Genomic DNA, 72,089 nt, shown 5'->3' on the forward strand with positions numbered 1-72,089 from the left:
CTCGACGTCTCCGTTCTCGTGTAGCCTACATATTGCGTTTTTTTTTAATTTGCTTACCGGGCTAAAGGTTAGCATGTTTAAAATACGTAAGTCGTTTTGTTCAACAAATTTGAGTAGATAACTCATCAGTTGTTTGCATCAGAGCGACAATTTTTGAGATAGTTATTAAAACTGTTTAAAGGTTGTCAAACGTTGTTTCTCGTTGTATATCCTTTAATTCTAGACTTAAATTGATAAATAACGTGTACGAATTTGTTTAACGCATTTGTTTTGGTTACTCGACATCTCCGTTCTCGTGTAGCCTACATATTGCGTTTTTTTTTTAATTTGCTTACCGGGCTAAAGGTTAGCATGCTTAAAATACGTAAGTCGTTTTGTTCAACAAATTTAAGTAGATAACTCATCAGTTGTTTGCATCAGAGCGACAATTTTTGAGATAGTTATTAAAACTGTTTAAAGGTTGTCAAACGTTGTTTCTCGTTGTATATCCTTTAATTCTAGATTTAAATTGATAAATAAAGTGTATGAATTTGTTTAACGCATTTGTTTTGGTTACTCGACGTCTCCGTTCTCGTGTAGCCTACATATTGCGTTTTTTTTTTAATTTGCTTACCGGGCTAAAGGTTAGCATGTTTAAAATACGTAAGTCGTTTTGTTCATCAAATTTAAGTAGATAACTCATCAGTTGTTTGCATCAGAGCGACAATTTTTGAGATAGTTATTAAAACTGTTTAAAGGTTGTCAAACGTTGTTTCTCGTTGTATATCCTTTAACTCTAGAGTTAGATTGATAAATAACGTGTACGAATTTGTTTAACGCATTTGTTTTGGTTACTCGACGTCTCCGTTCTCGTGTAGCCTACATATTGCATTTTTTTTTTAATTTGCTTACCGGGCTAAAGGTTAGCATGCTTAAAATACGTAAGTCGTTTTGTTCAACAAATTTGAGTAGATAACTCATCAGTTGTTTGCATCAGAGCGACAATTTTTGAGATAGTTATTAAAACTGTTTAAAGGTTGTCAAACGTTGTTTCTCGTTGTATATCCTTTAATTCTAGAGTTAAATTGATAAATAACGTGTACGAATTTGTTTAACGCATTTGTTTTGGTTACTCGACGTCTCCGTTCTCGTGTTGCCTACATATTGCGTTTTTTTTTTAATTTGCTTACCGGGCTAAAGGTTAGCATGTTTAAAATACGTAAGTCGTTTTGTTCAACAAATTTGAGCAGATAACTCAGCAGTTCAAGTTCAAATTCAAATTTATTAGTTGAAAAAAGTGGTTGTGACAGTAAGACGGAGTCTTTTATAGCACATCGTCCGTTTTATAAATACAATATAATTACCATAAAACTAAATTCGAGCTTAAGATTAACAATAAAACGATTTTCTTATAATTCATATTAATGTTAAATCTAAACTTAATGTTAAGCCTTAAATATACACTTAAGACTAAAGAGTAGAGCCATTTAAATATGGTAGGAAAGAAAAAACAGAGATAGGAAGTGAAAGAGATGTAGTCATACAGTTATGTTGAAATCACAATATTCACGCTGAGCTGAAGTAATCATGGATCACCTTATTGTAATTGCTCCTACTCAAAGCACCCTTGAGAAAATCAGGTATAGAGTTCCAAAGCCTTACAGCATTTACAAAAAATAGCCTCGATGAGGCCAGATAGTAATATTTGGGGATTATCAGATTGCGGTGCCTACAAGACTTTGGGAATTTAAGCTTTTCGTAAAGATATTGAGGGGTTTTGAACTCGATGAGCTTGAACATATAAATACAGTTTCGCGCCTCAATGTACTCAAAAATGCTGCATCCTAGTATTTCGCGCTTAAGTAGAGAGATGTGATCATATTTCCTTAGGCCGTAGACATAACGCGTGATATTGTTGAACGCAACATCAATTTTGTGGTACGAGGCAGAATCAAACTGACTATAAACTAGCTCTGAGTACGTTATGTGTGGGACTATAAGCTGAACAGCTAGCTTTTTTCTTGTCTCTAAGGGAGTAAACGAGGCAGACATTCTTAATCTGCGTAAAACCGAATAAACACTACTCACGACTTTATTAACGTGGTCAACACAGTTCATTTTAGAATTTATCACAAAACCTAAATTCCTAATTTTGTCAGTAAACGGAAGAACACTATTTCCAACTAACAATTTAGGAATATCTTCAACGTGCACAACACTGTTACTAATGGGCAACACATAGGACTTTTGAGCATTTAAACAGAGACAGTTTTCAAACGCCCATTTCGAAATTGCAGACAAATCACTATTAATTTTAAAACACAAATCCTCGACGAGACCAACACGGCTAGACAAATATAGTTGAATGTCATCGGCATAGGCATGGATATTTACGTACTGGCAAACAGAGAACACATCATTGACAAAAAGACTAAACAGGAGAGGGCCTAGTACAGAGCCTTGTGGTACACCCGAGGAAACAGTACATGGTTTTGATGCAGAGCCTTTGCATAACACTCTCTGGGTCCTTCTCGCCAAATAACTAGCCATAAGCTTTACAGAACTGTCAGAGAAGCCAAAATAGGACTCAAGCTTTTTGCATAGGAGACTATGGCTGACTGAGTCAAATGCTTTAGAGAAATCAAGGAGACACAGGAGAGTAAGGTCACTATTATCGAATTTTACTCTTATATCGTCAAGTATTTTTATTATTGCAGTAGAGCAACTATGCTTGGATCTAAACCCTGATTGGAATGGGCTTAAAAGATGGTGATCTAGGACATATTTTGAAATTTGAGAGGCCATCAAGGACTCACACACTTTTGCAAAAGCAGATAAGATGCTAATAGGCCTATAATTACTAAGCTCGACTGCATTATTTATTTTTGCGACGGGAATAATCAACGCCTTTTTCCATTCCTTTGGAAAACATGACGTTGCGAAGCAGTGGTTAATAATATGTGTGAGAGTTCCTAAAACATATGGCAGCAATAGTTTCACGAATTTCAAACATATTCCGTCTTCACCAATTGCATTGGACTTAATGGTCATAAGTGATTTTAGAACCTCTTCCTCCGACACTTCCCTAAACTCAAAGTTAATCTCCGGTGAAAGGTTTCTGGTTATATGATAAGGTACAGGATTGACCCGGCGATTGCCTGAGCTAACAAAATAGTCATTAAGGGTATCCGGATCAACCTGACACTCAGATTGCTGCTTACCATGTATATTTAGATTTTTCAAATTGCGCCATAAGTCTTTTGGAGGTAGTGAGGGGTTTAGCTTATAGTCGCAGTACATCTGTTTCGCTTTTCTGGTAATATCAGTGGCTTTATTCCGGGCGATTTTATACTGCGACCAGGCAACCACGGTTTTGCTCCTCTTCCACTTGGAGTAAAGCTTGTTACGATTTTTAATTGCATATCTCACTTTGCCGTTATACCAAGGAACAGAGTTAGCTTTAACACTCACTTTTTTTAGAGGGACGTGTGTATCATAAAGTTTACCAAGAGTTTTATTCAAAAAGTTCAGCTTCGCATCCACCGCAGCAATACTCCAACACGCGGTCCAGTCGACATTAGACAAATCCCAAAACAACGAGCGTACATTTATAGACTTAAAATCACGATATACAGTAGTAAGAGTATCAACAGGGCAATTAAAGGTAACATCCAGTGTACAAAAAACTAAGTCATGGTCCGAAATAAAGCTAATTTGGTCAAACTTAAGAACATGGTCCGGGCTTGACGTGATAAAGAGATCTAACAAGCTCGGAGTCGTATTTTGCGAATATCTTGTTGGTAAATGTGTGTTACGATGGTGCATCAGAGCGACAATTTTTGATATAGTTATTAAAACTGTTTAAAGGTTGTCAAACGTTGTTTCTCGTTGTATATCCTTTAATTCTAGAGTTAAATTGATAAATAACGTGTACGAATTTGTTTAACGCATTTGTTTTGGTTACTCGACGTCTCCGTTCTCGTGTAGCCTACATATTGCGTTTTTTTTTTTAATTTGCTTACCGGGCTAAAGGTTAGCATGTTTAAAATACGTAAGTCGTTTTGTTCAACAAATTTGAGTAGATAACTCAGCAGTTGTTTGCATCAGAGCAACAATTTTTGAGATAGTTATTAAAACTGTTTAAAGGTTGTCAAACGTTGTTTCTCGTTGTATGTCCTTTAATTCTAGAGTTAAATTGATAAATAACGTGTACGAATTTGTTTAACGCATTTGTTTTGGTTACTCGATGTCTCCGTTCTCGTGTAGCCTACATATTGCGTTTTTTTTTTAATTTGCTTACCGGGCTAAAGGTTAGCATGTTTAAAATACGTAAGTCGTTTTGTTCAACAAATTTGAGTAGATAACTCATCAGTTGTTTACATCAGAGCGACAATTTTTGAGATAGTTATTAAAATTGTTTAAAGGTTGTTAAACGTTGTTTCTCGTTGTATATCCTTTAATTCTAGAGTTAAATTGATAAATAACGTGTACGAATTTGTTTAACGCATTTGTTTTGGTTACTCGACGTCTCCGTTCTCGTGTAGCCTACATATTGCGTTTTTTTTTTTAATTTGCTTACCGGGCTAAAGGTTAGCATGTTTAAAATACGTAAGTCGTTTTGTTCATCAAATTTAAGTAGATAACTCATCAGTTGTTTGCATCAGAGCGACAATTTTTGAGATAGTTATTAAAACTGTTTAAAGGTTGTCAAACGTTGTTTCTCGTTGTATATCCTTTAATTCTAGAGTTAAATTGATAAATAACGTGTACGAATTTGTTTAACGCATTTGTTTTGGTTACTCGACGTCTCCGTTCTCGTGTAGCCTACATAATGCGTTTTTTTTTTTTAAATTTGCTTACCGGGCTAAAGGTTAGCATGTTTAAAATACGTAAGTCGTTTTGTTCATCAAATTTAAGTAGATAACTCATCAGTTGTTTGCATCAGAGCGACAATTTTTGAGGTAGTTATTAAAACTGTTTAAAGGTTGTCAAACGTTGTTTCTCGTTGTATATCCTTTAATTCTAGAGTTAAATTGATAAATAACGTGTACGAATTTGTTTAACGCATTTGTTTTGGTTACTCGACGTCTCCGTTCTCGTGTAGCCTACATATTGCGTTTTTTTTTTAATTTGCTTACCGGGCTAAAGGTTAGCATGTTTAAAATACGTAAGTCGTTTTGTTCAACAAATTTGAGTAGATAACTCAGCAGTTGTTTGCATCAGAGCGACAATTTTTGAGATAGTTATTAAAACTGTTTAAAGGTTGTCAAACGTTGTTTCTCGTTGTATATCCTTTAATTCTAGAGTTAAATTGATAAATAACGTGTACGAATTTGTTTAACGCATTTGTTTTGGTTACTCGACGTCTCCGTTCTCGTGTAGCCTACATATTGCGTTTTTTTTTTTTAATTTGCTTACCGGGCTAAAGGTTAGCATGCTTAAAATACGTAAGTCGTTTTGTTCAACAAATTTAAGTAGATAACTCATCAGTTGTTTGCATCAGAGCGACAATTTTTGAGATAGTTATTAAAACTGTTTAAAGGTTGTCAAACGTTGTTTCTCGTTGTATATCCTTTAATTCTAGAGTTAAATTGATAAATAACGTGTACGAATTTGTTTAACGTATTTGTTTTGGTTACTCGACGTCTCCGTTCTCGTGTAGCCTACATATTGCGTTTTTTTTTTAATTTGCTTACCGGGCTAAAGGTTAGCATGTTTAAAATACGTAAGTCGCTTTGTTCAACAAATTTAAGTAGATAACTCATCAGTTGTTTGCATCAGAGCGACAATTTTTGAGATAGTTATTAAAACTGTTTAAAGGTTGTCAAACGTTGTTTCTCGTTGTATATCCTTTAATTCTAGAGTTAAATTGATAAATAACGTGTACGAATTTGTTTAACGCATTTGTTTTGGTTATTCGACGTCTCCGTTCTCGTGTAGCCTACATATTGCGTTTTTTTTTAATTTGCTTACCGGGCTAAAGGTTAGCAAGTTTAAAATACGTAAGTCGTTTTGTTCAACAAATTTAAGTAGATAACTCATCAGTTGTTTGCATCAGAGCGACAATTTTTGAGATAGTTATTAAAACTGTTTAAAGGTTGTCAAACGTTGTTTCTCGTTGTATATCCTTTAATTCTAGAGTTAGATTGATAAATAGCGTGTACGAATTTGTTTAACGCATTTGTTTTGGTTACTCGACGTCTCCGTTCTCGTGTAGCCTACATATTGCGTTTTTTTTTAATTTGCTTACCGGGCTAAAGGTTAGCATGCTTAAAATACGTAAGTCGTTTTGTTCAACAAATTTGAGTAGATAACTCATCAGTTGTTTGCATCAGAGCGACAATTTTTGAGATAGTTATTAAAACTGTTTAAAGGTTGTCAAACGTTGTTTCTCGTTGTATATCCTTTAATTCTAGAGTTAAATTGATAAATAACGTGTACGAATTTGTTTAACGCATTTGTTTTGGTTACTCGACGTCTCCGTTCTCGTGTTGCCTACATATTGCGTTTTTTTTTTAATTTGCTTACCGGGCTAAAGGTTAGCATGTTTAAAATACGTAAGTCGTTTTGTTCAACAAATTTGAGCAGATAACTCAGCAGTTCAAGTTCAAATTCAAATTTATTAGTTGAAAAAAGTGGTTGTGACAGTAAGACGGAGTCTTTTATAGCACATCGTCCGTTTTATAAATACAATATAATTACCATAAAACTAAATTCGAGCTTAAGATTAACAATAAAACGATTTTCTTATAATTCATATTAATGTTAAATCTAAACTTAATGTTAAGCCTTAAATATACACTTAAGACTAAAGAGTAGAGCCATTTAAATATGGTAGGAAAGAAAAAACAGAGATAGGAAGTGAAAGAGATGTAGTCATGCAGTTATGTTGAAATCACAATATTCACGCTGAGCTGAAGTAATCATGGATCACCTTATTGTAATTGCTCCTACTCAAAGCACCCTTGAGAAAATCAGGTATAGAGTTCCAAAGCCTTACAGCATTTACAAAAAATAGGCTCGATGAGGCCAGATAGTAATATTTGGGGATTATCAGATTGCGGTGCCTACAAGACTTTGGGAATTTAAGCTTTTCGTAAAGATATTGAGGGGTTTTGAACTCGATGAGCTTGAACATATAAATACAGTTTCGCGCCTCAATGTACTCAAAAATGCTGCATCCTAGTATTTCGCGCTTAAATAGAGAGATGTGATCATATTTCCTTAGGCCGTAGACATAACGCGTGATATTGTTGAACGCAACATCAATTTTGTGGTACGAGGCAGAATCAAACTGACTATAAACTAGCTCTGAGTACGTTATGTGTGGGACTATAAGCTGAACAGCTAGCTTTTTTCTTGTCTCTAAGGGAGTAAACGAGGCAGACATTCTTAATCTGCGTAAAACCGAATAAACACTACTCACGACTTTATTAACGTGGTCAACACAGTTCATTTTAGAATTTATCACAAAACCTAAATTCCTAATTTTGTCAGTAAACGGAAGAACACTATTTCCAACTAACAATTTAGGAATATCTTCAACGTGCACAACACTGTTACTAATGGGCAACACATAGGACTTTTGAGCATTTAAACAGAGACAGTTTTCAAACGCCCATTTCGAAATTGCAGACAAATCACTATTAATTTTAAAACACAAATCCTCGACGAGACCAACACGGCTAGACAAATATAATTGAATGTCATCGGCATAGGCATGGATATTTACGTACTGGCAAACAGAGAACACATCATTGACAAAAAGACTAAACAGGAGAGGGCCTAGTACAGAGCCTTGTGGTACACCCGAGGAAACAGTACATGGTTTTGATGCAGAGCCTTTGCATAACACTCTCTGGGTCCTTCTCGCCAAATAACTAGCCATAAGCTTTACAGAACTGTCAGAGAAGCCAAAATAGGACTCAAGCTTTTTGCATAGGAGGCTATGGCTGACTGAGTCAAATGCTTTAGAGAAATCAAGGAGACACAGGAGAGTAAGGTCACTATTATCGAATTTTACTCTTATATCGTCAAGTATTTTTATTATTGCAGTAGAGCAACTATGCTTGGATCTAAACCCTGATTGGAATGGGCTTAAAAGATGTTGATCTAGGACATATTTTGAAATTTGAGAGGCCATCAAGGACTCACACACTTTTGCAAAAGCAGATAAGATGCTAATAGGCCTATAATTACTAAGCTCGACTGCATTATTTATTTTTGCGACGGGAATAATCAACGCCTTTTTCCATTCCTTTGGAAAACATGACGTTGTGAAGCAGTGGTTAATAATATGTGTGAGAGTTCCTAAAACATATGGCAGCAATAGTTTCACGAATTTCAAACATATTCCGTCTTCACCAATTGCATTGGACTTAATGGTCATAAGTGATTTTAGAACCTCTTCCTCCGACACTTCCCTAAACTCAAAGTTAATCTCCGGTGAAAGGTTTCTGGTTATATGATAAGGTACAGGATTGACCCGGCGGTTGCCTGAGCTAACAAAATAGTCATTAAGGGTATCCGGATCAACCTGACACTCAGATTGCTGCTTACCATGTATATTTAGATTTTTCAAATTGCGCCATAAGTCTTTTGGAGGTAGTGAGGGGTTTAGCTTATAGTCGCAGTACATCTGTTTCGCTTTTCTGGTAATATCAGTGGCTTTATTCCGGGCGATTTTATACTGCGACCAGGCAACCACGGTTTTGCTCCTCTTCCACTTGGAGTAAAGCTTGTTACGATTTTTAATTGCATATCTCACTTTGCCGTTATACCAAGGAACAGAGTTAGCTTTAACACTCACTTTTTTTAGAGGGACGTGTGTATCATAAAGTTTACCAAGAGTTTTATTCAAAAAGTTCAGCTTCGCATCCACCGTAGCAATACTCCAACACGCGGTCCAGTCGACATTAGACAAATCCCAAAACAACGAGCGTACATTTATAGACTTAAAATCACGATATACAGTAGTAAGAGTATCAACAGGGCAATTAAAGGTAACATCCAGTGTACAAAAAACTAAGTCATGGTCCGAAATAAAGCTAATTTGGTCAAACTTAAGAACATGGTCCGGGCTTGACGTGATAAAGAAATCTAACAAGCTCGGAGTCGTATTTTGCGAATATCTTGTTGGTAAATGTGTGTTACGATGGTGCATCAGAGCGACAATTTTTGAGATAGTTATTAAAACTGTTTAAAGGTTGTCAAACGTTGTTTCTCGTTGTATATCCTTTAATTCTAGAGTTAAATTGATAAATAACGTGTACGAATTTGTTTAACGCATTTGTTTTGGTTACTCGACGTCTCCGTTCTCGTGTAGCCTACATATTGCGTTTTTTTTTTTAATTTGCTTACCGGGCTAAAGGTTAGCATGTTTAAAATACGTAAGTCGTTTTGTTCAACAAATTTGAGTAGATAACTCAGCAGTTGTTTGCATCAGAGCAACAATTTTTGAGATAGTTATTAAAACTGTTTAAAGGTTGTCAAACGTTGTTTCTCGTTGTATGTCCTTTAATTCTAGAGTTAAATTGATAAATAACGTGTACGAATTTGTTTAACGCATTTGTTTTGGTTACTCGATGTCTCCGTTCTCGTGTAGCCTACATATTGCGTTTTTTTTTTAATTTGCTTACCGGGCTAAAGGTTAGCATGTTTAAAATACGTAAGTCGTTTTGTTCAACAAATTTGAGTAGATAACTCATCAGTTGTTTGCATCAGAGCGACAATTTTTGAGATAGTTATTAAAATTGTTTAAAGGTTGTTAAACGTTGTTTCTCGTTGTATATCCTTTAATTCTAGAGTTAAATTGATAAATAACGTGTACGAATTTGTTTAACGCATTTGTTTTGGTTACTCGACGTCTCCGTTCTCGTGTAGCCTACATATTGCGTTTTTTTTTTAATTTGCTTACCGGGCTAAAGGTTAGCATGTTTAAAATAAGTAAGTCGTTTTGTTCATCAAATTTAAGTAGATAACTCATCAGTTGTTTGCATCAGAGCGACAATTTTTGAGATAGTTATTAAAACTGTTTAAAGGTTGTCAAACGTTGTTTCTCGTTGTATATCCTTTAATTCTAGAGTTAAATTGATAAATAACGTGTACGAATTTGTTTAACGCATTTGTTTTGGTTACTCGACGTCTCCGTTCTCGTGTAGCCTACATAATGCGTTTTTTTTTTTAAATTTGCTTACCGGGCTAAAGGTTAGCATGTTTAAAATACGTAAGTCGTTTTGTTCATCAAATTTAAGTAGATAACTCATCAGTTGTTTGCATCAGAGCGACAATTTTTGAGATAGTTATTAAAACTGTTTAAAGGTTGTCAAACGTTGTTTCTCGTTGTATATCCTTTAATTCTAGAGTTAAATTGATAAATAACGTGTACGAATTTGTTTAACGCATTTGTTTTGGTTACTCGACGTCTCCGTTCTCGTGTAGCCTACATATTGCGTTTTTTTTTTAATTTGCTTACCGGGCTAAAGGTTAGCATGTTTAAAATACGTAAGTCGTTTTGTTCAACAAATTTGAGTAGATAACTCAGCAGTTGTTTGCATCAGAGCGACAATTTTTGAGATAGTTATTAAAACTGTTTAAAGGTTGTCAAACGTTGTTTCTCGTTGTATATCCTTTAATTCTAGAGTTAAATTGATAAATAACGTGTACGAATTTGTTTAACGCATTTGTTTTGGTTACTCGACGTCTCCGTTCTCGTGTAGCCTACATATTGCGTTTTTTTTTTTTAATTTGCTTACCGGGCTAAAGGTTAGCATGCTTAAAATACGTAAGTCGTTTTGTTCAACAAATTTAAGTAGATAACTCATCAGTTGTTTGCATCAGAGCGACAATTTTTGAGATAGTTATTAAAACTGTTTAAAGGTTGTCAAACGTTGTTTCTCGTTGTATATCCTTTAATTCTAGAGTTAAATTGATAAATAACGTGTACGAATTTGTTTAACGTATTTGTTTTGGTTACTCGACGTCTCCGTTCTCGTGTAGCCTACATATTGCGTTTTTTTTTTAATTTGCTTACCGGGCTAAAGGTTAGCATGTTTAAAATACGTAAGTCGCTTTGTTCAACAAATTTAAGTAGATAACTCATCAGTTGTTTGCATCAGAGCGACAATTTTTGAGATAGTTATTAAAACTGTTTAAAGGTTGTCAAACGTTGTTTCTCGTTGTATATCCTTTAATTCTAGAGTTAAATTGATAAATAACGTGTACGAATTTGTTTAACGCATTTGTTTTGGTTATTCGACGTCTCCGTTCTCGTGTAGCCTACATATTGCGTTTTTTTTTTAATTTGCTTACCGGGCTAAAGGTTAGCAAGTTTAAAATACGTAAGTCGTTTTGTTCAACAAATTTAAGTAGATAACTCATCAGTTGTTTGCATCAGAGCGACAATTTTTGAGATAGTTATTAAAACTGTTTAAAGGTTGTCAAACGTTGTTTCTCGTTGTATATCCTTTAATTCTAGAGTTAGATTGATAAATAACGTGTACGAATTTGTTTAACGCATTTGTTTTGGTTACTCGACGTCTCCGTTCTCGTGTAGCCTACATATTGCGTTTTTTTTTTTTAATTTGCTTACCGGGCTAAAGGTTAGCATGCTTAAAATACGTAAGTCGTTTTGTTCAACAAATTTGAGTAGATAACTCATCAGTTGTTTGCATCAGAGCGACAATTTTTGAGATAGTTATTAAAACTGTTTAAAGGTTGTCAAACGTTGTTTCTCGTTGTATATCCTTTAATTCTAGAGTTAAATTGATAAATAACGTGTACGAATTTGTTTAACGCATTTGTTTTGGTTACTCGATGTCTCCGTTCTCGTGTTGCCTACATATTGCGTTTTTTTTTTAATTTGCTTACCGGGCTAAAGGTTAGCATGTTTAAAATACGTAAGTCGTTTTGTTCAACAAATTTGAGCAGATAACTCAGCAGTTGTTTGCATCAGAGCGACAATTTTTGAGATAGTTATTAAAACTGTTTAAAGGTTGTCAAACGTTGTTTCTCGTTGTATATCCTTTAATTCTAGAGTTAAATTGATAAATAACGTGTACGAATTTGTTTAACGCATTTGTTTTGGTTACTCGACGTCTCCGTTCTCGTGTAGCCTACATATTGCGTTTTTTTTTTAATTTGCTTACCGGGCTAAAGGTTAGCATGTTTAAAATACGTAAGTCGTTTTGTTCAACAAATTTGAGTAGATAACTCAGCAGTTGTTTGCATCAGAGCGACAATTTTTGAGATAGTTATTAAAACTGTTTAAAGGTTGTCAAACGTTGTTTCTCGTTGTATATCCTTTAATTCTAGAGTTAAATTGATAAATAACGTGTACGAATTTGTTTAAATAAATAAAAAAAATAAATGTAAGGCGCGATAACCTCCGAAGAGATCTAAGGCCGAGCTTCTCTTCCAATTTGCGTCGTGCTCCTCTTGATTTTTCCCTACAAATTGGCCGGACGGGACCTACATGTTTTATGCCGACTCCGAACGGCATCTGCAAGGCAGATGAGTTTTCACTGAGAGCTTTTCATGGCAGAAATACAATCGGAGCGCTTGCCAGACACTGCCGAGGGGCGACCCCGCTTAGAAAAATTTTCTTCTAATTGAAAAATCTTGTTTCTAAAATTTTGATGTTGCTTTGCCCGGGAGTTGAACCCAGGGCATACGGTGTGATAAGCGGAGCACGCTACCATCACACCACGGTGTTCAACGAATTTGTTTAACGCATTTGTTTTGGTTACTCGACGTCTCCGTTCTCGTGTAGCCTACATATTGCGTTTTTTTTTTAATTTGCTTACCGGGCTAAAGGTTAGCATGTTTAAAATACGTAAGTCGTTTTGTTCATCAAATTTAAGTAGATAACTCATCAGTTGTTTGCATCAGAGCGATAATTTTTGAGATAGTTATTAAAACTGTTTAAAGGTTGTCAAACGTTGTTTCTCGTTGTATATCCTTTAATTCTAGAGTTAAATTGATAAATAACGTGTACGAATTTGTTTAACGCATTTGTTTTGGTTACTCGACGTCTCCGTTCTCGTGTAGCCTACATATTGCGTTTTTTTTTTTAATTTGCTTACCGGGCATGTTTAAAATACGTAAGTCGTTTTGTTCATCAAATTTAAGTAGATAACTCATCAGTTGTTTGCATCAGAGCGACAATTTTTGAGATAGTTATTAAAACTGTTTAAAGGTTGTCAAACGTTGTTTCTCGTTGTATATCCTTTTATTCTAGAGTTAAATTGATAAATAACGTGTACGAATTTGTTTAACGCATTTGTTTTGGTTACTCGACGTCTCCGTTCTCGTGTAGCCTACATATTGCGTTTTTTTTTTAATTTGCTTATCGGGCTAAAGGTTAGCATGTTTAAAATACGTAAGTCGTTTTGTTCATCAAATTTAAGTAGATAACTCATCAGTTGTTTGCATCAGAGCGACAATTTTTGAGATAGTTATTAAAACTGTTTAAAGGTTGTCAAACGTTGTTTCTCGTTGTATATCCTTTAATTCTAGAGTTAAATTGATAAATAACGTGTACGAATTTGTTTAACGCATTTGTGATGGTTACTCGACGTCTCCTTTCTCGTGTAGCCTACATATTGTGTTTTTTTTTTTAATTTGCTTACCGGGCTAAAGGTTAGCATGCTTAAAATACGTAAGTCGTTTTGTTCAACAAATTTGAGTAGATAACTCATCAGTTGTTTGCATCAGATCGACAATTTTTGAGATAGTTATTAAAACTGTTTAAAGTTTGTCAAACGTTGTTTCTCGTTGTATATCCTTTAATTCTAGAATTAAATTGATAAATAACGTGTACGAATTTGTTTAACGCATTTGTTTTGGTTACTCGACGTCTCCGTTCTCGTGTAGCCTACATATTGCGTTTTTTTTTTAATTTGCTTACCGGCCTAAAGGTTAGCATGTTTAAAATACGTAAGTCGTTTTGTTCAACAAATTTGAGTAGATAACTCAGCAGTTGTTTGCATCAGAGCGACAATTTTTGAGATAGTTATTAAAACTGTTTAAAGTTTGTCAAACGTTGTTTCTCGTTGTATATCCTTTAATTCTAGAGTTAAATTGATAAATAACGTGTACGAATTTGTTTAACGCATTTTTTTTGGTTACTCGACGTCTCCGTTCTCGTGTAGCCTACATATTGCGTTTTTTTTTTAATTTGCTTACCGGCCTAAAGGTTAGCATGTTTAAAATACGTAAGTCGTTTTGTTCAACAAATTTGAGTAGATAACTCAGCAGTTGTTTGCATCAGAGCGACAATTTTTGAGATAGTTATTAAAACTGTTTAAAGTTTGTCAAACGTTGTTTCTCGTTGTATATCCTTTAATTCTAGAGTTAAATTGATAAATAACGTGTACGAATTTGTTTAACGCATTTGTTTTGGTTACTCGACGTCTCCGTTCTCGTGTAGCCTACATATTGCGTTTTTTTTTTAATTTGCTTATCGGGCTAAAGGTTAGCATGTTTAAAATACGTAAGTCGTTTTGTTCATCAAATTTAATTAGATAACTCATCAGTTGTTTGCATTAGAGCGACAATTTTTGAGATAGTTATTAAAACTGTTTAAAGGTTGTCAAACGTTGTTTCTCGTTGTATATCCTTTAATTCTAGAGTTAAATTGATAAATAACGTGTACGAATTTGTTTAACGCATTTGTGATGGTTACTCGACGTCTCCTTTCTCGTGTAGCCTACATATTGCGTTTTTTTTTTAATTTGCTTACCGGGCTAAAGGTTAGCATGCTTAAAATACGTAAGTCGTTTTGTTCAACAAATTTTAGTAGATAACTCATCAGTTGTTTGCATCAGAGCGACAATTTTTGAGATAGTTATTAAAACTGTTTAAAGTTTGTCAAACGTTGTTTCTCGTTGTATATCCTTTAATTCTAGAGTTAAATTGATAAATAACGTGTACGAATTTGTTTAACGCATTTGTTTTGGTTACTCGACGTCTCCGTTCTCGTGTAGCCTACATATTGCGTTTTTTTTTTTAATTTGCTTACCGGGCTAAAGGTTAGCATGTTTAAAATACGTAAGTCGTTTTGTTCATCAAATTTAAGTAGATAACTCATCAGTTGTTTGCATCAGAGCGACAATTTTTGAGATAGTTATTAAAACTGTTTAAAGGTTGTCAAACGTTGTTTCTCGTTGTATATCCTTTAATTCTAGAGTTAAATTGATAAATAACGTGTACGAATTTGTTTAACGTATTTGTTTTGGTTACTCGACGTCTCCGTTCTCGTGTAGCCTACATATTGCGTTTTTTTTTTAATTTGCTTACCGGCCTAAAGGTTAGCATGTTTAAAATACGTAAGTCGTTTTGTTCAACAAATTTGAGTAGATAACTCATCAGTTGTTTGCATCAGAGCGACAATTTTTGAGATAGTTATTAAAACTGTTTAAAGGTTGTCAAACGTTGTTTCTCGTTGTATATCCTTTAATTCTAGAGTTAAATTAATAAATAACGTGTATGAATTTGTTTAACGCATTTGTTTTGGTTACTCGACGTCTCCGTTCTCGTGTAGCCTACATATTGCGTTTTTTTTTTTAATTTGCTTACCGGGCTAAAGGTTAGCATGCTTAAAATACGTAAGTCGTTTTGTTCAACAAATTTAAGTAGATAACTCATCAGTTGTTTGCATCAGAGCGACAATTTTTGAGATAGTTATTAAAACTGTTTAAAGGTTGTCAAACGTTGTTTCTCGTTGTATATCCTTTAATTCTAGAGTTAAATTGATAAATAACGTGTACGAATTTGTTTAACGTATTTGTTTTGGTTACTCGACGTCTCCGTTCTCGTGTAGCCTACATATTGCGTTTTTTTTTTAATTTGCTTTCCGGGCTAAAGGTTAGCATGTTTAAAATACGTAAGTCGTTTTGTTCAACAAATTTAAGTAGATAACTCATCAGTTGTTTGCATCAGAGCGACAATTTTTGAGATAGTTATTAAAACTGTTTAAAGGTTGTCAAACGTTGTTTATCGTTGTATATCCTTTAATTCTAGAGTTAAATTGATAAATAACGTGTACGAATTTGTTTAACGCATTTGTTTTGGTTACTCGACGTCTCCGTTCTCGTGTAGCCTACATATTGCGTTTTTTTTTTAATTTGCTTACCGGTCTAAAGGTTAGCAAGTTTAAAATACGTAAGTCGTTTTGTTCAACAAATTTAAGTAGATAACTCATCAGTTGTTTGCATCAGAGCGACAATTTTTGAGATAGTTATTAAAACTGTTTAAAGGTTGTCAAACGTTGTTTCTCGTTGTATATCCTTTAATGCTAGAGTTAAATTGATAAATAACGTGTACGAATTTGTTTAACGCATTTGTTTTGGTTACTCGACGTCTCCGTTCTCGTGTAGCCTACATATTGCGTTTTTTTTTTAATTTGCTTACCGGGCTAAAGGTTAGCATGTTTAAAATACGTAAGTCGTTTTGTTCAACAAATTTGAGTAGATAACTCAGCAGTTGTTTGCATCAGAGCGACAATTTTTGAGATAGTTATTAAAACTGTTTAAAGGTTGTCAAACGTTGTTTCTCGTTGTATATCCTTTAATTCTAGAGTTAAATTGATAAATAACGTGTACGAATTTGTTTAACGCATTTGTTTTGGTTACTCGACGTCTCCGTTCTCGTGTAGCCTACATATTGCGTTTTTTTTTTAATTTGCTTACCGGGCTAAAGGTTAGCATGTTTAAATACGTAAGTCGTTTTGTTCATCAAATTTAAGTAGATAACTCATCAGTTGTTTGCATCAGAGCGACAATTTTTAAGATAGTTATTAAAACTGTTTAAAGGTTGTCAAACGTTGTTTCTCGTTGTATATCCTTTAATTCTAGAGTTAAATTGATAAATAACGTGTACGAATTTGTTTAACGCATTTGTTTTGGTTACTCGACGTCTCCGTTCTCGTGTAGCCTACATATTGCGTTTTTTTTTTAATTTGCTTACCGGGCTAAAGGTTAGCATGCTTAAAATACGTAAGTCATTTTGTTCAACAAATTTAAGTAGATAACTCATCAGTTGTTTGCATTAGAGCGACAATTTTTGAGATAGTTATTAAAACTGTTTAAAGGTTGTCAAACGTTGTTTCTCGTTGTATATCCTTTAATTCTAGAGTTAAATTGATAAATAACGTGTACGAATTTGTTTAACGCATTTGTTTTGGTTACTCGACGTCTCCGTTCTCGTGTAGCCTACATATTGCGTTTTTTTTTTAATTTGCTTACCAGGCTAAAGGTTAGCATGTTTAAAATACGTAAGTCGTTTTGTTCAACAAATTTGAGTAGATAACTCATCAGTTGTTTGCATCAGAGCGACAATTTTTGAGATAGTTATTAAAACTGTTTAAAGGTTGTCAAACGTTGTTTCTCGTTGTATATCCTTTAATTCTAGAGTTAAATTGATAAATAACGTGTACGAATTTGTTTAACGCATTTGTGATTGTTACTCGACGTCTCCGTTCTCGTGTAGCCTACATATTGCGTTTTTTTTTTTTAATTTGCTTACCGGGCTAAAGGTTAGCATGCTTAAAATACGTAAGTCGTTTTGTTCAACAAATTTGAGTAGATAACTCATCAGTTGTTTGCATCAGAGCGACAATTTTTGAGATAGTTATTAAAACTGTTTAAAGGTTGTCAAACGTTGTTTCTCGTTGTATATCCTTTAATTCTAGAGTTAAATTGATAAATAACGTGTACGAATTTGTTTAACGCATTTGTTTTGGTTACTCGACGTCTCCGTTCTCGTGTAGCCTACATATTGCGTTTTTTTTTTAATTTGCTTACCGGGCTAAAGGTTAGCATGTTTAAAATACGTAAGTCGTTTTGTTCAACAAATTTGAGCAGATAACTCAGCAGTTGTTTGCATCAGAGCGACAATTTTTGAGATAGTTATTAAAACTGTTTAAAGGTTGTCAAACGTTGTTTCTCGTTGTATATCCTTTAATTCTAGAGTTAAATTGATAAATAACGTGTACGAATTTGTTTAACGCATTTGTTTTGGTTACTCGACGTCTCCGTTCTCGTGTAGCCTACATATTGCGTTTTTTTTTTATTTGCTTACCGGGCTAAAGGTTAGCATGTTTAAAATACGTAAGTCGTTTTGTTCAACAAATTTGAGTAGATAACTCAGCAGTTGTTTGCATCAGAGCGACAATTTTTGAGATAGTTATTAAAACTGTTTAAAGGTTGTCAAACGTTGTTTCTCGTTGTATATCCTTTAATTCTAGAGTTAAATTGATAAATAACGTGTACGAATTTGTTTAACGCATTTGTTTTGGTTACTCGACGTCTCCGTTCTCGTGTAGCCTACATATTGCGTTTTTTTTTTAATTTGCTTACCGGGCTAAAGGTTAGCATGTTTAAAATACGTAAGTCGTTTTGTTCATCAAATTTAAGTAGATAACTCATCAGTTGTTTGCATCAGAGCGACAATTTTTGAGATAGTTATTAAAACTGTTTAAAGGTTGTCAAACGTTGTTTCTCGTTGTATATCCTTTAATTCTAGAGTTAAATTGATAAATAACGTGTACGAATTTGTTTAACGCATTTGTTTTGGTTACTCGACGTCTCCGTTCTCGTGTAGCCTACATATTGCGTTTTTTTTTTTAATTTGCTTACCGGGCTAAAGGTTAGCATGCTTAAAATACGTAAGTCGTTTTGTTCAACAAATTTGAGTAGATAACTCATCAGTTGTTTGCATCAGAGCGACAATTTTTGAGATAGTTATTAAAACTGTTTAAAGGTTGTCAAACGTTGTTTCTCGTTGTATATCCTTTAATTCTAGAGTTAAATTGATAAATAACGTGTACGAATTTGTTTAACGCATTTGTTCTGGTTACTCGACGTCTCCGTTCTCGTGTAGCCTACATATTGCGTTTTTTTTTTAATTTGCTTACCGGGCTAAAGGTTAGCATGTTTAAAATACGTAAGTCGTTTTGTTCAACAAATTTGAGTAGATAACTCATCAGTTGTTTGCATCAGAGCGACAATTTTTGAGATAGTTATTAAAACTGTTTAAAGGTTGTCAAAAGTTGTTTCTCGTTGTATATCCTTTAATTCTAGAGTTAAATTGATAAATAACGTGTACGAATTTGTTTAACGCATTTGTTTTGGTTACTCGACGTCTCCGTTCTCGTGTAGCCTACATATTGCGTTTTTTTTTTAATTTGCTTACCGGGCTAAAGGTTAGCATGTTTAAAATACGTAAGTCGTTTTGTTCATCAAATTTAAGTAGGTAACTCATCAGTTGTTTGCATCAGAGCGATAATTTTTGAGATAGTTATTAAAACTGTTTAAAGGTTGTCAAACGTTGTTTCTCGTTGTATATCCTTTAATTCTAGAGTTAAATTGATAAATAACGTGTACGAATTTGTTTAACGCATTTGTTTTGAATACTCGACGTCTCCGTTCTCGTGTAGCCTACATATTGCGTTTTTTTTTTAATTTGCTTACCGGGCTAAAGGTTAGCATGTTTAAAATACGTAAGTCGTTTTGTTCATCAAATTTAAGTAGATAACTCATCAGTTGTTTGCATCAGAGCGACAATTTTTGAGATAGTTATTAAAACTGTTTAAAGGTTGTCAAACGTTGTTTCTCGTTGTATATCCTTTAATTCTAGAGTTAAATTGATAAATAACGTGTACGAATTTGTTTAACGCATTTGTTTTGGTTACTCGACGTCTCCGTTCTCGTGTAGCCTACATATTGCGTTTTTTTTTAACTTGCTTACCGGGCTAAAGGTTAGCATGTTTAAAATACGTAAGTCGTTTTGTTCAACAAATTTGAGTAGATAACTCAGCAGTTGTTTGCATCAGAGCGACAATTTTTGAGATAGTTATTAAAACTGTTTAAAGGTTGTCAAACGTTGTTTCTCGTTGTATATCCTTTAATTCTAGAGTTAAATTGATAAATAACGTGTACGAATTAGTTTAACGCATTTGTTTTGGTTGCTCGACGTCTCCGTTCTCGTGTAGCCTACATATTGCGTTTTTTTTTTAATTTGCTTACCGGGCTAAAGGTTAGCATATTTAAAATACGTAAGTCGTTTCGTTCATCAAATTTAAGTAGAAAACTCATCAGTTGTTTGCATCAGAGCGACAATTTTTGAGATAGTTATTAAAACTGTTTAAAGGTTGTCAAACGTTGTTTCTCGTTGTATATCCTTTAATTCTAGAGTTAAATTGATAAATAACGTGTACGAATTTGTTTAACGCATTTGTTTTGGTTACTCGACGTCTCTGTTCTCGTGTAGCCTACATATTGCGTTTTTTTTTTTATTTGCTTACCGGGCTAAAGGTTAGCATGTTTAAAATACGTAAGTCGTTTTGTTCAACAAATTTAAGTAGATAACTCATCAGTTGTTTGCATCAGAGCGACAATTTTTGAGATAGTTATTAAAACTGTTTAAAGGTTGTCAAACGTTGTTTCTCGTTGTATATCCTTTAATTCTAGAGTTAAATCGATAAATAACGTGTACGAATTTGTTTAACGCATTTGTTTTGGTTACTCGACGTCTCCGTTCTCGTGTAGCGTACATATTGCGTTTTTTTTTTAATTTGCTTACCGGGCTAAAGGTTAGCATGTTTAAAATACGTAAGTCGTTTTGTTCATCAAATTTAAGTAGATAACTCATCAGTTGTTTGCATCAGAGCGACAATTTTTGAGATAGTTATTAAAACTGTTTAAAGGTTGTCAAACGTTGTTTCTCGTTGTATATCCTTTAATTCTAGAGTTAAATTGATAAATAACGTGTACGAATTTGTTTAACGCATTTGTTTTGGTTACTCGACGTCTCCGTTCTCGTGTAGCCTACATATTGCGTTTTTTTTTAAATTTGCTTACCGGGCTAAAGGTTAGCATGCTTAAAATACGTAAGTCGTTTTGTTCATCAAATTTAAGTAGATAACTCATCAGTTGTTTGCATCAGAGCGACAATTTTTGAGATAGTTATTAAAATTGTTTAAAGGTTGTCAAACGTTGTTTCTCGTTGTATATCCTTTAATTCTAGAGTTGAATTGATAAATAACGTGTACGAATTAGTTTAACGCATTTATTTTGGTTACTCGACGTCTCCGTTCTCGTGTAGCCTACATATTGCGTTTTTTTTTTAATTTGCTTACCGGGCTAAAGGTTAGCATGTTTAAAATACGTAAGTCGTTTTGTTCATCAAATTTAAGTAGATAACTCATCAGTTGTTTGCATTAGAGCGATAATTTTTGAGATAGTTATTAAAACTGTTTAAAGGTTGTCAAACGTTGTTTCTCGTTGTATATCCTTTAATTCTAGAGTTAAATTGATAAATAACGTGTACGAATTTGTTTAACGCATTTGTTTTGGTTACTCGACGTCTCCGTTCTCGTGTATCCTACATATTGCGTTTTTTTTTTTAATTTGCTTACCGGGCTAAAGGTTAGCATGCTTACAATACGTAAGTCGTTTTGTTCATCAAATTTAAGTAGATAACTCATCAGTTGTTTGCATCAGAGCTACAATTTTTGAGATAGTTATTAAAACTGTTTAAAGGTTGTCAAACGTTGTTTCTCGTTGTATATCCTTTAATTCTAGAGTTAAATTGATAAATAACGTGTACGAATTTGTTTAACGCATTTGTTTTGGTTACTCGACGTCTCCGTTCTCGTGTAGCCTACATATTGCGTTTTTTTTTTTAATTTGCTTACCGGGCTAAAGGTTAGCATGTTTAAAATACGTAAGTCGTTTTGTTCATCAAATTTAAGTAGATAACTCATCAGTTGTATGCATCAGAGCGACAATTTTTTAGATAGTTATTAAAACTGTTTAAAGGTTGTCAAACGTTGTTTCTCGTTGTATATCCTTTAATTCTAGAGTTAAATTGATAAATAACGTGTACGAATTTGTTTAACGCATTTGTTTTGGTTACTCGACGTCTCCGTTCTCGTGTAGCCTACATATTGCGTTTTTTTTTTTTATTTGCTTACCGGGCTAAAGGTTAGCATGCTTAAAATACGTAAGTCGTTTTGTTCATCAAATTTAAGTAGATAACTCATCAGTTGTTTGCATCAGAGCGACAATTTTTGAGATAGTTATTAAAACTGTTTATAGGTTGTCAAACGTTGTTTCTCGTTGTATATCCTTTAATTCTAGAGTTAAATTGATAAATAACGTGTACGAATTTGTTTAACGTATTTGTTTTGGTTACTCGACGTCTCCGTTCTCGTGTAGCCTACATATTGCGTTTTTTTTTTTAATTTGCTTACCGGGCTAAAGGTTAGCATGCTTAAAATACGTAAGTCGTTTTGTTCAACAAATTTAAGTAGATAACTCATCAGTTGTTTGCATCAGAGCGATAATTTTTGAGATAGTTATTAAAACTGTTTAAAGGTTGTCAAACGTTGTTTCTCGTTGTATATCCTTTAATTCTAGAGTTAAATTGATAAATAACGTGTACGAATTTGTTTAACGCATTTGTTTTGGTTACTCGACGTCTCCGTTCTCGTGTAGCCTACATATTGCGTTTTTTTTTTAATTTGCTTACCGGGCTAAAGGTTAGCATGTTTAAAATACGTAAGTCGTTTTGTTCAACAAATTTGAGTAGATAACTCATCAGTTGTTTGCATCAGAGCGACAATTTTTGAGATAGTTATTAAAACTGTTTAAAGGTTGTCAAACGTTGTTTCTCGTTGTATATCCTTTAATTCTAGAGTTAAATTGATAAATAACGTGTACGAATTTGTTTAACGCATTTGTGTTGGTTACTCGACGTCTCCGTTCTCGTGTAGCCTACATATTGCGTTTTTTTTTAAATTTACTTATCGGGCTAAAGGTTAGCATGTTTAAAATACGTAAGCCGTTTTGTTCACCAAATTTAAGTAGATAACTCATCAGTTGTTTGCATCAGAGCGACAATTTTTAGATAGTTATTAAAACTGTTTAAAGGTTGTCAAACGTTGTTTCTCGTTGTATATCCTTTAATTCTAGAGTTAAATTGATAAATAACGTGTACGAATTTGTTTAACGCATTTGTTTTGGTTACTCGATGTCTCCGTTCTCGTGTAGCCTACATATTGCGTTTTTTTTTTTAATTTGCTTACCGGGCTAAAGGTTAGCATGCTTAAAATACGTAAGTCGTTTTGTTCATCAAATTTAAGTAGATAACTCATCATTTGTTTGCATCAGAGCGACAATTTTTGAGATAGTTATTAAAACTGTTTAAAGGTTGTCAAACGTTGTTTCTCGTTGTATATCCTTTAATTCTAGAGTTAAATTGATAAATAACGTGTACGAATTTGTTTAACGCATTTGTTTTGGTTACTCGACGTCTCCGTTCTCGTGTAGCCTACATATTGCGTTTTTTTTTTAATTTGCTTACCGGGCTAAAGGTTAGCATGCTTAAAATACGTAAGTCGTTTTGTTCATCAAATTTAAGTAGATAACTCATCAGTTGTTTGCATCAGAGCGACAATTTTTGAGATAGTTATTAAAACTGTTTAAAGGTTGTCAAACGTTGTTTCTCGTTGTATATCCTTTAATTCTAGAGTTAAATTGATAAATAACGTGTACGAATTTGTTTAACGCATTTGTTTTGGTTACTCGACGTCTCCGTTCTCGTGTAGCCTACATATTGCGTTTTTTTTTAATTTGCTTACCGGGCTAAAGGTTAGCATGTTTAAAATACGTAAGTCGTTTTGTTCATCAAATTTAAGTAGATAACTCATCAGTTGTTTGCATCAGAGCGCCAATTTTTGAGATAGTTACTAAAACTGTTTAAAGGTTGTCAAAGGTTGTTTCTCGTTGTATATCCTTTAATTCTAGAGTTAAATTGATAAATAACGTGTACGAATTTGTTTAACGCATTTGTTTTGGTTACTCGACGTCTCCGTTCTCGTGTAGCCTACATATTGCGTTTTTTTTTTAATTTGCTTACCGGACTAAAGGTTAGCATGTTTAAAATACGTAAGTCGTTTTGTTCATCAAATTTAAGTAGATAACTCATCAGTTGTTTGCATCAGAGCGACAATTTTTGAGATAGTTATTAAAACTGTTTAAAGGTTGTCAAACGTTGTTTCTCGTTGTATATCCTTTAATTCTAGAGCTAAATTGATAAATAACGTGTACGAATTTGTTTAACGCATTTGTTTTGGTTACTCGACGTCTCTGTTCTCGTGTAGCCTACATATTGCGTTTTTTTTTTAATTTGCTTACCGGGCTAAAGGTTAGCATGTTTAAAATACGTAAGTCGTTTTGTTCAACAAATTTGAGTAGATAACTCATCAGTTGTTTGCATCAGAGCGACAATTTTTGAGATAGTTATTAAAACTGTTTAAAGGTTGTCAAACGTTGTTTCTCGTTGTATATCCTTTAATTCTAGAGTTAAATTGATAAATAACGTGTACGAATTTGTTTAACGCATTTGTGATGGTTACTCGACGTCTCCGTTCTCGTGTAGCCTACATATTGCGTTTTTTTTTTAATTTGCTTACCGGGCTAAAGGTTAGCATGTTTAAAATACGTAAGTCGTTTTGTTCATCAAATTTAAGTAGATAACTCATCAGTTGTTTGCATCAGAGCGACAATTTTTGAGATAGTTATTAAAACTGTTTAAAGGTTGTCAAACGTTGTTTCTCGTTGTATATCCTTTAATTCTAGAGTTAAATTGATAAATAACGTGTACGAATTTGTTTAACGCATTTGTTTTGGTTACTCGACGTCTCCGTTCTCGTGTAGCCTACATATTGCGTTTTTTTTTAATTTGCTTACCGGGCTAAAGGTTAGCATGTTTAAAATACGTAAGTCGTTTTGTTCAACAAATTTGAGTAGATAACTCATCAGTTGTTTGCATCAGAGCGACAATTTTTGAGATAGTTATTAAAACTGTTTAAAGGTTGTCAAACGTTGTTTCTCGTTGTATATCCTTTAATTCTAGAGTTAAATTGATAAATAACGTGTACGAATTTGTTTAACGCATTTGTGATGGTTACTCGACGTCTCTGTTCTCGTGTAGCCTACATATTGCGTTTTTTTTTTAATTTGCTTACCGGGCTAAAGGCTAGCATGTTTAAAATACGTAAGTCGTTTTGTTCATCAAATTTAAGTAGATAACTCATCAGTTGTTTGCATCAGAGCGACAATTTTTGAGATAGTTACTAAAACTGTTTAAAGGTTGTCAAACGTTGTTTCTCGTTGTATATCCTTTAATTCTAGAGTTAAATTGATAAATAACGTGTACGAATTTGTTTTACGCATTTGTTTTGGTTACTCGACGTCTACGTTCTCGTGTAGCCTACATATTGCGTTTTTTTTTTAATTTGCTTACCGGGCTAAAGGTTAGCATGTTTAAAATACGTAAGTCGTTTTGTTCAACAAATTTGAGTAGATAACTCAGCAGTTGTTTGCATCAGAGCGACAATTTTTGAGATAGTTATTAAAACTGTTTAAAGGTTGTCAAACGTTGTTTCTCGTTGTATATCCTTTAATTCTAGAGTTAAATTGATAAATAACGTGTACGAATTGTTTTAACGCATTTGTTTTGGTTACTCGACGTCTTCGTTCTCGTGTAGCCTACATATTGCGTTTTTTTTTTAATTTGCTTACCGGGCTAAAGGTTAGCATGTTTAAAATACGTAAGTCGTTTTGTTCACCAAATTTAAGTAGATAACTCATCAGTTGTTTGCATCACAGCGACAATTTTTGAGATAGTTATTAAAACTGTTTAAATGTTGTCAAACGTTGTTTCTCGTTGTATATCCTTTAATTCTAGAGTTAAATTGATAAATAACGTGTACGAATTTGTTTAACGTATTTGTTTTGGTTACTCGACGTCTCCGTTCTCGTGTAGCCTACATATTGCGTTTTTTTTAATTTGCTTACCGGGCTAAAGGTTAGCATGCTTAAAATACGTAAGTCGTTTTGTTCAACAAATTTAAGTAGATAACTCAACAGTTGTTTGCATCAGAGCGATAATTTTTGAGATAGTTATTAAAACTGTTTAAAGGTTGTCAAACGTTGTTTCTCGTTGTATATCCTTTAATTCTAGAGTTAAATTGATAAATAACGTGTACGAATTTGTTTAACGCATTTGTTTTGGTTACTCGACGTCTCCGTTCTCGTGTAGCCTACATATTGCGTTTTTTTTTTAATTTGCTTACCGGGCTAAAGGTTAGCATGTTTAAAATACGTAAGTTGTTTTGTCCATCAAATTTAAGTAGATAACTCATCAGTTGTTTGCATCAGAGCGACAATTTTTGAGATAGTTATTAAAACTGTTTAAAGGTTGTCAAACGTTGTTTCTCGTTGTATATCCTTTAATTCTAGAGTTAAATTGATAAATAACGTGTACGAATTTGTTTAACGCATTTGTTTTGGTTACTCGACGTCTCCGTTCTCGTGTAGCCTACATATTGCGTTTTTTTTTTAATTTGCTTACCGGGCTAAAGGTTAGCATGTTTAAAATACGTAAGTTGTTTTGTCCATCAAATTTAAGTAGATAACTCATCAGTTGTTTGCATCAGAGCGACAATTTTTGAGATAGTTATTAAAACTGTTTAAAGGTTGTCAAACGTTGTTTCTCGTTGTATATCCTTTAATTCTAGAGTTAAATTGATAAATAACGTGTACGAATTTGTTTAACGCATTTGTTTTGGTTACTCGACGTCTCCGTTCTCGTGTAGCCTACATATTGCGTTTTTTTTTAATTTGCTTACCGGGCTAAAGGTTAGCATGTTTAAAATACGTAAGTCGTTTTGTTCAAAAAATTTAAGTAGATAACTCATCAGTTGTTTGCATCAGAGCGACAATTTTTGAGATAGTTATTAAAACTGTTTAAAGGTTGTAAAACGTTGTTTCTCGTTGTATATCCTTTAATTCTAGAGTTAAATTGATAAATAACGTGTACGAATTTGTTTAACGCATTTGTTTTGGTTACTCGACGTCTCCGTTCTCGTGTAGCCTACATATTGCGTTTTTTTTTTTAATTTGCTTACCGGGCTAAAGGTTAGCATGCTTAAAATACGTAAGTCGTTTTGTTCATCAAATTTAAGTAGATAACTCATCAGTTGTTTGCATCAGAGCGACAATTTTTGAGATAGTTATTAAAACTGTTTAAAGGTTGTCAAACGTTGTTTCTCGTTGTATATCCTTTAATTCTAGAGTTAAATTGATAAATAACGTGTACGAATTTGTTTAACGCATTTGTTTTGGTTACTCGACGTCTCCGTTCTCGTGTAGCCTACATATTGCGTTTTTTTTTAATTTGCTTACCGGGCTAAAGGTTAGCATGTTTAAAATACGTAAGTCGTTTTGTTCATCAAATTTAAGTAGATAACTCATCAGTTGTTTGCATCAGAGCGCCAATTTTTGAGATAGTTACTAAAACTGTTTAAAGGTTGTCAAAGGTTGTTTCTCGTTGTATATCCTTTAATTCTAGAGTTAAATTGATAAATAACGTGTACGAATTTGTTTAACGCATTTGTTTTGGTTACTCGACGTCTCTGTTCTCGTGTAGCCTACATATTGCGTTTTTTTTTTAATTTGCTTACCGGGCTAAAGGTTAGCATGTTTAAAATACGTAAGTCGTTTTGTTCAACAAATTTGAGTAGATAACTCATCAGTTGTTTGCATCAGAGCGACAATTTTTGAGATAGTTATTAAAACTGTTTAAAGGTTGTCAAACGTTGTTTCTCGTTGTATATCCTTTAATTCTAGAGTTAAATTGATAAATAACGTGTACGAATTTGTTTAACGCATTTGTGATGGTTACTCGACGTCTCCGTTCTCGTGTAGCCTACATATTGCGTTTTTTTTTTAATTTGCTTACCGGGCTAAAGGTTAGCATGTTTAAAATACGTAAGTCGTTTTGTTCATCAAATTTAAGTAGATAACTCATCAGTTGTTTGCATCAGAGCGACAATTTTTGAGATAGTTATTAAAACTGTTTAAAGGTTGTCAAACGTTGTTTCTCGTTGTATATCCTTTAATTCTAGAGTTAAATTGATAAATAACGTGTACGAATTTGTTTAACGCATTTGTTTTGGTTACTCGACGTCTCCGTTCTCGTGTAGCCTACATATTGCGTTTTTTTTTAATTTGCTTACCGGGCTAAAGGTTAGCATGTTTAAAATACGTAAGTCGTTTTGTTCAACAAATTTGAGTAGATAACTCATCAGTTGTTTGCATCAGAGCGACAATTTTTGAGATAGTTATTAAAACTGTTTAAAGGTTGTCAAACGTTGTTTCTCGTTGTATATCCTTTAATTCTAGAGTTAAATTGATAAATAACGTGTACGAATTTGTTTAACGCATTTGTGATGGTTACTCGACGTCTCTGTTCTCGTGTAGCCTACATATTGCGTTTTTTTTTTAATTTGCTTACCGGGCTAAAGGCTAGCATGTTTAAAATACGTAAGTCGTTTTGTTCATCAAATTTAAGTAGATAACTCATCAGTTGTTTGCATCAGAGCGACAATTTTTGAGATAGTTACTAAAATTGTTTAAAGGTTGTCAAACGTTGTTTCTCGTTGTATATCCTTTAATTCTAGAGTTAAATTGATAAATAACGTGTACGAATTTGTTTTACGCATTTGTTTTGGTTACTCGACGTCTACGTTCTCGTGTAGCCTACATATTGCGTTTTTTTTTTAATTTGCTTACCGGGCTAAAGGTTAGCATGTTTAAAATACGTAAGTCGTTTTGTTCAACAAATTTGAGTAGATAACTCAGCAGTTGTTTGCATCAGAGCGACAATTTTTGAGATAGTTATTAAAACTGTTTAAAGGTTGTCAAACGTTGTTTCTCGTTGTATATCCTTTAATTCTAGAGTTAAATTGATAAATAACGTGTACGAATTGTTTTAACGCATTTGTTTTGGTTACTCGACGTCTTCGTTCTCGTGTAGCCTACATATTGCGTTTTTTTTTTAATTTGCTTACCGGGCTAAAGGTTAGCATGTTTAAAATACGTAAGTCGTTTTGTTCACCAAATTTAAGTAGATAACTCATCAGTTGTTTGCATCACAGCGACAATTTTTGAGATAGTTATTAAAACTGTTTAAATGTTGTCAAACGTTGTTTCTCGTTGTATATCCTTTAATTCTAGAGTTAAATTGATAAATAACGTGTACGAATTTGTTTAACGTATTTGTTTTGGTTACTCGACGTCTCCGTTCTCGTGTAGCCTACATATTGCGTTTTTTTTTAATTTGCTTACCGGGCTAAAGGTTAGCATGCTTAAAATACGTAAGTCGTTTTGTTCAACAAATTTAAGTAGATAACTCAACAGTTGTTTGCATCAGAGCGATAATTTTTGAGATAGTTATTAAAACTGTTTAAAGGTTGTCAAACGTTGTTTCTCGTTGTATATCCTTTAATTCTAGAGTTAAATTGATAAATAACGTGTACGAATTTGTTTAACGCATTTGTTTTGGTTACTCGACGTCTCCGTTCTCGTGTAGCCTACATATTGCGTTTTTTTTTTAATTTGCTTACCGGGCTAAAGGTTAGCATGTTTAAAATACGTAAGTTGTTTTGTCCATCAAATTTAAGTAGATAACTCATCAGTTGTTTGCATCAGAGCGACAATTTTTGAGATAGTTATTAAAACTGTTTAAAGGTTGTCAAACGTTGTTTCTCGTTGTATATCCTTTAATTCTAGAGTTAAATTGATAAATAACGTGTACGAATTTGTTTAACGCATTTGTTTTGGTTACTCGACGTCTCCGTTCTCGTGGAACCTACATATTGCGTTTTTTTTTTTTAATTTGCTTACCGGGCTAAAGGTTAGCATGCTTAAAATACGTAAGTCGTTTTGTTCAACAAATTTAAGTAGATAACTCATCAGTTGTTTGCATCAGAGCGATAATTTTTGAGATAGTTATTAAAACTGTTTAAAGGTTGTCAAACGTTGTTTCTCGTTGTATATCCTTTAATTCTAGAGTTAAATTGATAAATAACGTGTACGAATTTGTTTAACGCATTTGTTTTGGTTACTCGACGTCTCCGTTCTCGTGTAGCCTACATATTGCGTTTTTTTTTTTAATTTGCTTACCGGGCTAAAGGTTAGCATGTTTAAAATACGTAAGTCGTTTTGTTCAACAAATTTAAGTAGATAACTCATCAGTTATTTGCATCAGAGCGACAATTTTTGAGATAGTTATTAAAACTGTTTAAAGGTTGTCAAACGTTGTTTCTCGTTGTATATCCTTTAATTCTAGAGTTAAATTGAATAACGTGTACGAATTTGTTTAACGCATTTGTTTTGGTTACTCGACGTCTCCGTTCTCGTGTAGCCTACATATTGCGTTTTTTTTTTAATTTGCTTACCGGGATAAAGGTTAGCATGCTTAAAATACGTAAGTCGTTTTTTTCAACAAATTTAAGTAGATAACTCATCAGTTGTTTGCATCAGAGCGACAATTTTTGAGATATTTATTAAAACTGTTTAAAGGTTGTCAAACGTTGTTTCTCGTTGTATATCCTTTAATTCTAGAGTTAAATTGATAAATAACGTGTACGAATTTGTTTAACGCATTTGTTTTGGTTACTCGACGTCTCCGTTCTCGTGTAGCCTACATATTGCGTTTTTTTTTTAATTTGCTTACCGGGATAAAGGTTAGCATGCTTAAAATACGTAAGTCGTTTTTTTCAACAAATTTAAGTAGATAACTCATCAGTTGTTTGCATCAGAGCGACAATTTTTGAGATAGTTATTAAAACTGTTTAAAGGTTGTCAAACGTTGTTTCTCGTTGTATATCCTTTAATTCTAGAGTTAAATTGATAAATAACGTGTACGAATTTGTTTAACGCATTTGTTTTGGTTACTCGACGTCTCCGTTCTCGTGTAGCCTACATATTGCGTTTTTTTTTTAATTTGCTTACCGGGCTAAAGGTTAGCATGCTTAAAATACGTAAGTCGTTTTGTTCAACAAATTTAAGTAGATAACTCATCAGTTGTTTGCATCAGAGCGACAATTTTTGAGATAGTTATTAAAACTGTTTAAAGGTTGTCAAACGTTGTTTCTCGTTGTATATCCTTTAATTCTAGAGTTAAATTGATAAATAACGTGTACGAATTTGTTTAACGCATTTGTTTTGGTTACTCGACGTCTCCGTTCTCGTGTAGCCTACATATTGCGTTTTTTTTTTAATTTGCTTACCGGGATAAAGGTTAGCATGCTTAAAATACGTAAGTCGTTTTTTTCAACAAATTTAAGTAGATAACTCATCAGTTGTTTGCATCAGAGCGACAATTTTTGAGATATTTATTAAAACTGTTTAAAGGTTGTCAAACGTTGTTTCTCGTTGTATATCCTTTAATTCTAGAGTTAAATTGATAAATAACGTGTACGAATTTGTTTAACGAATTTGTTTTTGTTACTCGACGGCCCCGTTCTCGTGTAGCCTACATATTGCGTTTTTTTTTAATTTGCTTACCGGGCTAAAGGTTAGCATGCTTAAAATACGTAAGTCGTTTTGTTCAACAAATTTAAGTAGATAACTCATCAGTTGTTTGCATCAGAGCGACAATTTTTGAGATAGTTATTAAAAAAGTTTAAAGGTTGTCAAACGTTGTTTCTCGTTGTATATCCTTTAATTCTAGAGTTAAATTGATAAATAACGTGTACGAATTTGTTTAACGCATTTGTTTTGGTTACTCGACGTCTCCGTTCTCGTGTAGCCTACATATTGCGTTTTTTTTTAATTTGCTTACCGGGGTAAAGGTTAGAATGCTTAAAATACGTAAGTCGTTTTGTTCAACAAATTTGAGTAGATAACTCATCAGTTGTTTGCATCAGAGCGACAATTTTTGAGATAGTTATTAAAACTGTTTAAAGGTTGTCAAACGTTGTTTCTCGTTGTATATCCTTTAATTCTAGAGTTAAATTGATAAATAACGTGTACGAATTTGTTTAACGCATTTGTTTTGGTTACTCGACGTCTCCGTTCTCGTGTAGCCTACATATTGCTTTTTTTTTTTAATTTGCTTACCGGGCTAAAGGTTAGCATGCTTAAAATACGTAAGTCGTTTTGTTCAACAAATTTAAGTAGATAACTCATCAGTTGTTTGCATCAGAGCGACAATTTTTGAGATAGTTATTAAAACTGTTTAAAGGTTGTCAAACGTTGTTTCTCGTTGTATATCCTTTCATTCTAGAGTTAAATTGATAAATAACGTGAACGAATTTGTTTAACGCATTTGTTTTGGTTACTCGACGTCTCCGTTCTCGTGTAGACTACATATTGCGTTTTTTTTTTAATTTGCTTACCGGGCTAAAGGTTAGCATGCTTAAAATACGTAAGTCGTTTTGTTCAACAAATTTAAGTAGATAACTCCTCAGTTGTTTGCATCAGAGCGACAATTTTTGAGATAGTTATTAAAACTGTTTAAAGGTTGTCAAACGTTGTTTCTCGTTGTATATCCTTTAATTCTAGAGTTAAATTGATAAATAACGTGTACGAATTTATTTAACGCATTTGTTTTGGTTACTCGACGGCTCCGTTCTCGTGTAGCCTACATATTGCGTTTTTTTTTTAATTTGCTTACCGGGCTAAAGGTTAGCATGCTTAAAATACGTAGGTCGTTTTGTTCAACAAATTTGAGTAGATAACCCATCAGTTGTTTGCATCAGAGCGACAATTTTTGGGATAGTTATTAAAACTGTTTAAAGGTTGTCAAACGTTGTTTCACGTTGTATATCCTTTAATTCTAGAGTTAAATTGATAAATAACGTGTACGAATTTGTTTAACGCATTTGTTTTGGTTACTCGATAGCTCCGTTCTCGTGTAGCCTACATATTGCGTTTTTTTTTTTAATTTGCTTACCGGGCTAAAGGTTAGCATGCTTAAAATACGTAAGTCGTTTTGTTCAACAAATTTAAGTAGATAACTCATCAGTTGTTTGCATCAGAGCGACAATTTTTGAGATAGTTATTAAAACTGTTTAAAGGTTGTCAAACGTTGTTTCTCGTTGTATATCCTTTAATTCTAGAGTTAAATTGATAAATAACGTGTACGAATTTGTTTAACGCATTTGTTTTGGTTACTCGACGGCTCCGTTCTCGTGTAGCCTACATATTGCGTTTTTTTTTAATTTGCTTACCGGGCTAAAGGTTAGCATGCTTAAAATACGTAAGTCGTTTTGTTCAACAAATTTAAGTAGATAACTCATCAGTTGTTTGCATCAGAGCGACAATTTTTGAGATAGTTATTAAAACTGTTTAAAGGTTGTCAAACGTTGTTTCTCGTTGTATATCCTTTAATTCTAGAGTTAAATTGATAAATAACGTGTACGAATTTGTTTAACGCATTTGTTTTGGTTACTCGACGTCTGCGTTGTCGTGTATCCTACATATTGCGTTTTTTTTTTAATTTGCTTACCGTTCTAAAGGTTAGCATGCTTAAAATACGTAAGTCGTTTTGTTCAACAAATTTAAGTAGATAACTCCTCAGTTGTTTGCATCAGAGCTACAATTTTTGAGATAGTTATTAAAACTGTTTAAAGTTTGTCAAACGTTGTTTCTCGTTGTATATCCTTTAATTCTAGAGTTAAATTGATAAATAACGTGTACGAATTTGTTTAGCGCATTTGATTTGGTTACTCGACGTCTCCGTTCTCGTGTAGCCTACATATTGCGTTTTTTTTTTAATTTGCTTACTGGGCTAAAGGTTAGCATGCTTAAAATACGTAAGTCGTTTTGTTCAACAAATTTGAGTAGATAACTCAACAGTTGTTTGCATCAGAGCAACAATTTTTGAGATAGTTATTAAAACTGTTTAAAGGTTGTCAAACGTTGTTTCTCGTTGTATATCCTTTAATTCTAGAGTTAAATTGATAAATAACGTGTACGAATTTGTTTAACGCATTTGTTTTGGTTACTCGACGGCTCAGTTCTCGTGTAGCCTACATATTGCGTTTTTTTTTAATTTGCTTACCGGGTTAAGGTTAGCATGCTTAAAATACGTAAGTCGTTTTGTTCAACAAATTTGAGTAGATAACTCATCAGTTGTTTGCATCAGAGCGACAATTTTTGAGATAGTTATTAAAACTGTTTAAAGGTTGTCAAACGTTGTTTCTCGTTGTATATCCTTTAATTCTAGAGTTAAATTGATAAATAACGTGTACGAATTTGTTTAACGCATTTGTTTTGGTTACTCGACGGCTCCGTTCTCGTGTAGCCTACATATTGCGTTTTTTTTTTAATTTGCTTACCGGGCTAAAGGCTAGCATGCTTAAAATACGTAAGTCGTTTTGTTCAACAAATTTAAGTAGATAACTCATCAGTTGTTTGCATCAGAGCGACAATTTTTGCGATAGTTATTAAAACTGTTTAAAGGTTGTCAAACGTTGTTTCTCGTTGTATATCCTTTAATTCTAGAGTTAAATTGCTAAATAACGTGTACGAATTTGTTTAACGCATTTATTTTGGTTACTCGACGGCTCTGTTCTCGTGTAGCCTACATATTGCGTTTTTTTTTTAATTTGCTTACCGGGCTAAAGGTTGGCATGCTTAAAATACGTAAGTCGTTTTGTTCAACAAATTTAAGTAGATAACTCCTCAGTTGTTTGCATCAGAGCGACAATTTTTGAGATAGTTATTAAAACTGTTTAAAGGATGTCAAACGTTGTTTCTCGTTGTATATCCTTTAATTCTAGAGTTAAATTGATAAATAACGTGTACGAATTTGTTTAACGCATTTGTTTTGGTTAATCGACGTCTCCGTTCTCGTGTAGCCTACATATTGCGTTTTTTTTTCTAAGTTGCTTACCGGGCTAAAGGTTAGCATGCTTAAAATACGTAAGTCGTTTTGTTCAACAAATTTAAGTAGATAACTCATCAGTTGTTTGCATCAGAGCGACAATTTTTGAGATAGTTATTAAAACTGTTTAAAGGTTGTCAAACGTTGTTTCTCGTTGTATATCCTTTAATTCTAGAGTTAAATTGATAAATAACGTGTACGAATTTGTTTAACGCATTTGTTTTGGTTACTCGACGGCTCCGTTCTCGTGTAGCCTACATATTGCGTTTTTTTTCTAAGTTGCTTACCGGGCTAAAGGTTAGCATGCTTAAAATACGTAAGTCGTTTTGTTCAACAAATTTAAGTAGATAACTCATCAGTTGTTTGCATCAGAGCGACAATTTTTGAGATAGTTATTAAAACTGTTTAAAGGTTGTCAAACGTTGTTTCTCGTTGTATATCCTTTAATTCTAGAGTTAAATTGATAAATAACGTGTACGAATTTGTTTAACGCATTTGTTTTGGTTACTCGACGGCTCCGTTCTCGTGGAGCCTACATATTGCGTTTTTTTTAATTTGCTTACCGGGCTAAAGGTTAGCATGCTTAAAATACGTAAGTCGTTTTGTTCAACAAATTTAAGTAGATAACTCATCAGTTGTTTGCATCAGAGCGACAATTTTTGAGATAGTTATTAAAACTGTTTAAAGGTTGTCAAACGTTGTTTCTCGTTGTATATCCTTTAATTCTAGAGTTAAATTGATAAGTAACGTGTACGAATTTGTTTAACGCATTTGTTTTGGTTACTCGACGTCTCCGTTCTCGTGTAGCCTACATATTGCGTTTTTTTTAATTTGCTTACCGGGCTAAAAGTTAGCATGCTTAAAATACGTAAGTCGTTTTGTTCAACAAATTTAAGTAGATAACTCATCAGTTGTTTGCATCAGAGCGACAATTTTTGAGATAGTTATTAAAACTGTTTAAAGGTTGTCAAACGTTGTTTCTCGTTGTATATCCTTTAATTCTAGAGTTAAATTGATAAATAACGTGTACGAATTTGTTTAACGCATTTGTTTTGGTTACTCGACGGCTCCGTTCTCGTGTAGCCTACATATTGCGTTCTTTTTTTAATTTGCTTACCGGGCTAAAGGTTAGCATGCTTAAAATACGTAAGTCGTTTTGTTCAACAAATTTAAGTAGATAACTCATCAGTTGTTTGCATCAGAGCGACAATTTTTGAGATAGTTATTAAAACTGTTTAAAGGTTGTCAAACGTTGTTTCTCGTTGTATATCCTTTAATTCTAGAGTTAAATTGATAAATAACGTGTACGAATTTGTTTAACGCATTTGTTTTGGTTACTCGACGGCTCCGTTCTCGTGTAGCCTACATATTGCGTTTTTTTTTTAATTTGCTTACCGGGCTAAAGGTTAGCATGCTTAAAATACGTAAGTCGTTTTGTTCAACAAATTTAAGTAGATAACTCATCAGTTGTTTGCATCAGAGCGACAATTTTTGAGATAGTTATTAAAACTGTTTAAAGGTTGTCAAACGTTGTTTCTCGTTGTATATCCTTTAATTCTAGAGTTAAATTGATAAATAACGTGTACGAATTTGTTTAACGCATTTTTTTTGGTTACTCGACGGCTCCGTTCTCGTGTAGCCTACATATTGCGTTTTTTTTTTAAATTTGCTTACCGGGCTAAAGGTTAGCATGCTTAAAATACGTAAGTCGGTTTGTTCAACAAATTTAAGTAGATAACTCATCAGTTGTTTGCATCAGAGCGACAATTTTTGAGATAGTTATTAAAACTGTTTAAAGGTTGTCAAACGTTGTTTCTCGTTGTATATCCTTTAATTCTAGAGTTAAATTGATAAATAACGTGTACGAATTTGTTTAACGCATTTGTTTTGGTTACTCGACGTCTCCGTTCTCGTGTAGCCTACATATTGCGTTTTTTTTTTAATTTGCTTACCGGGCTAAAGGTTAGCATGCTTAAAATACGTAAGTCGTTTTGTTCAACAAATTTAAGTAGATAACTCATCAGTTGTTTGCATCAGAGCGACAATTTTTGAGATAGTTATTAAAACTGTTTAAAGGTTGTCAAACGTTGTTTCTCGTTGTATATCCTTTAATTCTAGAGTTAAATTGATAAATAACGTGTACGAATTTGTTTAACGCATTTGTTTTGGTTACTCGACGTCTCCGTTCTCGTGTAGCCTACATATTGCGTTTTTTTTTTAATTTGCTTACCGGGATAAAGGTTAGCATGCTTAAAATACGTAAGTCGTTTTTTTCAACAAATTTAAGTAGATAACTCATCAGTTGTTTGCATCAGAGCGACAATTTTTGAGATATTTATTAAAACTGTTTAAAGGTTGTCAAACGTTGTTTCTCGTTGTATATCCTTTAATTCTAGAGTTAAATTGATAAATAACGTGTACGAATTTGTTTAACGAATTTGTTTTTGTTACTCGACGGCCCCGTTCTCGTGTAGCCTACATATTGCGTTTTTTTTTAATTTGCTTACCGGGCTAAAGGTTAGCATGCTTAAAATACGTAAGTCGTTTTGTTCAACAAATTTAAGTAGATAACTCATCAGTTGTTTGCATCAGAGCGACAATTTTTGAGATAGTTATTAAAAAAGTTTAAAGGTTGTCAAACGTTGTTTCTCGTTGTATATCCTTTAATTCTAGAGTTAAATTGATAAATAACGTGTACGAATTTGTTTAACGCATTTGTTTTGGTTACTCGACGTCTCCGTTCTCGTGTAGCCTACATATTGCGTTTTTTTTTAATTTGCTTACCGGGGTAAAGGTTAGCATGCTTAAAATACGTAAGTCGTTTTGTTCAACAAATTTGAGTAGATAACTCATCAGTTGTTTGCATCAGAGCGACAATTTTTGAGATAGTTATTAAAACTGTTTAAAGGTTGTCAAACGTTGTTTCTCGTTGTATATCCTTTAATTCTAGAGTTAAATTGATAAATAACGTGTACGAATTTGTTTAACGCATTTGTTTTGGTTACTCGACGTCTCCGTTCTCGTGTAGCCTACATATTGCTTTTTTTTTTTAATTTGCTTACCGGGCTAAAGGTTAGCATGCTTAAAATACGTAAGTCGTTTTGTTCAACAAATTTAAGTAGATAACTCATCAGTTGTTTGCATCAGAGCGACAATTTTTGAGATAGTTATTAAAACTGTTTAAAGGTTGTCAAACGTTGTTTCTCGTTGTATATCCTTTCATTCTAGAGTTAAATTGATAAATAACGTGAACGAATTTGTTTAACGCATTTGTTTTGGTTACTCGACGTCTCCGTTCTCGTGTAGACTACATATTGCGTTTTTTTTTTAATTTGCTTACCGGGCTAAAGGTTAGCATGCTTAAAATACGTAAGTCGTTTTGTTCAACAAATTTAAGTAGATAACTCCTCAGTTGTTTGCATCAGAGCGACAATTTTTGAGATAGTTATTAAAACTGTTTAAAGGTTGTCAAACGTTGTTTCTCGTTGTATATCCTTTAATTCTAGAGTTAAATTGATAAATAACGTGTACGAATTTATTTAACGCATTTGTTTTGGTTACTCGACGGCTCCGTTCTCGTGTAGCCTACATATTGCGTTTTTTTTTTAATTTGCTTACCGGGCTAAAGGTTAGCATGCTTAAAATACGTAGGTCGTTTTGTTCAACAAATTTGAGTAGATAACCCATCAGTTGTTTGCATCAGAGCGACAATTTTTGGGATAGTTATTAAAACTGTTTAAAGGTTGTCAAACGTTGTTTCACGTTGTATATCCTTTAATTCTAGAGTTAAATTGATAAATAACGTGTACGAATTTGTTTAACGCATTTGTTTTGGTTACTCGATAGCTCCGTTCTCGTGTAGCCTACATATTGCGTTTTTTTTTTAATTTGCTTACCGGGCTAAAGGTTAGCATGCTTAAAATACGTAAGTCGTTTTGTTCAACAAATTTAAGTAGATAACTCATCAGTTGTTTGCATCAGAGCGACAATTTTTGAGATAGTTATTAAAACTGTTTAAAGGTTGTCAAACGTTGTTTCTCGTTGTATATCCTTTAATTCTAGAGTTAAATTGATAAATAACGTGTACGAATTTGTTTAACGCATTTGTTTTGGTTACTCGACGGCTCCGTTCTCGTGTAGCCTACATATTGCGTTTTTTTTTAATTTGCTTACCGGGCTAAAGGTTAGCATGCTTAAAATACGTAAGTCGTTTTGTTCAACAAATTTAAGTAGATAACTCATCAGTTGTTTGCATCAGAGCGACAATTTTTGAGATAGTTATTAAAACTGTTTAAAGGTTGTCAAACGTTGTTTCTCGTTGTATATCCTTTAATTCTAGAGTTAAATTGATAAATAACGTGTACGAATTTGTTTAACGCATTTGTTTTGGTTACTCGACGTCTCCGTTGTCGTGTATCCTACATATTGCGTTTTTTTTTTAATTTGCTTACCGTTCTAAAGGTTAGCATGCTTAAAATACGTAAGTCGTTTTGTTCAACAAATTTAAGTAGATAACTCCTCAGTTGTTTGCATCAGAGCTACAATTTTTGAGATAGTTATTAAAACTGTTTAAAGTTTGTCAAACGTTGTTTCTCGTTGTATATCCTTTAATTCTAGAGTTAAATTGATAAATAACGTGTACGAATTTGTTTAGCGCATTTGATTTGGTTACTCGACGTCTCCGTTCTCGTGTAGCCTACATATTGCGTTTTTTTTTTAATTTGCTTACTGGGCTAAAGGTTAGCATGCTTAAAATACGTAAGTCGTTTTGTTCAACAAATTTGAGTAGATAACTCAACAGTTGTTTGCATCAGAGCAACAATTTTTGAGATAGTTATTAAAACTGTTTAAAGGTTGTCAAACGTTGTTTCTCGTTGTATATCCTTTAATTCTAGAGTTAAATTGATAAATAACGTGTACGAATTTGTTTAACGCATTTGTTTTGGTTACTCGACGGCTCAGTTCTCGTGTAGCCTACATATTGCGTTTTTTTTTAATTTGCTTACCGGGTTAAGGTTAGCATGCTTAAAATACGTAAGTCGTTTTGTTCAACAAATTTGAGTAGATAACTCATCAGTTGTTTGCATCAGAGCGACAATTTTTGAGATAGTTATTAAAACTGTTTAAAGGTTGTCAAACGTTGTTTCTCGTTGTATATCCTTTAATTCTAGAGTTAAATTGATAAATAACGTGTACGAATTTGTTTAACGCATTTGTTTTGGTTACTCGACGGCTCCGTTCTCGTGTAGCCTACATATTGCGTTTTTTTTTTAATTTGCTTACCGGGCTAAAGGCTAGCATGCTTAAAATACGTAAGTCGTTTTGTTCAACAAATTTAAGTAGATAACTCATCAGTTGTTTGCATCAGAGCGACAATTTTTGCGATAGTTATTAAAACTGTTTAAAGGTTGTCAAACGTTGTTTCTCGTTGTATATCCTTTAATTCTAGAGTTAAATTGCTAAATAACGTGTACGAATTTGTTTAACGCATTTATTTTGGTTACTCGACGGCTCTGTTCTCGTGTAGCCTACATATTGCGTTTTTTTTTTAATTTGCTTACCGGGCTAAAGGTTGGCATGCTTAAAATACGTAAGTCGTTTTGTTCAACAAATTTAAGTAGATAACTCCTCAGTTGTTTGCATCAGAGCGACAATTTTTGAGATAGTTATTAAAACTGTTTAAAGGATGTCAAACGTTGTTTCTCGTTGTATATCCTTTAATTCTAGAGTTAAATTGATAAATAACGTGTACGAATTTGTTTAACGCATTTGTTTTGGTTAATCGACGTCTCCGTTCTCGTGTAGCCTACATATTGCGTTTTTTTTTAATTTGCTTACCGGGCTAAAGGTTAGCATGCTTAAAATACGTAAGTCGTTTTGTTCAACAAATTTAAGTAGATAACTCATCAGTTGTTTGCATCAGAGCGACAATTTTTGAGATAGTTATTAAAACTGTTTAAAGGTTGTCAAACGTTGTTTCTCGTTGTATATCCTTTAATTCTAGAGTTAAATTGATAAATAACGTGTACGAATTTGTTTAACGCATTTGTTTTGGTTACTCGACGTCTCCGTTCTCGTGTAGCCTACATATTGCGTTTTTTTTTAATTTGCGTACTGGGCTAAAGGTTAGCATGCTTAAAATACGTAAGTCGTTTTGTTCAACAAATTTGAGTAGATAACTCATCAGTTGTTTGCATCAGAGCGACAATTTTTGAGATAGTTATTAAAACTGTTTAAAGGTTGTCAAACGTTGTTTCTCGTTGTATATCCTTTAATTCTAGAGTTAAATTGATAAATAACGTGTACGAATTTGTTTAACGCATTTGTTTTGGTTACTCGACGGCTCCGTTCTCGTGTAGCCTACATATTGCGTTTTTTTTTTTAATTTGCTTACCGGGCTAAAGGTTAGCATGCTTAAAATACGTAAGTCGTTTTGTTCAACAAATTTAAGTAGATAACTCATCAGTTGTTTGCATCAGAGCAACAATTTTTGCGATAGTTATTAAAACTGTTTAAAGGTTGTCAAACGTTGTTTCTCGTTGTATATCCTTTAATTCTAGAGTTAAATTGATAAATAACGTGTACGAATTTGTTTAACGCATTTATTTTGGTTACTCGACGGCTCTGTTCTTGTGTAGCCTACATATTGCGTTTTTTTTTTAATTTGCTTACCGGGCTAAAGGTTAGCATGCTTAAAATACGTAAGTCGTTTTGATCAACAAATTTAAGTAGATAACTCATCAGTTGTTTGCATCAGAGCGACAATTTTTGAGATAGTTATTAAAACTGTTTAAAGGTTGTCAAACGTTGTTTCTCGTTGTATATCCTTTAATTCTAGAGTTAAATTGATAAATAACGTGTACGAATTTGTTTAACGCATTTGTTTTGGTTACTCGACGTCTCCGTTCTCGTGTAGCCTACATATTGCGTTTTTTTTTTTAATTTGCTTACCGGGCTAAAAGTTAGCATGCTTAAAATACGTAAGTCGTTTTCTTCAACAAATTTAAGTAGATAACTCATCAGTTGTTTGCATCAGAGCGACAATTTTTGAGATAGTTATTAAAACTGTTTAAAGGTTGTCAAACGTTGTTTCTCGTTGTATATCCTTTAATTCTAGAGTTAAATTGATAAATAACGTGTACGAATTTGTTTAACGCATTTGTTTTGGTTACTCGACGGCTCCGTTCTCGTGTAGCCTACTGTATAGTTATCTACTTTATTTAAATATACTTTATGTTTGTATTTTATTTTTTGAATTACTTTATTTTTGAATATTATTTCATAAAGAAAATTTTAATGTCACTGTATTTATAAATTTTCAATGTTAATATTAATATTTTAAAATAAAAATAAATAAAATTTTAAAAAATATATAGTTGTATTATCAACTATATTATGGCGATCCCGCTCCGAATCATAAGGGTACTATAAAAGTCAATACATTTTCTGCAAACTGGCCGGTTTGTCAATATGGACAATTACTCCGTTTATGTAATTACAAGTGCACTCAAAAAGGATTCTACGTAAAATACCTAATGAAATTTTAGACTCTCTAATTATTTACATCACTGCCGAAATACGCTCAACGTTTATTAGTTTTACTCTTTGGTACATTCGATTTTATTACCACCAATGCAACACAAACCAGTACGTGCATGACCAGCGAGGCGCTAGGCATTTAAGTTGCAGCGAGTTTCTTTCAGTCTTACGTCAGTGATAGCAAAACGACACATATAAAAATTTACTTAAATTTAAAATTATCACAAAAATTATGAGGCAGATTGCTGATAAATTTCTACACATAATTTATTTGGACACAAAAATTATGAATATTATACAGGATTTACTGGATGTATACTAAAAGTACAAGATAAATTGATATGCAATTTTCAATATCCACCCCCACCATGTTGCAAATTAACTCAACAAAAATATACACTTCAACACTCTCTGAAGACTAAGAAGACATAGTTGCAGTGTCAATGTGAGTAATGAAGTTTACCATCTATCTACCTTCAACATTTGCTATCTAAATCTTTCGTTGAACCAATATACAAACAAAATAATCAAATTATATATGTATACAAAAAAAGAGTTAAAATATTCAAAATTACAGTTATATTAAATATATTTTAATTATATACACTCTTTCTACAGTTTATAATCAAAAAATATATGTCACTAACACATGTAAGTAAATTTGCAACAACAGACATATAAACTCAAATTCATATTTAGCCAATCTCATTTCCAATTCAAAACAACAAACAACTTTAAAATTTTAAAATAAAACTAATTAGTACAATCAATTTTAAAAAATCTCAAAAGATTTCTTAAAATTATTTTTATTGACATATATCAATTATTTCATATTGAAATTAGAATCATATTAAAAACTCAATATTATACTCATTAACATGACACGAATCAATAACAATTTCATGCCATCCTCAAACGAATAAAGGAATCAACTTTTCATTCCTCATCAACAACTTGGACATACATTATGCAGAGTACAATTACATATATATTGAACATATATTCTGCGTAATACAAGTTTTTAATTTTTGAGTAATTGTGCACACAAAGTTGCCAACTATTATCATTCAACCTCATTCTAGGTTCCTCAAATACATCATTATAATTGACAATATTTACCAAACAACTATTAAGTTATTTTTAACCTCAACAACAACAATAACGACACCTAAAAATAAGCTATCAAGTACATCGAATCATCTAAAGATTGGGTACTTACATCAATACTAACATACACTTTTAACGCAATTAACTCATAATTCAAATTTTTTTTTTTTAAACTATAACACAAAATTCTTACAGTATTTAATATACACTGTAAATTAGCATTAAAAATTTAATTTTTCTTTTCACTGGAGTGGGAGTAAATGTAGAGTTATCTACTTTATTTAAATATACTTTATGTTTGTATTTTATTTTTTGAATTACTTTATTTTTGAATATTATTTCATAAAGAAAATTTTAATGTCACTGTATTTATAAATTTTCAATGTTAATATTAATATTTTAAAATAAAAATAAATAAAATTTTAAAAAATATATAGTTGTATTATCAACTATACCTACATATTGCGTTTTTTTTTTAATTTGCTTACCGGGCTAAAGGTTAGCATGCTTAAAATACGTAAGTCGTTTTGTTCAACAAATTTAAGTAGATAACTCATCAGTTGTTTGCATCAGAGCGACAATTTTTGAGATAGTTATTAAAACTGTTTAAAGGTTGTCAAACGTTGTTTCTCGTTGTATATCCTTTAATTCTAGAGTTAAATTGATAAATAACGTGTACGAATTTTTTTAACGCATTTGTTTTGGTTACTCGACGTCTCCGTTCTCGTGTAGCCTACATATTGCGTTTTTTTTTTAATTTGCTTACCGGGCTAAAGGTTAGCATGCTTAAAATACGTAAGTCGTTTTGTTCAACAAATTTAAGTAGATAACTCATCAGTTGTTTGCATCAGAGCGACAATTTTTGAGATATTTATTAAAACTGTTTAAAGGTTGTCAAACGTTGTTTCTCGTTGTATATCCTTTAATTCTAGAGTTAAATTGATAAATAACGTGCACGAATTTGTTTAACGCATTTGTTTTGGTTACTCGACGGCTCCGTTCTCGTGTAGCCTACATATTGCGTTTTTTTTTAATTTGCTTACCGGGCTAAAGGTTAGCATGCTTAAAATACGTAAGTCGTTTTGTTCAACAAATTTAAGTAGATAACTCCTCAGTTGTTTGCATCAGAGCGACAATTTTTGAGATAGTTATTAAAACTGTTTAAAGGTTGTCAAACGTTGTTTCTCGTTGTATATCCTTTAATTCTAGAGTTAAATTGATAAATAACGTGTACGAATTTGTTTTGGTTACTCGACGTCTCCGTTCTCGTGTAGCCTACATATTGAGTTTTTTTTTTTAATTTGCTTACCGGGCTAAAGGGTAGCATGCTTAAAATACGTAAGTCGTTTTGTTCAACAAATTTGAGTAGATAACTCATCAGTTGTTTGCATCAGAGCGACAATTTTTGAGATAGTTATTAAAACTGTTTAAAGGTTGTCAAACGTTGTTTCTCGTTGTATATCCTTTAATTCTAGAGTTAAATTGATAAATAACGTGTACGAATTTGTTTAACGCATTTGTTTTGGTTACTCGACGTCTCCGTTCTCGTGTAGCCTACATATTGCGTTTTTTTTTTTTTAATTTGCTTACCGGGCTAAAGGTTAGCATGCTTAAAATACGTAAGACGTTTTGTTCAACAAATTTAAGTAGATAACTCATCAGTTGTTTGCATCAGAGCGACAATTTTTGAGATAGTTATTAAAACTGTTTAAAGGTTGTCAAACGTTGTTTCTCGTTGTATATCCTTTAATTCTAGAGTTAAATTGATAAATAACGTGTACGAATTTGTTTAACGCATTTGTTTTGGTTACTCGACGTCTCCGTTCTCGTGTAGCATACATATTGCGTTTTTTTTTTAATTTGCTTACCGGGCTAAAAGTTAGCATGCTTAAAATACGTAAGTCGTTTTGTTCAACAAATTTGAGTAGATAACTCATCAGTTGTTTGCATCAGAGCGACAATTTTTGAGATAGTTATTAAAACTGTTTAAAGGTTGTCAAACGTTGTTTCTCGTTGTATATCCTTTAATTCTAGAGTTAAATTGATAAATAACGTGTACGAATTTGTTTAACGCATTTGTTTTTGTTACTCGACGGCTCCGTTCTCGTGTAGCCTACATATTGCGTTTTTTTTTAAATTTGCTTACCGGGCTAAAAGTTAGCATGCTTAAAATACGTAAGTCGTTTTGTTCAACAAATTTAAGTAGATAACTCATCAGTTGTTTGCATCAGAGCGACAATTTTTGAGGTAGTTATTAAAACTGTTTAAAGGTTGTCAAACGTTGTTTCTCGTTGTATATCCTTTAATACTAGAGTTAAATTGATAAATAACGTGTACGAATTTGTTTAACGCATTTGTTTTGGTTACTCGACGTCTCCGTTCTCGTGTAGCCTACATATTGCGTTTTTTTTTAATTTGCTTACCGGGCTAAAGGTTAGCATGCTTAAAATACGTAAGTCGTTTTGTTCAACAAATTTAAGTAGATAACTCATCAGTTGTTTGCATCAGAGCGACAATTTTTGAGATAGTTATTAAAACTGTTTAAAGGTTGTCAAACGTTGTTTCTCGTTGTATATCCTTTAATTCTAGAGTTAAATTGATAAATACCGTGTACGAATTTGTTTAACGCATTTGTTTTGGTTACTCGACGGCTCAGTTCTCGTGTAGCCTACATATTGCGTTTTTTTTTAATTTGCTTACCGGGCTAAAGGTTAGCATGCTTAAAATACGTAAGTCGTTTTGTTCAACAAATTTGAGTAGATAACTCATCAGTTGTTTGCATCAGATAAATAACGTGTACGAATTTGTTTAACGCATTTGTTTTGGTTACTCGACGGCTCCGTTCTCGTGTAGCATACATATTGGGTTTTTTTTTTTAATTTGCTTACCGGGCTAAAAGTTAGCATGCTTAAAATACGTAAGTCGTTTTGTTCAACAAATTTGAGTAGATAACTCATCAGTTGTTTGCATCAGAGCGACAATTTTTGAGATAGTTATTAAAACTGTTTAAAGGTTGTCAAACGTTGTTTCTCGTTGTATATCCTTTAATTCTAGAGTTAAATTGATAAATATCGTGTACGAATTTGTTTAAGGCATTTGTTTTGGTTACTCGACGTCTCCGTTCTCGTGTAGCCTACATATTGCGTTTTTTTTTTAATTTGCTTACCGGGCTAAAGGTTAGCATGCTTAAAATACGTAAGTCGTTTTGTTCAACAAATTTAAGTAGATAACTCATCAGTTGTTTGCATCAGAGCGACAATTTTTGAGATAGTTATTAAAACTGTTTAAAGGTTGTCAAACGTTGTTTCTCGTTGTATATCCTTTAATTCTAGAGTTAAATTGATAAATACCGTGTACGAATTTGTTTAACGCATTTGTTTTGGTTACTCGACGGCTCAGTTCTCGTGTAGCCTACATATTGCGTTTTTTTTAATTTGCTTACCGGGCTAAAGGTTAGCATGCTTAAAATACGTAAGTCGTTTTGTTCAACAAATTTGAGTAGATAACTCATCAGTTGTTTGCATCAGAGCGACAATTTTTGAGATAGTTATTAAAACTGTTTAAAGGTTGCCAAACGTTGTTTCTCGTTGTATATCCTTTAATTCTAGAGTTAAATTGATAAATAACGGGTACGAATTTGTTTAACGCATTTGTTTTGGTTACTCGACGTCTCCGTTCTCGTGTAGCCTACATATTGCGTTTTTTTTTTAATTTGCTTACCGGGCTAAAGGTTAGCATGCTTAAAATACGTAAGTCGTTTTGTTCAACAAATTTGAGTAGATAACTCATCAGTTGTTTGCATCAGAGCGACAATTTTTGAGATAGTTATTAAAACTGTTTAACTGTCAAACGTTGTTTCTCGTTGTATATCCTTTAATTCTAGAGTTAAATTGATAAATAACGTGTACGAATTTGTTTAACGCGTTTGTTTTGGTTACTCGACGTCTCCGTTCTCGTGTAGCCTACATATTGCGTTTTTTTTTAATTTGCTTACCGGGCTAAAGGTTAGCATGCTTAAAATACGTAAGTCGTTTTGTTCAACAAATTTAAGTAGATAACTCATCAGTTGTTTGCATCAGAGCGACAATTTTTGAGATAGTTATTAAAACTGTTTAAAGGTTGTCAAACGTTGTTTCTCGTTGTATATCCTTTAATTCTAGAGTTAAATTGATAAATAACGTGTACGAATTTGTTTAACGCATTTGTTTTGGTTACTCGACGTCTCCGTTCTCGTGTAGCCTACATATTGCGTTTTTTTTTTAATTTGCTTACCGGGCTAAAGGTTAGCATGCTTAAAATACGTAAGTCGTTTTGTTCAACAAATTTAAGTAGATAACTCCTCAGTTGTTTGCATCAGAGCGACAATTTTTGAGATAGTTATTAAATCTGTTTAAAGGTTGTCAAACGTTGTTTCTCGTTGTATATCCTTTAATTCTAGAGTTAAATTGATAAATAACGTGTACGAATTTGTTTAACGCATTTGTTTTGGTTACTCGACGGCTCCGTTCTTGTGTAGCCTACATATTGCGTTTTTTTTTTAATTTGCTTACCGGGCTAAAGGTTAGCATGCTTAAAATACGTAAGTCGTTTTGTTCAACAAATTTAAGTAGATAACTCATCAGTTGTTTGCATCAGAGCGACAATTTTTGAGATAGTTATTAAAACTGTTTAAAGGTTGTCAAACGTTGTTTCTCGTTGTATATCCTTTAATTCTAGAGTTAAATTGATAAATAACGTGTACGAATTTTTTTAACGCATTTGTTTTGGTTACTCGACGTCTCCGTTCTCGTGTAGCCTACATATTGCGTTTTTTTTTTAATTTGCTTACCGGGCTAAAGGTTAGCATGCTTAAAATACGTAAGTCGTTTTGTTCAACAAATTTAAGTAGATAACTCATCAGTTGTTTGCATCAGAGCGACAATTTTTGAGATAGTTATTAAAACTGTTTAAAGGTTGTCAAACGTTGTTTCTCGTTGTATATCCTTTAATTCTAGAGTTAAATTGATAAATAACGTGTACGAATTTGTTTAACGCATTTGTTTTGGTTACTCGACGGCTCCGTTCTCGTGTAGCCTACATATTGCGTTTTTTTTTTTAATTTGCTTACCGGGCTAAAGGTTAGCATGCTTAAAATACGTAAGTCGTTTTGTTCAACAAATTTGAGTAGATAACTCATCAGTTGTTTGCATCAGAGCGACAATATTTGAGATAGTTATTAAAACTGTTTAAAGGTTGTCAAACGTTGTTTCTCGTTGTATATCCTTTAATTCTTGAATTAAATTGATAAATAACGTGTACGAATTTGTTTAACGCATTTGTTTTGGTTACTCGACGGCTCAGTTCTCGTGTAGCCTACATATTGCGTTTTTTTTTTAATTTGCTTACCGGGCTAAAGGTTAGCATGCTTAAAATACGTAAGTCGTTTTGTTCAACAAATTTAAGTAGATAACTCATCAGTTGTTTGCATCAGAGCGACAATTTTTGAGATAGTTATTAAAACTGTTTAAAGGTTGTCAAACGTTGTTTCTCGTTGTATATCCTTTAATTCTAGAGTTAAATTGATAAATAACGTGTACGAATTTGTTTAACGCATTTTTTTTGGTTACTCGACGTCTCCGTTCTCGTGTAGCCTACATATTGCGTTTTTTTTTTAATTTGCTTACCGGGCTAAAGGTTAGCATGCTTAAAATACGTAAGCCGTTTTGTTCAACAAATTTAAGTAGATAACTCATCAGTTGTTTGCATCAGAGCGACAATTTTTGAGATAGTTATTAAAACTGTTTAAAGGTTGTCAAACGTTGTTTCTCGTTGTATATCCTTTAATTCTAGAGTTAAATTGATAAATAATGTGTACGAATTTGTTTAACGCATTTGTTTTGGTTACTCGACGTCTCCGTTCTCGTGTAGCCTACATTTTGCGTTTTTTTTTTAATTTGCTTACCGGGCTAAAGGTTAGCATGCTTAAAATACGTAAGTCGTTTTGTTCAACAAATTTAAGTAGATAACTCATCAGTTGTTTGCATCAGAGCGACAATTTTTGAGATAGTTATTAAAACTCTTTAAAGGTTGTCAAACGTTGTTTCTCGTTGTATATCCTTTAATTCTAGAGTTAAATTGATAAATAACGTGTACGAATTTGTTTAACGCATTTGTTTTGGTTACTCGACGTCTCCGTTCTCGTGTAGCCTACATATTGCGTTTTTTTTTTTAATTTGCTTACCGGGCTAAAGGTTAGCATGCTTAAAATACGTAAGTCGTTTTGTTCAACAAATTTAAGTAGATAACTCATCAGTTGTTTGCATCAGAGCGACAATTTTTGAGATAGTTATTAAAACTGTTTAAAGGTTGTCAAACGTTGTTTCTCGTTGTATATCCTTTAATTCTAGAGTTAAATTGATAAATAACGTGTACGAATTTGTTTAACGCATTTGTTTTGGTTACTCGACGTCTCCGTTCTCGTGTAGCCTACATATTGCGTTTTTTTTTTTAATTTGCTTACCGGGCTAAAGGTTAGCATGCTTAAAATACGTAAGTCGTTTTGTTCAACAAATTTAAGTAGATAACTCATCAGTTGTTTGCATCAGAGCGACAATTTTTGAGATAGTTATTAAAACTGTTTAAAGGTTGTCAAACGTTGTTTCTCGTTGTATATCCTTTAATTCTAGAGTTAAATTGATAAACAACGTGTACGAATTTGTTTAACGCATTTGTTTTGGTTACTCGACGTCTCCGTTCTCGTGTAGCCTGCATATTGCGTTTTTTTTTTTAATTTGCTTACCGGGCTAAAGGTTAGCATGCTTAAAATACGTAAGTCGTTTTGTTCAACAAATTTAAGTAGATAACTCATCAGTTGTTTGCATCAGAGCGACAATTTTTGAGATAGTTATTAAAACTGTTTAAAGGTTGTCAAACGTTGTTTCTCGTTGTATATCCTTTAATTCTAGAGTTAAATTGATAAATAACGTGTACGAATTTGTTTAACGCATTTGTTTTGGTTACTCGACGTCTCCGTTCTCGTGTAGCCTACATATTGCGTTTTTTTTTTAATTTGCTTACCGGGCTAAAGGTTAGCATGCCTAAAATACGTGAGTCGTTTTGTTCAACAAATTTAAGTAGATAACTCATCAGTTGTTTGCATCAGAGCGACAATTTTTGAGATAGTTATTAAAACTGTTTAAAGGTTGTCAAACGTTGTTTCTCGTTGTATATCCTTTAATTCTAGAGTTAAATTGATAAATAATGTGTACGAATTTGTTTAACGCATTTGTTTTGGTTACTCGACGTCTCCGTTCTCGTGTAGCCTACATATTGCGTTTTTTTTTTAATTTGCTTACCGGGCTAAAGGTTAGCATGCTTAAAATACGTAAGTCGTTTTGTTCAACAAATTTAAGTAGATAACTCATCAGTTGTTTGCATCAGAGCGACAATTTTTGAGATAGTTATTAAAACTGTTTAAAGGTTGTCAAACGTTGTTTCTCGTTGTATATCCTTTAATTCTAGAGTTAAATTGATAAATAACGTGTACGAATTTGTTTAACGCATTTGTTTTGGTTACTCGACGTCTCCGTTCTCGTGTAGCCTACATATTGCGTTTTTTTTTAATTTGCTTACCGGGCTAAAGGTTAGCATGCTCAAAATACGTAAGTCGTTTTGTTCAACAAATTTAAGTAGATAACTCCTCAGTTGTTTGCATCAGAGCGACAATTTTTGAGATAGTTATTAAATCTGTTTAAAGGTTGTCAAACGTTGTTTCTCGTTGTATATCCTTTAATTCTAGAGTTAAATTGATAAATAACGTGTACGAATTTGTTTAACGCATTTGTTTTGGTTACTCGACGTCTCCGTTCTCGTGTAGCCTACATATTGCGTTTTTATTTTAATTTGCTTACCGGGCTAAAGGTTAGCATGCTTAAAATACGTAAGTCGTTTTGTTCAACAAATTTAAGTAGATAACTCATCAGTTGTTTGCATCAGAGCGACAATTTTTGAGATAGTTATTAAAACTGTTTAAAGGTTGTCAAACGTTGTTTCTCGTTGTATATCCTTTAATTCTAGAGTTAAATTGATAAATAACGTGTACGAATTTGTTTAACGCATTTGTTTTGGTTACTCGACGTCTCCGTTCTCGTGTAGCCTACATATTGCGTTTTTTTTTTTAATTTGCTTACCGGGCTAAAGGTTAGCATGCTTAAAATACGTAAGTCGTTTTGTTCAACAAATTTAAGTAGATAACTCCTCAGTTGTTTGCATCAGAGCGACAATTTTTGAGATAGTTATTAAATCTGTTTAAAGGTTGTCAAACGTTGTTTCTCGTTGTATATCCTTTAATTCTAGAGTTAAATTGATAAATAACGTGTACGAATTTGTTTAACGCATTTGTTTTGGTTACTCGACGGCTCCGTTCTCGTGTAGCCTACATATCGCGTTTTTTTTTTAATTTGCTTACCGGGCTAAAGGTTAGCATGCTTAAAATACGTAAGTCGTTTTGTTCGTTCAACAAATTTAAGTAGATAACTCATCAGTTGTTTGCATCAGAGCGACAATTTTTTGAGATAGTTATTAAAACTGTTTAAAGGTTGTCAAACGTTGTTTCTCGTTGTATATCCTTTAATTCTAGAGTTAAATTGATAAATAACGTGTACGAATTTGTTTAACGCATTTGTTTTGGTTACTCGACGTCTCCGTTCTCGTGTAGCCTACATATTGCGTTTTTTTTTTAATTTGCTTACCGGGCTAAAGGTTAGCATACTTAAAATACGTAAGTCGTTTTGTTCAACAAATTTAAGTAGATAACTCATCAGTTGTTTGCATCAGAGTGACAATTTTTGAGATAGTTATTAAAACTGTTTAAAGGTTGTCAAACGTTGTTTCTCGTTGTATATCCTTTAATTCTAGAGTTAAATTGATAATAACGAGTACGAATTTGTTTAACGCATTTGTTTTGGTTACTCGACGGCTCCGTTCTCGTGTAGCCTACATATTGCGTTTTTTTTTTAATTTGCTTACCGGGCTAAAGGTTAGCATGCTTAAAATACGTAAGTCGTTTTGTTCAACAAATTTGAGTAGATAACTCATCAGTTGTTTTCATCAGAGCGACAATTTTTGAGATAGTTACTAAAACTGTTTAAAGGTTGTCAAACGTTGTTTCTCGTTGTATATCCTTTAATTCTAGAGTTAAATTGATAAATAGCGTGTACGAATTTGTTTAACGCATTTGTTTTGGTTACTCGATGGCTCCGTTCTAGTGTAGCCTACATATTGCGTTTTTTTTTTTAATTTGCTTACCGGGCTAAAGGTTAGCATGCTTAAAATACGTAAGTCGTTTTGTTCAACAAATTTAAGTAGATAACTCATCAGTTGTTTGCATCAGAGCGACAATTTTTGAGATAGTTATTAAAACTGTTTAAAGGTTGTCAAACGTTGTTTCTCGTTGTATATCCTTTAATTCTAGAGTTAAATTGATAAATAACGTGTACGAATTTGTTTAACGCATTTGTTGTGGTTACTCGACGTCTCCGTTCTCGTGTAGCCTACATATTGCGTTTTTTTTTTTAATTTGCTTACCGGGCTAAAGGTTAGCATGCTTAAAATACGTAAGTCGTTTTGTTCAACAAATTTAAGTAGATAACTCATCAGTTGTTTGCATCAGAGCGACAATTTTTGAGATAGTTATTAAAACTGTTTAAAGGTTGTCAAACGTTGTTTCTCGTTGTATATCCTTTAATTCTAGAGTTAAATTGATAAATAATGTGTACGAATTTGTTTAACGCATTTGTTTTGGTTACTCGACGTCTCCGTTCTCGTGTAGCCTACATATTGCGTTTTTTTTTTAATTTGCTTACCGGGCTAAAGGTTAGCATGCTTAAAATACGTAAGTCGTTTTGTTCAACAAATTTAAGTAGATAACTCATCAGTTGTTTGCATCAGAGCGACAATTTTTGAGATAGTTATTAAAACTGTTTAAAGGTTGTCAAACGTTGTTTCTCGTTGTATATCCTTTAATTCTAGAGTTAAATTGATAAATAACGTGTACGAATTTGTTTAACGCATTTGTTTTGGTTACTCGACGTCTCCGTTCTCGTGTAGCCTACATATTGCGTTTTTTTTTAATCTGCTTACCGGGCTAAAGGTTAGCATGCTTAAAATACGTAAGTCGTTTTGTTCAACAAATTTAAGTAGATAACTCATCAGTTGTTTGCATCAGAGCGACAATTTTTGAGATAGTTATTAAAACATTTTAAAGGTTGTCAAACGTTGTTTCTCGTTGTATATCCTTTAATTCTAGAGTTAAATTGATAAATAACGCGTACGAATTTGTTTAACGCATTTGTTTTGGTTACTCGACGTCTCCGTTCTCGTGTAGCCTACATATTGCGTTTTTTTTTTAATTTGCTTACCGGGCTAAAGGTTAGCATCCTTAAAATACGTAAGTCGTTTTGTTCAACAAATTTAAGTAGATAACTCATCAGTTGTTTGCATCAGAGCGACAATTTTTGAGATAGTTATTAAAACTGTTTAAAGGTTGTCAAACGTTATTTCTCGTTGTATATCCTTTAATTCTAGAGTTAAATTGATAAATAACGTGTACGAATTTGTTTAACGCATTTGTTTTGGTTACTCGACGTCTCCGTTCTCGTGTAGCCTACATATTGCGTTTTTTTTTAATTTGCTTACCGGGCTAAAGGTTAGCATGCTTAAAATACGTAAGTCGTTTTGTTCAACAAATTTAAGTAGATAACTCATCAGTTGTTTGCATCAGAGCGACAATTTTTGAGATAGTTATTAAAACTGTTTAAAGGTTGTCAAACGTTGTTTCTCGTTGTATATCCTTTAATTCTAGAGTTAAATTGATAAACAACGTGTACGAATTTGTTTAACGCATTTGTTTTGGTTACTCGTCGTCTCCGTTCTCGTGTAGCCTGCATAATGCGTTTTTTTTTTTAATTTGCTTACCGGGCTAAAGGTTAGCATGCTTAAAATACGTAAGTCGTTTTGTTCAACAAATTTAAGTAGATAACTCATCAGTTGTTTGCATCAGAGCGACAATTTTTGAGATAGTTATTAAAACTGTTTAAAGGTTGTCAAACGTTGTTTCTCGTTGTATATCCTTTAATTCTAGAGTTAAATTGATAAATAACGTGTACGAATTTGTTTAACGCATTTGTTTTGGTTACTCGACGGCTCCGTTCTCGTGTAGCCTACATATTGCGTTTTTTTTTTAATTTGCTTACCGGGCTAAAGGTTAGCATGCTTAAAATACGTAAGTCGTTTTGTTCAACAAATTTAAGTAGATAACTCAGCAGTTGTTTGCATCAGAGCGACAATTTTTGAGATAGTTATTAAAACTGTTTAAAGGTTGTCAAACGTTGTTTCTCGTTGTATATCCTTTAATTCTATAGTTAAATTGATAAATAACGTGTACGAATTTGTTTAACGCATTTGTTTTGGTTACTCGACGGCTCCGTTCTCGTGTAGCCTACATATTGCGTTTTTTTTCTAATTTGCTTACCGGGCTAAAGGTTAGCATGCTTAAAATACGTAAGTCGTTTTGTTCAACAAATTTAAGTAGATAACTCATCAGTTGTTTGCATCAGAGCGACAATTTTTGAGATAGTTATTAAAACTGTTTAAAGGTTGTCAAACGTTGTTTCTCGTTGTATATCCTTTAATTCTAGAGTTAAATTGATAAATAACGTGTACGAATTTGTTTAACGCATTTGTTTTGGTTACTCGACGTCTCCGTTCTCGTGTAGCCTACATATTGCGCTTTTTTTTAATTTGCTTACCGGGCTAAAGGTTAGCATGCTTAAAATACGTAAGTCGTTTTGTTCAACAAATTTAAGTAGATAACTCATCAGTTGTTTGCATCAGAGCGACAATTTTTGAGATAGTTATTAAAACTGTTTAAAGGTTGTCAAACGTTGTTTCTCGTTGTATATCCTTTAATTCTAGAGTTAAATTGATAAATAACGTGTACGAATTTGTTTAACGCATTTGTTTTGGTTACTCGACGTCTCCGTTCTCGTGTAGCATACATATAGCGTTTTTTTTTTAATTTGCTTACCGGGCTAAAGGTTAGCATGCTTAAAATACGTAAGTCGTTTTGTTCAACAAATTTGAGTAGATAACTCATCAGTTGTTTGCATCAGAGCGACAATTTTTGAGATAGTTATTAAAACTGTTTAAAGGTTGTCAAACGTTGTTTCTCGTTGTATATCCTTTAATTCTAGAGTTAAATTGATAAATAACGTGTACGAATTTGTTTAACGCATTTGTGTTGGTTACTCGACGTCTCCGTTCTCGTGTAGCCTACATATTGCGTTTTTTTTTTAATTGGCTTACCGGGCTAAAGGTTAGCATGCTTAAAATACGTAAGTCGTTTTGTTCAACAAATTTAAGTAGATAACTCATCAGTTGTTTGCATCAGAGCGACAATTTTTGAGATAGTTATAAAAACTGTTTAAAGGTTGTCAAACGTTGTTTCTCGTTGTATATCCTTTAATTCTAGAGTTAAATTGATAAATAACGTGTACGAATTTGTTTAACGCATTTGTTTTGGTTACTCGACGGCTCCGTTCTCGTGTAGCCTACATATTGCGTTTTTTTTTTAATTTGCTTACCGGGCTAAAGGTTAACATGCTTAAAATACGTAAGTCGTTTTGTTCAACAAATTTAAGTAGATAACTCATCAGTTGTTTGCATCAGAGCGACAATTTTTGAGATAGTTATTAAAACTGTTTAAAGGTTGTCAAACGTTGTTTCTCGTTGTATATCCTTTAATTCTAGAGTTAAATTGATAAATAACGTGTACGAATTTGTTTAACGCATTTGTTTTGGTTACTCGACGGCTCCGTTCTCGTGTAGCCTATATATTGCGTTTTTTTTTTTAATTTGCTTACCGGGCTAAAGGTTAGCATGCTTAAAATACGTAAGTCGTTTTGTTCAACAAATTTGAGTAGATAACTCATCAGTTGTTTGCATCAGAGCGACAATTTTTGAGATAGTTATTAAAACTGTTTAAAGGTTGTCAAACGTTGTTTCTCGTTGTATATCCTTTAATTCTAGAGTTAAATTGATAAATAACGTGTACGAATTTGTTTAACGCATTTGTTTTGGTTACTCGACGGCTCCGTTCTCGTGTAGCCTACATATTGCGTTTTTTTGTTAATTTTCTTACCGGGCTAAAGGTTAGCATGCTTAAAATACGTAAGTCGTTTTGTTCAACAAATTTAAGTAGATAAAACAACAGTTGTTTGCATCAGAGCGACAATTTTTGAGATAGTTATTAAAACTGTTTAAAGGTTGTCAAACGTTGTTTCTCGTTGTATATCCTTTAATTCTAGAGTTAAATTGATAAATAACGTGTACGAATTTGTTTAACGCATTTGTTTTGGTTACTCGACGGCTCCGTTCTCGTATAGCCTACATATTGCGTTTTTTTTTTAATTTGCTTACCGGGCTAAAGGTTAGCATGCTTAAAATACGTAAGTCGTTTTGTTCAACAAATTTGAGTAGATAACTCATCAGTTGTTTGCATCAGAGCGACAATTTTTGAGATAGTTATTAAAACTGTTTAAAGGTATATCCTTTAATTCTAGAGTTAAATTGAAAAATAACGTGTACGACTTTGTTTAACGCATTTGTTTTGGTTACTCGACGGCTCCGTTCTCGTGTATCCTACATATTGCGTTTTTTTTTATTTGCTTACCGGGCTAAAGGTTAGCATGCTTAAAATACGTAAGTCGTTTTGTTCAACAAATTTAAGTAGATAACTCATCAGTTGTTTGCATCAGAGCGCCAATTTTTGAGATAGTTATTAAAACTGTTTAAAGGTTGTCAAACGTTGTTTCTCGTTGTATATCCTTTAATTCTAGAGTTAAATTGATAAATAACGTGTACGAATTTGTTTAACGCATTTGTTTTGGTTACTCGACGTCTCCGTTCTCGTGTAGCCTACATATTGCGTTTTTTTTTTAATTTGCTTACCGGGCTAAAGGTTAGCATGCTTAAAATACGTAAGTCGTTTGTTCAACAAATTTTAGTAGATAACTCAGCAGTTGTTTGCATCAGAGCGACAATTTTTGAGATAGTTATTAAAACTGTTTAAAGGTTGTCAAACGTTGTTTCTCGTTGTATATCCTTTAATTCTAGAGTTAAATTGATAAATAACGTGTACGAATTTGTTCAACGCATTTGTTTTGGTTACTCGACGTCTCCGTTCTCGTGTAGCCTACATATTGCGTTTTTTTTAATTTGCTTACCGGGCTAAAGCTTAGCATGCTTAAAATACGTAAGTCGTTTTGTTCAACAAATTTGAGTAGATAACTCAGCAGTTGTTTGCATCAGAGCGACAATTTTTGAGATAGTTATTAAAACTGTTTAAAGGTTGTCAAACGTTGTTTCTCGTTGTATATCCTTTAATTCTAGAGTTAAATTGATAAATAACGTGTACGAATTTTTTTAACGCATTTGTTTTGGTTACTCGACGTCTCCGTTCTCGTGTAGCCTACATATTGCGTTTTTTTTTTAATTTGCTTACCGGGCTAAAGGTTAGCATGCTTAAAATACGTAAGTCGTTTTGTTCAACAAATTTAAGTAGATAACTCATCAGTTGTTTGCATCAGAGCGACAATTTTTGAGATAGTTATTAAAACTGTTTAAAGGTTGTCAAACGTTGTTTCTCGTTGTATATCCTTTAATTCTAGAGTTAAATTGATAAATAACGTGTACGAATTTGTTTAACGCATTTGTTTTGGTTACTCGACGTCTCCGTTCTCGTGTAGCCTACATATTGCGTTTTTTTTTTTAATTTGCTTACCGGGCTAAAGGTTAGCATGCTTAAAATACGTAAGTCGTTTTGTTCAACAAATTTAAGTAGATAACTCATCAGTTGTTTGCATGAGAGCGAAAATTTTTGAGATAGTTATTAAAACTGTTTAAAGGTTGTCAAACGTTGTTTCTCGTTGTATATCCTTTAATTCTAGAGTTAAATTGATAAATAACGTGTACGAATTTGTTTAACGCATTTGTTTTGGTTACTCGACGGCTCCGTTCTCGTGTAGCCTACATATTGCGTTTTTTTTTTAATTTGCTTACCGGGCTAAAGGTTAGCATGCTTAAAATACGTAAGTCGTTTTGTTCAACAAATTTAAGTAGATAACTCATCAGTTGTTTGCATCAGAGCGACAATTTTTGAGATAGTTATTAAAACTGTTTAAAGGTTGTCAAACGTTGTTTCTCGTTGTATATCCTTTAATTCTAGAGTTAAATTGATAAATAGCGTGTACGAATTTGTTTAACGCATTTGTTTTGGTTACTCGACGTCTCCGTTCTCGTGTAGCCTACATATTGCGTTTTTTTTTTAATTTGCTTACCGGGCTAAAGGTTAGCATGCTTAAAATACGTAAGTCGTTTTGTTCAACAAATTTAAGTAGATAACTCATCAGTTGTTTGCATCAGAGCGACAATTTTTGAGATAGTTATTAAAACTCTTTAAAGGTTGTCAAACGTTGTTTCTCGTTGTATATCCTTTAATTCTAGAGCTAAATTGATAAATAACGTGTACGAATTTGTTTAACGCATTTGTTTTGGTTACTCGACGTCTCCGTTCCCGTGTAGCTTACATATTGCGTTTTTTTTTAATTTGCTTACCGGGCTAAAGGTTAGCATGCTTAAAATACGTAAGTCGTTTTGTTCAACAAATTTAAGTAGATAACTCATCAGTTGTTTGCATCAGAGCGACAATTTTTGAGATAGTTATTAAAACTCTTTAAAGGTTGTCAAACGTTGTTTCTCGTTGTATATCCTTTAATTCTAGAGTTAAATTGATAAATAACGTGTACGAATTTGTTTAACGCATTTGTTTTGGTTACTCGAAGGCTCCGTTCTCGTGTAGCCTACATATTGCGTTTTTTTTTTTTAATTTGCTTACCGGGCTAAAGGTTAGCATGCTTAAAATACGTAAGTCGTTTTGTTCAACAAATTTTAGTAGATAACTCAGCAGGTGTTTGCATCAGAGCGACAATTTTTGAGATAGTTATTAAAACTGTTTAAAGGTTGTCAAACGTTGTTTCTCGTTGTATATCCTTTATTTCTAGAGTTAAATTGATAAATAACGTGTACGAATTTGTTTAACGCATTTGTTTTGGTTACTCGACGGCTCAGTTCTCGTGTAGCCTACATATTGCGTTTTTTTTTAATTTGCTTACCGGGCTAAAGGTTAGCATGCTTAAAATACGTAAGTCGTTTTGTTCAACAAATTTAAGTAGATAACTCCTCAGTTGTTTGCATCAGAGCGACAATTTTGAGATAGTTATTAAAACTGTTTAAAGGTTGTCAAACGTTGTTTCTCGTTGTATATCCTTTAATTCTAGAGTTAAATTGATAAGTAACGTGTAAGAATTAGTTTAACGCATTTGTTTTGGTTACTCGACGTCTCCGTTCTCGTGTAGCCTACATATTGCGTTTTTTTTAATTTGCTTACCGGGCTAAAGGTTAGCATGCTTAAAATACGTAAGTCGTTTTGTTCAACAAATTTAAGTAGATAACTCATCAGTTGTTTGCATCAGAGCGACAATTTTTGAGATAGTTATTAAAACTGTTTAAAGGTTGTCAAACGTTGTTTCTCGTTGTATATCCTTTAATTCTAGAGTTAAATTGATAAATAACGTGTACGAATTTGTTTAACGCATTTGTTTTGGTTACTCGACGGGACGCCTACATATTGCGTTTTTTTTTAATTTGCTTACCGGGCTAAAGGTTAGCATGCTTAAAATACGTAAGTCGTTTTGTTCAACAAATTTGAGTAGATAACTCATCAGTTGTTTGCATCAGAGCGACAATTTTTGAGATAGTTATTAAAACTGTTTAAAGGTTGTCAAACGTTGTTTCTCGTTGTATATCCTTTAATTCTAGAGTTAAATTGATAAATAACGTGTACGAATTTGTTTAACGCATTTGTTTTGGTTACTCGACGGCTCCGTTCTCGTGTAGCCTACATATTGCGTTTTTTTTTAATTTGCTTACCGGGCTAAAGGTTAGCATGCTTAAAATACGTAAGTCGTTTTGTTCAACAAATTTAAGTAGATAAGTCCTCAGTTGTTTGCATCAGAGCGACAATTTTTGAGATAGTTATTAAAACTGTTTAAAGGTTGTCAAACGTTGTTTCTCGTTGTATATCCTTTAATTCTAGAGTTAAATTGATAAATAACGTGTACGAATTTGTTTTGGTTACTCGACGTCTCCGTTCTCGTGTAGCCTACATATTGCGTTTTTTTTTTAATTTGCTTACCGGGCTAAAGGTTAGCATGCTTAAAATACGCAAGTCGTTTTGTTCAACAAATTTAAGTAGATAACTCATCAGTAGTTTGCATCAGAGCGACAATTTTTGAGATAGTTATTAAAACTGTTTAAAGGTTGTCAAACGTTGTTTCTCGTTGTATATCCTTTAATTCTAGAGTTAAATTGATAAATAACGTGTACGAATTTGTTTAACGCATTTGTTTTGGTTACTCGACGGCTCCGTTCTCGTGTAGCCTACATATTGCGTTTTTTTTTTAATTTGCTTACCGGGCTAAAGGTTAGCATGCTTAAAATACGTAAGTCGTTTTGTTTAACAAATTTAAGTAGATAACTCATCAGTTGTTTGCATCAGAGCGACAATTTTTGAGATAGTTATTAAAACTGTTTAAAGGTTGTCAAACGTTGTTTCTCGTTGTATATCCTTTAATTCTAGAGTTAAATTGATAAATAACGTGTACGAATTTGTTTAACGCATTTGTTTTGGTTACTCGACGGCTCCGTTCTCGTGTAGCCTACATATTGCCTTTTTTTTTTAATTTGCTTACCGGGCTAAAGGTTAGCATGCTTAAAATACGTAAGTCGTTTTGTTCAACAAATTTGAGTAGATAACTCATCAGTTGTTTGCATCAGAGCGACAATTTTTGAGATAGTTATTAAAACTGTTTAAAGGTTGTCAAACGTTGTTTCTCGTTGTATATCCTTTAATTCTAGAGTTAAATTGATAAATAACTTGTACGAATTTGTTTAACGCATTTGTTTTGGTTACTCGACGGCTCCGTTCTCGTGTAGCCTACATATTGCGTTTTTTTTTAATTTGCTTACCGGGCTAAAGGTTAGCATGCTTAAAATACGTAAGTCGTTTTGTTCAACAAATTTAAGTAGATAAGTCCTCAGTTGTTTGCATCAGAGCGACAATTTTTGAGATAGTTATTAAAACTGTTTAAAGGTTGTCAAACGTTGTTTCTCGTTGTATATCCTTTAATTCTAGAGTTAAATTGATAAATAACGTGTACGAATTTGTTTTGGTTACTCGACGTCTCCGTTCTCGTGTAGCCTACATATTGCGTTTTTTTTTTAATTTGCTTACCGGGCTAAAGGTTAGCATGCTTAAAATACGTAAGTCGTTTTGTTCAACAAATTTAAGTAGATAACTCATCAGTTGTTTGCATCAGAGCGACAATTTTTGAGATAGTTATTAAAACTGTTTAAAGGTTGTCAAACGTTGTTTCTCGTTGTATATCCTTTAATTCTAGAGTTAAATTGATAAATAACGTGTACGAATTTGTTTAACGCATTTGTTTTGGTTACTCGACGGCTCAGTTCTCGTGTAGCCTACATATTGCGTTTTTTTTTAATTTGCTTACCGGGCTAAAGGTTAGCATGCTTAAAATACGTAAGTTGTTTTGTTCAACAAATTTAAGTAGATAACTCATCAGTTGTTTGCATCAGAGCGACAATTTTTGAGATAGTTATTAAAACTGTTTAAAGGTTGTCAAACGTTGTTTCTCGTTGTATATCCTTTAATTCTAGAGTTAAATTGATAAATAACGTGTACGAATTTGTTTAACGCATTTGTTTTGGTTACTCGACGGCTCCGTTCTCGTGTAGCCTACATATTGCGTTTTTATACTCAGTTGAGCAGAGCTCACAGAGTATATTAAGTTTGATTGGATAACGGTTGGTTGTACATATATAAAGGAATCGAGATAGATATAGACTTCCATATATCAAAATAATCAGGATCGAAAAAAAATTTGATTGAGCCATGTCCGTCCGTCCGTCCGTCCGTCCGTCCGTCCGTCCGTTAACACGATAACTTGAGTAAATTTTGAGGTATCTTGATGACATTTGGTATGTAGGTTCCTGAGCACTCATCTCAGATCGCTATTTAAACTGAACGATATCGGACTATAACCACGCCCACTTTTTCGATATCGAAAATTTCGAAAAACCGAAAAAGTGCGATAATTCATTACAAAAGACCGATAAAGCGACGAAACTTGGTAGATGAGTTGAACTTATGACGCATAATAGAAAATTAGTAAAATTTTGGACAATGGGCGTGGCACCGCCCACTTTTAAAAGAAGGTAATTTAAAAATTTTGCAAGGTGTAATTTGGCAGTCGTTGAAGATATCATGATGAAATTTGTCAGGAACGTTACTACTATTACTATATGTACGCTTACTAAAAATTAGCAAAATCGGGGAAGGACCACGCCCACTTTTAAAAAAAATTTTTTTTTAAAGTAAAATTTTTACAAAAAATTTAATATCTTTACAGTATATAAGTAAATTCTGTCAACATTCAACTCCAGTAATGATATGGTGCAACAAAATACAAAAATAAAAGAAAATTTCAAAATGGGCGTGGCTCCGCCCTTTTTCATTTAATTTGTCTAGGATACTTTTAACGCCATAAGTCGAACAAAAATTAACCAATCCTTTTGAAATTTGGTATGGGAGTAGATTTTACGACGTTAACTGTTTTCTGTGAAAATGGGCGAAATCGGTTGATGCCACGCCCAGTTTTTATACACAGTCGTCCGTCCGTCCGTCCGTCTGCCCGTTAACACGATAACTTGAGTAAATTTTGAGGTATCTTCATGAAATTTGGTACATATGTTCCTGGGCACTCATCTCAGATCGCTATTTAAAATGAACGATATCGGACAATAACCACGTCCAATTTTTCGATATCGAAAATTTCGAAAAATCAAAAAAGTGCGATAATTCATTACCAAATACGCATTAAGCGATGAAACTTGGTAGATGAGTTGAGGTTATGACGCAGAATAGAAAACTAGTTAAATTTTGGCCATTGGGCGTGGCACCGCCCACTTTTAAATGAAGGTAATTTAGAAGTTTTGCAAGCTGTAATTTGGCAGTCGTTAAAGATATCATGATGAAATTTGGCAGGAACATTACCCTTATTACTTTATGTCTGCTTAATAAAAATTAGCAAAATCGGAGAACGACCACGCCCACTTTTTAAAAAAAAATTTTTTTTAATTCAAATTTTAAAAGAAGAGTTAATATCTTTACAGCATATAAGTAAATTATGCCAACATTCAACTCCAGTAATGATGTGGTGCAACAAATTACAAAAATAAAAGAAAATTTCAAAATGGGCGTGGCTCCGCCCTTTTTCATTTAATTTGTTATGATGCTTTTAATGCCATAAGTCGAACAAAAATTAACCAATCCTTGTGAAATTTGGTAGAGGCTTGGCTCCTAGGACGGTAACTGTTTTCTGTGAAAAAGGGCGAAATCGGTTGAAGCCACGCCCAGTTTTTATACACAGTCCACCGTCTGTCCTTCCGCTCGGCCGTTAACACAATAACTTGAGCAAAAATCGATATATCTTTACTAAACTTAGCACACGTACTTATCTGAACTCACTTTATCTCGATATAAAAAATTGCCGAAATCCGACCATAACCACGCCCACTTTATCGATATCGAAAATTACGAAAAATAAAAAAATGCCATAATTCTATACCAAATACGAAAAAAGGGATGAAACATTGTAACTGGATTGGTTTATTGACGCAAAATATAACTTTGGAAAAAACTTTGTAAAATGGGTGTGACACCTACCATATTAAGTAGAAGAAAATGAAAAAGTTCTACAAGGCGAAATCAACAGCCCTTGGAATCTTGGCAGGAATACTGTTAGTGGTATTCCATATATAAATAAATTAGCAGTACCCGACAGATGATTTTCTGGATCACCTGGTCCACATTTTGGTCGATATCCCGAGAACGCCTTCACATATACATCTAAGGGCCACTCGCTTTTAAAACCCTCATTAATACCTTTAATTTGATATCCATATCGTACAAACACATTCTAGAGTCACCCCTGGCCCACCCTAATGGCGATATCTCGAAAAGGCGTCCACCTATAGACCTAATGCCCACTCCCTATTAAAATGCTCAGTAACACCTTTCGTTTGATACCCATATCGTACAAACATTCTAGAGTCACCCCTGGCCCACCCTAATAGCGATATCTCGAAAAGGCGTCCACCTATAGACCTAATGCCCACTCCCTATTAAAATGCTCAGTAATACCTTTCGTTTGATACCCATATCGTACAAACATTCTAGAGTCACCCCTGGCCCACCCTAATGGCGGTATCTCGAAAAGGCGTCCACCTATAGACCTAATGTCCACTCCCTCTTAAAATGCTCAGTAACACCTTTCGGTTGATACCCATATCGTACAAACATTCTAGAGTCACCCCTGGCCCACCCTAATGGCGATATCTCGAAAAGGCGTCCACCTATAGACCTAATGTCCACTCCCTCTTAAAATGCTCAGTAACACCTTTCGTTTCATACCCATATCGTACAAACATTCTAGAGTCACCCCTGCCGAAATCCGACCATAACCACGCCCACTTTATCGATATCGAAAATTACGAAAAATAAAAAAATGCCATAATTCTATACCAAATACGAAAAAAGGGATGAAACATTGTAACTGGATTGGTTTATTGACGCAAAATATAACTTTGGAAAAAACTTTGTAAAATGGGTGTGACACCTACCATATTAAGTAGAAGAAAATGAAAAAGTTCTACAAGGCGAAATCAACAGCCCTTGGAATCTTGGCAGGAATACTGTTAGTGGTATTCCATATATAAATAAATTAGCAGTACCCGACAGATGATTTTCTGGATCACCTGGTCCACATTTTGGTCGATATCCCGAGAACGCCTTCACATATACATCTAAGGGCCACTCGCTTTTAAAACCCTCATTAATACCTTTAATTTGATATCCATATCGTACAAACACATTCTAGAGTCACCCCTGGCCCACCCTAATGGCGATATCTCGAAAAGGCGTCCACCTATAGACCTAATGCCCACTCCCTATTAAAATGCTCAGTAATACCTTTCGTTTGATACCCATATCGTACAAACATTCTAGAGTCACCCCTGGCCCACCCTAATGGCGGTATCTCGAAAAGGCGTCCACCTATAGACCTAATGTCCACTCCCTCTTAAAATGCTCAGTAACACCTTTCGGTTGATACCCATATCGTACAAACATTCTAGAGTCACCCCTGGCCCACCCTAATGGCGATATCTCGAAAAGGCGTCCACCTATAGACCTAATGTCCACTCCCTCTTAAAATGCTCAGTAACACCTTTCGTTTCATACCCATATCGTACAAACATTCTAGAGTCACCCCTGGCCCACCTTAATGGCGATATCTCGAAAAGGCGTCCACCTATAGACCTAATCCCCCTCTCTCTTGAAATGCTCAGTAACACCTTTCGTTTGATACCCATATCGTACAAACATTCTAGAGTCACCCTTGGTCCACCTTTATGGCGATATCTCGAAAAGGCGACCACCTATTGAACTAAGGATTACTCCCTTTTAAAATACTCATTACCACCTTTCATTTGATACCCATATCGTACAAACACATTCTAGAGTCACCTCTGGCCCACCCTAATGGCGATATCTCGAAAAGGCGTCCACCTATAGACCTAATGCCCACTCCCTCTTAAAATGCTCAGTAACACCTTTCGTTTGATACCCATATCGTACAAACATTCTAGAGTCACCCCTGGCCCACCCTAATGGCGATTTCTCGAAAAGGCGTCCACCTATAGACCTAATGCCCACTCCCTCTTAAAATGCTCAGTAACACCTTTCGTTTGATACCCATATCGTACAAACACATTCTAGAGTCACCCCTGCCCACCCTAATGACCATATCTCGAAAAGGCGTCCACCTATAGACCTCATGCCCACTCCCTCTTAAAATGCTCAGTAACACCTTTCGTTTGATATGGCGATATCTCGAAACGGCGTCGACCTATGGAACTAAGGATCACTCCTTTTCAAAATACTCATTAACAGCTTTCATTCGATACCCATATCGTACTAACATATTCTAGAGTCACCCCTGGTCCACCTTTATGGCTATTTCTCGAAAAGGCGTTCACCTATAGAACTAAAGCCCATTCCCTTTTAAAATACTCATTACCACCTTTCATTTGATACCCATATCGTACAAACACATTCTAGAGTCACCCCTAGTCCACCTTAATGGCGATATCTCGAAAAGGCGTCCACCGATAGACCTAAGGCCCACTCCCTCTTAAAATGCTCAGTAACACCTTTCATTTGATACCCATATCGTACAAACAAATTCTAGAGTCAGCCCTGGTCCACCTTTATGGCGATATCCCTAAATGGCGTCCATCAATAGAACTATGGCCTACTCTCTCTTAAAATACTCTTTAATACCTTCCATTTGATACACATGTCATACAACCACATTCCAGGGTTACCCTAGGTCCATTTTCCTACATGGTGATTTCCCTTATTTTGTCTCCATAGCTCTCAACTGAGTATGTAATGTTCGGTTGCACCCGAACTTAGCCTTCCTTACTTGTTTTTTTTAATTTGCTTACCGGGCTAAAGGTTAGCATGCTTAAAATACGTAAGTCGTTTTGTTCAACAAATTTAAGTAGATAACTCATCAGTTGTTTGCATCAGAGCGACAATTTTTGAGATAGTTATTAAAACTGTTTAAAGGTTGTCAAACGTTGTTTCTCGTTGTATATCCTTTAATTCTAGAGTTAAATTGATAAATAACGTGTACGAATTTGTTTAACGCATTTGTTTTGGTTACTCGACGTCTCCGTTCTCGTGTAGCCTACATATTGCGTTTTTTTTTAATTTGCTTACCGGGCTAAAGGTTAGCATGCTTAAAATACGTAAGTTGTTTTGTTCAACAAATTTAAGTAGATAACTCATCAGTAGTTTGCATCAGAGCGACAATTTTTGAGATAGTTACTAAAACTGTTTAAAGGTTGTCAAACGTTGTTTCTCGTTGTATATCCTTTAATTCTAGAGTTAAATTGATAAATAACGTGTACGAATTTGTTTAACGCATTTGTTTTGGTTACTCGACGTCTCCGTTCTCGTGTAGCCTACATATTGCGTTTTTTTTAAATTTGCTTACCGGGCTAAAGGTTAGCATGCTTAAAATACGTAGGTCGTTTTGTTCAACAAATTTAAGTAGATAACTCATCAGTTGTTTGCATCAGAGCGACAATTTTTGAGATAGTTATTAAAATTGTTTAAAGGTTGTCAAACGTTGTTTCTCGTTGTATATCCTTTAATTCTAGAGTTAAATTGATAAATAACGTGTACGAATTTGTTTAACGCATTTGTTTTGGTTACTCGACGTCTCCGTTCTCGTGTAGCCTACATATTGCGTTTTTTTTTTAATTTGCTTACCGGGCTAAAGGTTAGCATGCTTAAAATACGTAAGTCGTTTTGTTCAACAAATTTGAGTAGATAACTCCTCAGTTGTTTGCATCAGAGCGACAATTTTTGAGATAGTTATTAAAACTGTTTAAAGGTTGTCAAACGTTGTTTCTCGGTGTATATCCTTTAATCCTAGAGTTAAATTGATAAATAACGTGTACGAATTTGTTTAACGCATTTGTTTTGGTTACTCGACGTCTCCGTTCTCGTGTAGCCTACATATTGCGTTTTTTTTTTAATTTGCTTACCGGGCTAAAGGTTAGCATGCTTAAAATACGTAAGTCGTTTTGTTCAACAAATTTGAGTAGATAACTCAGCAGTTGTTTGCATCAGAGCGACAATTTTTGAGATAGTTATTAAAACTGTTTAAAGGTTGTCAAACGTTGTTTCTCGTTGTATATCCTTTAATTCTAGAGTTAAATTGATAAATAACGTGTACGAATTTGTTTAACGTATTTGTTTTGGTTACTCGACGGCTCAGTTCTCGTGTAGCCTACATTTTGCGTTTTTTTTTTAATTTGCTTACCGGGCTAAAGGTTAGCATGCTTAAAATACGTAAGTCAGTTTGTTCAACAAATTTAAGTAGATAACTCCTCAGTTGTTTGCATCGGAGCGACAATTTTTGAGATAGTTATTAAAACTGTTTAAAGGTTGTCAAACGTTGTTTCTCGTTGTATATCCTTTAATTCTAGAGTTAAATTGATAAATAACGTGTACGAATTTGTTTAACGCATTTGTTTTGGTTACTCGACGTCTCCGTTCTCGTGTAGCCTACATATTGCGTTTTTTTTTAATTTGCTTACCAGGCTAACGGTTAGCATGCTTAAAATACGTAAGTCGTTTTGTTCAACAAATTTAAGTAGATAACTCCTCAGTTGTTTGCATTAGAGCGACAATTTTTGAGATAGTTATTAAAACTGTTTAAAGGTTGTCAAACGTTGTTTCTCGTTGTATATCCTTTAATTCTAGAGTTAAATTGATAAATAACGTGTACGAATTTGTTTAACGCATTTGTTTTGGTTACTCGACGGCTCCGTTCTCGTTTAGCCTACATATTGCGTTTTTTTTCTAATTTGCTTACCGGGCTAAAGGTTAGCATGCTTAAAATACGTAAGTCGTTTTGTTCAACAAATTTAAGTAGATAACTCATCAGTTGTTTGCATCAGAGCGACAATTTTTGAGATAGTTATTAAAACTGTTTAAAGGTTGTCAAACGTTGTTTCTCGTTGTATATCCTTTAATTCTAGAGTTAAATTGATAAATAACGTGTACGAATTTGTTTAACGCATTTGTTTTGGTTACTCGACGTCTCCGTTCTCGTGTAGCCTACATATTGCGTTTTTTTTTTAATTTGCTTACCGGGCTAAAGGTTAGCGTGCTTAAAATACGTAAGTCGTTTTGTTCAAAAAATTTGAGTAGATAACTCATCAGTTGTTTGCATCAGAGCGACAATTTTTGAGATAGTTATTAAAACTGTTTAAAGGTTGTCAAACGTTGTTTCTCGTTGTATATCCTTTAATTCTAGAGTTAAATTGATAAATAACGTGTACGAATTTGTTTAGCGCATTTGTTTTGGTTACTCGACGTCTCCGTTCTCGTGTAGCCTACATATTGCGTTTTTTTTTAATTTGCTTACCGGGCTAAAGGTTAGCATTCTTAAAATACGTAAGTCGTTTTGTTCAACAAATTTAAGTAGATAACTCATCAGTTGTTTGCATCAGAGCGACAATTATTGAGATAGTTATTAAAACTATTTAAAGGTTGTCAAACGTTGTTTCTCGTTGTATATCCTTTAATTCTAGAGTGAAATTGATAAATAACGTGTACGAATTTGTTTAACGTATTTGTTTTGGTTACTCGACGGCTCAGTTCTCGTGTAGCCTACATATTGCGTTTTTTTTTTTAATTTGCTTACCGGGCTAAAGGTTAGCATGCTTAAAATACGTAAGTCGTTTTGTTCAACAAATTTAAGTAGATAACTCATCAGTAGTTTGCATCAGAGCGACAATTTTTGAGATAGTTATTAAAACTGTTTAAAGGTTGTCAAACGTTGTTTCTCGTTGTATATCCTTTAATTCTAGAGTTAAATTGATAAATAACCTGTACGAATTTGTTTAACGCATTTGTTTTGGTTACTCGACGGCTCCGTTCTCGTGTAGCCTACATATTGCGTTTTTTTTTTAATTTGCTTACCGGGCTAAAGGTTAGCATGCTTAAAATACGTAAGTCATTTTGTTCAACAAATTTAAGTAGATAACTCATCAGTTGTTTGCATCAGAGCGACAATTTTTGAGATAGTTATTAAAACTGTTTAAAGGTTGTCAAACGTTGTTTCTCGTTGTATATCCTTTAATTCTAGAGTTAAATTGATAAATAACGTGTACGAATTTGTTTAACGCATTTGTTTTGGTTACTCGACGTCTCCGTTCTCGTGTAGCCTACATATTGCGTTTTTTTTTTAATTTGCTTACCGGGCTAAAGGTTAGCATGCTTAAAATACGTAAGTCGTTTTGTTCAACAAATTTAAGTAGATAACTCATCAGTTGTTTGCATCAGAGCGACAATTTTTGAGATAGTTATTAAAACTGTTTAAAGGTTGTCAAACGTTGCTTCTCGTTGTATATCCTTTAATTCTAGAGTTAAATTGATAAATAACGTGTACGAATTTGTTTAACGCATTTGTTTTGGTTACTCGACGTCTCCGTTCTCGTGTAGCCTACATATTGCGTTTTTTTTTTAATTTGCTTACCGGGCTAAAGGTTAGCATGCTTAAAATACGTAAGTCGTTTTGTTCAACAAATTTAAGTAGACAACTCATCAGTTGTTTGCATCAGAGCGACAATTTTTGAGATAGTTATTAAAACTGTTTAAAGGTTGTCAAACGTTGTTTCTCGTTGTATATCCTTTAATTCTAGAGTTAAATTGATAAATAACGTGTACGAATTTGTTTAACGCATTTGTTTTGCTTACTCGACGGCTCCGTTCTCGTGTAGCCTACATATTGCGTTTTTTTTTTAATTTGCTTACCGGGCTAAAGGTTAGCATGCTTAAAATACGTAAGTCGTTTTGTTCAACAAATTTAAGTAGATAACTCATCAGTTGTTTGCATCAGAGCGACAATTTTTAGATAGTTATTAAAACTGTTTAAAGGTTGTCAAACGTTGTTTCTCGTTGTATATCCTTTAATTCTAGAGTTAAATTGATAAATAATGTGTACGAGTTTGTTTAACGCATTTGTTTTGGTTACTCGACGGCTCCGTTCTCGTGTAGCCTACATATTGCGTTTTTTTTTTAATTTGCTTACCGGGCTAAAGGTTAGCATGCTTAAAATACGTAAGTCGTTTTGTTCAACAAATTTAAGTAGATAACTCCTCAGTTGTTTGCATCAGAGCGACAATTTTTGAGATAGTTATTAAAACTGTTTAAAGGTTGTCAAACGTTGTTTCTCGTTGTATATCCTTTAATTCTAGAGTTAAATTGATAAATAACGTGTACGAATTTGTTTAGCGCATTTGTTTTGGTTACTCGACGTCTCCGTTCTCGTGTAGCCTACATATTGCGTTTTTTTTTTAATTTGCTTACCGGGCTAAAGGTTAGCATGCTTAAAATACGTAAGTCGTTTTGTTCAACAAATTTGAGTAGATAACTCATCAGTTATTTGCATCAGAGCGACAATTTTTGAGATAGTTATTAAAACTGTTTAAAGGTTGTCAAACGTTGTTTCTCGTTGTATATATTTTAATTCTAGAGTTAAATTGATAAATAACGTGTACGAATTTGTTTAACGCATTTGTTTTGGTTACTCGACGGCTCCGTTCTCGTGTAGCCTACATATTGCGTTTTTTTTTTTAATTTGCTTACCGGGCTAAAGGTTAGCATGCTTAAAATACGTAAGTCGTTTTGTTCAACAAATTTAAGTAGATAACTCATCAGTTGTTTGCATCAGAGCGACAATTTTTGAGATAGTTATTAAAACTGTTTAAAGGTTGTCAAACGTTGTTTCTCGTTGTATATCCTTTAATTCTAGAGTTAAATTGATAAATAACGTGTACGAATTTGTTTAACGCATTTGTTTTGGTTACTCGACGTCTCCGTTCTCGTGTAGCCTACATATTGC

The 72,089-nt window shown here is 33.4% G+C and overlaps 1 pseudogene; it reads left to right on the plus strand.

Annotated features, from left to right (window-relative positions):
• Positions 1–6,904: 6,904 nt before the first annotated feature.
• On the plus strand, positions 6,905–42,714 carry LOC137235702 (uncharacterized; annotated as a pseudogene).
• Positions 42,715–72,089: the final 29,375 nt, after the last annotated feature.

Source organism: Eurosta solidaginis, unplaced genomic scaffold (assembly GCF_040869045.1).
Source record: "Eurosta solidaginis isolate ZX-2024a unplaced genomic scaffold, ASM4086904v1 ctg00001051.1, whole genome shotgun sequence".
Lineage (NCBI taxonomy): Eukaryota > Metazoa > Arthropoda > Insecta > Diptera > Tephritidae > Eurosta > Eurosta solidaginis.